General features: G+C 41.8%; 2 protein-coding genes across 2 annotated transcripts; both read right to left on the bottom strand.

The window, feature by feature from the left end:
* Positions 1-29644: 29644 nt before the first annotated feature.
* On the bottom strand, positions 29645-30076 carry LOC147457629 (uncharacterized). The gene has a single exon (XM_086513624.1). It carries the CDS (start codon positions 30074-30076, stop codon positions 29645-29647), a length of 432 nt encoding a protein of 143 aa, XP_086369750.1.
* Positions 30077-30186: 110 nt separating this feature from the next.
* On the bottom strand, positions 30187-30904 carry LOC147457630 (uncharacterized). The gene is made up of 2 exons (XM_086513343.1): positions 30365-30904; positions 30187-30213 (listed from the first exon to the last, which is right to left on the bottom strand). Exons 1-2 carry the CDS (start codon positions 30902-30904, stop codon positions 30187-30189), a joined length of 567 nt encoding a protein of 188 aa, XP_086369469.1.
* Positions 30905-72089: the final 41185 nt, after the last annotated feature.

Consider the following 72089-nt stretch of genomic DNA (forward strand, 5'->3'; position numbering starts at 1 on the left):
ATGATATAAATTTGGATGTACATGATGTGATTCTAGAAGGGTATATCAAATATAGATTCCAAAAAATTTCAGCCTACCAAATTGATGCAGATGGAAGAAGCAGTGGATTGCATTGGGTGCAATTTATGAGAAATGGAATGTCCTTGAGGGTTCTGACCCAAGAGGCTTTCTTGAGTGCTAAGCAATGGAGATGAATTTCAAGGGGTTCCTAAAAGATTGATAATTATTTCCTTTCAACAATTGGTGGCTCTAGATTTCTATCAGCAAGTAGAAGAGATTGCAAAGGAATGTGGAGACAATTGAGATCAATTTTCAAATGCTTTTAGACAAGAAACCTTGGGCTTCATGAAATGGAAAATGGAGTGCATTTCTTCTACAAAAGTAGATGTTGTGCTAGATGTTGGAGTAACAAGTGGATACAAGCACCATGCTATACAATTGATCACTGGATGAAAGCATGGTTTGGTGGTACAAAAAGGACTGTCCTTGACACAACATAGGCTTGGTGGTTCATGTGTGTAAAAAGAGAGGTCCTTTTATTTGAAATTGGGGAGGGGCCATATATTTATTTATTTTTGTTTTTAAGACATTGTTATCTTTTGAAACTGGCCACTCTCGAGAAGAGGTAGGGGGTTGAGGGCGGGACCAGCGGGGGTTATGGTTTGGTGCTTTGATGCCTCCTCTCTCTCTCTCTCTCTCTCTCTCTCTCTCTCTCTCTCTCTCTCACACACACACACACACACACACACACACACACACACACAGTTTGGCATCCTACACCTTGCCCACTCCATAGCCACCAAAGTCATTGTGCTCTGTCTATCTCCCTTTCCACCTTGTAGCTACACAGGGCTTTCCAATCAACGAGCAAAGAAAACCGACCAAAGCTAATTTTTGAGCAAATATGAGCAACACCCTTGAGAAATTGATGCGAGTGCAAGGTATATTGAAGAAAATAATCATGCTAGATTCAACCAACACCTCAACACAAAAGGGTCATACATCTAAAATTACCACAAAGTAGTGGCCATGGAGGCTTCAAAATCTCAAACCTCCTTACATATTGAGGCCCTAACAAAATCCCAAGTCACACAAGTACATATAAAGCGGTTAATTATAAATGCATTCAAAACATTAGAAAAGGTTAAAACTAATAAACTTCCATCAAGTCTATGATGACACTTGGGTATCTACCAAGTCTATGTCTATCTTGTTAAGTATATTTCCAAACGCGATCTGAGCATGTATATTCTCCATTGTAGACTCACATATAGACAAAGTTAAAAGCTCTCAAATGTAAGGATCACAAACATGGACTGACATTATCCATATTTCCACTCGATGCACATGCTCAAAATGCACCCACATATCTTGCATGTTTCCTCTAGGATGCATGCAATTAATCTAGTCCACCCCACTTCTAGGGGCCATTGTAGACATTTTGAAAAGATGAGGTTGTCGGCCAGCATCTAGTTGACCAAGGAAATTGACCCTTTCACTTGAGTTTTAATATTGACTCAAGGCCATTAGATGTGATACCCTTCGCTTTTTTAAGGAGTTTCTAGGCTTTGTTGCAGTCAATGCTTGTTAGACTCAAGCAGTAATAGTATCACCAAAAAAATCAACACCATATGAAAGAGTTTGAGGCTTTAGAGCCAATTTTGGAATCACCAATGCCCTAAAAATTTGACCATGTGGACAAATTTCAAACTATTGTTTAAGGCCAAATACTTTTACAAGGTAGTACTTGAAAATATTCTCCAAGCCATGCTGTCAAAACTCCGGCTAAGATTTGACCATGTGGTCAAATCTTAAGCTCTTGTTGAAAGTGGGAATTGGGAAATTCCCAAACTCACTAATATGGTGTTAATCTTCTTCTCTCAAGGGAGTGTTTGCAGAAGAGCTAAGACCCCATCAAATTGATGTTCCATATGATATATGCTTGAGTTATCACATTGTGGTGGCATCTCAAAAGCAATGCTCTCCCATCTCTCAATACTTCTCTTACATCTCACTTTGTGTCTACCCATCTGTCTATAATCTTTCATTGATTCTCTTCATCTTGCTTAGTTTAAATTTTTCTAGATCTTCAACCTTAGAGCACCTTCCCATAGACCTGTGAAAAGCCCCACCCATGAGAAGGTTCACTTAGAAATAAAGGGTCGTCTAGACAAATGGATGTATTCCCACAGGCGTCACTGACAGTTCTATCCATAAGTGCTCATTTATGCAATCCCTATCCATGTCACTCCAGAGTCTATAAGTGCTCAAGCTGAGTCTGTCATGTAATGTTGCATTCTACTGTCTGTAGGAGCCTTGTAAATGGTTTGAAGTTGATATGTGGAGGTGATTGCATCTCGACTAAGAGAGATGTATGGTCTTACAAAAAGAGCTACCAAGGGCTATCAGTATAGGGCTTGAAGCTTGGCCTCACACATCCCTAGGGATTGCCCAAAGCGAGAGAGAGAGAGAGAGAGAGAGAGAGAGAGAGAGAGAGAGAGAGAGAGAGAGAGAGAGAGAGAGAGAGTCGTATATTTCCTGCATGGATGCATGAAGTGTTAGTGCCACATGCAAATGGATTTAAATACATCTGGTTCTAGTAAGAAGTGAGAGAATCTATCTAAATTTCATTGATGAAAATAGCTTTTTAAAATCATAGACATAACAAACTAATCAAAGCTATGCAGTGTACAGATTAATGATGTATTATTGTGTGAGTTTGACCTCTTCCTTTTCCTTTTTCGTTGACTATACAATGTTTTGTATCATGAAAATAATATATATGAAGAAAATAATAATTGTGAATCCAAATGGCACTACTGAGTTTGACATGAACAAGAGTGCCCATTTCCTAATCTATTTGCACCTGAAGTATCAGACACAAATGATGACATTTTGTATGATAGGGATGACGAGGAAAGGCGAACAATTCCACCTTTGCAAATTGCAATGTTAATTGTAGGTACTCGCGGGGATGTTTAGCCTTTTGTAGCCATTTGAAAACATTTGTAGATATGAGGAATCAATAGTGAATTTAGATTCTCGTTCATATGACGTGTATTTTTCAATGTATCAACTTGTCTATCTTGTTTTATTGCTAGGAATGTGGTCACTGGGTAAGACTGGCAACACATTCAAAATTTCAACATTTTGTTTTAAAGACAGGCCTAGAGTTCCTCCTACTGAGTGGAGATCCAGAAGTGCTAGCAGAATGTATGCCTTTACACACACACTCTTGTGCTTTTTTGTGACATAAATATATCATATTACTATTTCAAGAGGCCCGTGGCAGCATGGCTGTCTCAATATCACTATTTTCCTTGAATAAAAAAAGGCTTTTGTGTCATGATCAATAAAGAACTTTTTAGATAACAAATGATTGATGAAGGTTAGTTTTTTGGGCAGACATGATAAAGAAAAAAGGATTTCTACCATCTGGGCCCACTACAAGAGGTCGCGCAGAAGTCGGTGCAGGTACCAATGAAATAGCGCTAAATTTTAAACTAAAAAGCGCTGAAATAAGGTTCGGAAGAGACGCCGGTATCGTAGCGTCGGTATAACTATCGGTGTGGCAAGCGTTGGAATAGGCCTATAAACAGGCATTAGAATAATCAACAGAATAAGCACCGATACTAATATATTAAATTCTCACGCCTATTCCGTGACCTCTACCGACGGTCATACTGTAACCTATACCGACGACCAAAAACTGCAAATTTGTTTTGGACAGAGAGGGCTGGGAACTAATGATGCATGTACTACATCAAAAGAAAACAGCTTTCTCTGCCCAAAGGAAGAGTGCACAAGCAACCGCACTCCACCTACAAGCTAACGCTAAAGAGAGAGTGTATGTCAATTAGCAAAATTGTAAGAATAACATAACTTGTTAACATGATTAAAACATAAGTCAAAAATTGTAAAACCATAAACATAACCTGTGTGTCATACCATACCATTATCATTACCATAACTTGCTTGTTATACCATAACCATTACCATAACCATCACACGATTGCTATACCATCATAGCAAAACCATAACCATAACCATAACCTGAACCAAAACCATAACCATAACCTTGCACAACCATAACCATAACCATAGTAAAACCATAACCATAGCACGATTGCTATACCATCATAGCAAAACCATAACCATCACCTGAATCAAAACCATAACCATAACCTTGCACAACCAAAATCATAACCATAACCATAACCATAGAAAAACCATAACCATAACCTTGCATAACCATAATCATAAACATAAAACATAAACATAAACATAAACTATAAACATAAGTTGATTATCAAACCTTAACCATACCGTAAACATAACCATAAACCATAAACATAAGTACTACAAAACTGTACATATGCAAGAGGTCAGTGAGTGAGAAGCCCTCATGGTAATTCCTCCCAATCAATGTCCTCTCCCTCCTCTTGCGCAACTGGATCAAAAGCGCCACAAGTCCATGCTTGTACCCATACTTCTCCTCTTGGCGTATCGGAAGGCGCTTCACCAAAACTTCCTGCAAAATTATGTTTTAATCATTAGATAAATCTTCAAATAACATATATAGTATGAATAATTTAAAGCATACTATAATACTTACAAACTCATGTTGAAGGGTATCATAGCCTCCACTCCCAAGATGTGACCCTTGAGCAGACTCTAAACATGCTCTGGCTGCATCTCTCTGCTGCTAAAATCTATTGGGATTGTCTTGTGTCTCTCGTGCAATCCCAATCCACTCCTCTGCGTCCAACCATGCCAGCTTGGGATCGTCGTCATTGAACCTGTCTCTCGACTTTGACCGATGGTGTGACATTGTGGACCTTGCCACACTCAAAATCCGCGCGTTCGAGACCTGGTCGTACCCCTCTGCCGGCTTGTACTCTCTCTGAATGGCATTGACAATGTAATTCTTTCTCTCAAGATCGAGATTTTCCCAAATCTCCATCACAGTATGACCAAATTGAATCGTACAGAGCTGTTGAATCCTTTTTGGCATTTCCTTTCTCACCCTATCTGCCACAACAGCCCCATCCCTGCTCCTATACACCTTGCTAGGATCATGCTCGTGTGATCCCTAAGGTGTACGTGGTGTGCCCATCGGTGAACTATCTACTGAAGAGAGTGGTGGGCGCTCTCTTGATGGCGTGGACGCATCAGTAGAACCGCTACCACAACAATCACCGCCTCAAAAACGACGACAACGGCGTCACAAGGATGAACCACCCATCGGTGTAGAGGGCACACAAGTACTAGGCGTAAGGGGCACACTAGAGTGAGGTGTGGGGCCGCTCGATGTAGGGACCACACTAGTCTCGGGCGTAGGGTCGGCCGTAGTAGGTTTAGAGGTACCTGCACATGCACCCCAAAGGTGCTATGCCATCGCGATCTGCTCACGTGTGGACTGAGACAAAAACGAGCCCATCTGCTCGGGTGACATGCCGGCCGGAGTGACTGGAAAACTAAAACTAAGAGAGTAGGTCTGGTCGTCATTAGCCATGGCTAATCATACACAAACAACACCCACAAAATACGTTAGTTTACGTAAGAAATGCTTAATCAATACAAACAACAAATCAACGAAACTGCTACACAAATGAAACAAATCAATGAAACTGCTACATAAATGACCAAAATCTAAAGTGTATTGTAGACTAATAAAAAGATCCATGCAAAAGGTTTCCTAGAAAAATTCATTAGTTAATCTCTCATCCTCTATGAGATGTGATGCACCAAAGATGTCTATCTCAATGTGTACTTTTGTATCTTCGTCATTGAACTCTACTTCTTCATCACTCTCCGAATCCGCTTCACTATTTGACACCTCATCTCTAGGTTCAGACAATTGCTCAATGCTGACATCCACCTCAAAATCTAAAATTACAGTTGGAGTCGGTCTTGCTTTGTTCATGAATCAACCTCTTCGAGCTCAACATCCAATACTTCACACACTTGCTTGCTACATGGAGCAACTTGAACGACATAGAGCCAATAGGGTTTAGATAGATCATTCTCATCATTTTCTGTCCATACTGGATCGTGTATGACCACAATTTGTTCACAATTCTGCAGAAGTACAAAAGTATCCCGCACATCTGTTCACACCCGCCTAGAGTTCACTTGAATCAATCCACTCTTGTCTTTGCGCATAGTTGCATTAGGGCCGCTGGTAATAACTTTGAACCACTTGACACCAAAGATAAACATATCAAACTTTCTAAATCTAATCTTCAAGATGTCTTGGATGTAGCCAAAGTATTCAAGCTGGCCAGTCTTTGTATTCTCATGCCTAGCACTACTCTTACTTTCTTGGACAAAGCTTGCCCTAGCACCACTGTTGAAAGTGACCCTTTGTTCGTCGATCCGTTGCACTTTGAAGTGCTTCCCATGCAACCACAAAGCTCCATATTTGTGATACTGCAGCCACAAAATTGAAACAGACTAAAAGTTATTAAAGCAAACTAATTTTCATGTACAGCTTGAAAAGGAATTTGTGACATGTACATGCCAATCGCAACCCCGTGACATCTCTCTTCCTCTTCAACAATCAACACTCTACTCCTCTTTGCCTCTAAGAGTGTCGTATCTAACCACCGCCCAGTTGGAAAGTCAGGCAACTTCTAAAGATGGTCTGGAAAAAGAAGGTTTCTAGTTGCATGGTTGCGCTTGAATTGAAGGCGATCTGTCAAACGTTGTTGCTTTTCCCCTTCGTACCGCTCTAGCCACTTTTGTATGATGTCTAAGTTGAGAAGGAAAAATCTCATAACCTTTTCTCTTATTGTAATGTCCATCTTCCTAACAATGTCTTGTCCCTACGGCTCGTCCCCTGTCACCTTGAAATTGACCTCAGTAGTCCACATTCGGGGCATCTTTGGATCAATTGAGACAAAAAATTCATTGATGAGGACAAGAGACTCTTGTACAAGCCATCCTTCGGCCATGCTACCCTCGGGGCGAGCCCTTTGACGAACAAACCCCTTTGAAGTCTTCATAAATCTCTCCAAGAAGAACATCCACCTGCTATGGACCACCCCAGCAATTGCAACTTCATCGACCACATGCACAAGTACATGCATTTGGATGGTAAGAATGTTTGTTGGAAAGTAATTCTCCAGCATGCACACTGCTTCAGTAGCATTTAAGCGTGTTGCATCGATGCTGTCTTCTCTTATCTCTTTTGAACTGATCCAGTGTACCAACTCACTGATTTTGTAGATTTTTCTTCTAATGTCATCTGTCAAACAACCCTTTGTGTAAATTGGTAAGATGAACTCTAAAAATTTATGCCAATCGTGGGACTTAAGACCACTGAGATTGTCATCTCTCGTAAAAGCCGTTGTTGGGAAACAAGCAAACTAAAACACCTCTATAGCTATGTCACCCAAGAGCGTTGAAAGAGAACTACAAGAACAAGAAAAGCTTTGGAAAATACCTTCCACAAATCCAGCAACAGTAGTCCCCTTGGGAATTTACTGACCGTCGTCCACCCAAGAGACTATGTCACATAGGAGCAAAACCCTGCCAAAGCATGGATTTACAGCACACGCCGACTAATGCATATGAAGACAAGAGACTCTCCTTTCATCATTGGGAATCACAAACCCACAAATTAAACATCAATTCCACAATTCGTACATAGATCCCCTTCCAATCTGCCTGTACACAATTTGCTACTAGGCTGTCATAGCCATAACCCTGCAGAGAACTAGTCGTAACCTGAAGAGCATAACTCCAATTGGGGCACTTTAAAGCTTGAGAGAAAGCTTGAAAAATGACTAGAAAGAAAGATGAAAATGAACAAATTTAAATCTACACTCCGCTACATGAAAAATTGACGCGAACAGAGAGCTGTCCCGGTATGACTACACGTAGAGTAGGCAAGGCGGGGGAAAAAACTGCAGCAGAAACCATCAAGGAGGCACAAAGAGCTCAAACCTGAAATTTTCTGAACTTTGGCTGAACTTTTCTGAGTTTGTACATTAATTTTAGTTATATACAAGTATCCCTTTAAAAAACTCACTCACGGGCACTTACAGTAGCCCTACAGCTGTCACTAGACTAGCGACTTGCAGTGCATGTACATGTGCTTGCTAAGGCAAGCTAAAAACCTCATAAAAGGAAAGCCCACACACACTTTTTACATCGGGCGTCATGTCCATATGTACAAATTTACAAAAAACGGGGTGTCAGAACTGCATCCAACACCGTTTTCAAACATCGCATGCACCCTATGGGAGTCTTGAATGAAGATATAGTCTTCTTCACTTGTTGCTCTTCTGCGCGACTCAGAACCCATGGAAATTTTGGTATAGACCACTTTCCATTGGGTTTAAGTTGAGGCCACATCTTTGGCATTCGACCCACAGCCTGCAAGTCATCTCTTTGGGCCTTCGATAAGTGGTTCCAGATAGACGTCCATGTTCTTTGCTTTGTACTTTCCTGGGATGATCAATGACAACAACAGATGGCCCTTCTTGATAGTGAGCCATGGTGGAAGATTATAATTAACCAGACAAATAGGCCATGTGCTCCATGATGAACTCCGTAATCCGAATGGGTTTACTCCGTCCATTGACGGACCAAATCGGATACATCAAGGCTCGTTCTTAAATGTAGGCCAACTTTTCTCTATGTGCTTCCATGCACGAGAGTTAGCAGGTACCCACATAACATCATCTGTTGATCTAGTATTTGAGTGCCATGTCATCAAAGCGGTATGGCCTTGCACCTGAACATGCTCTTTATTCTTGGAATGATAGGAAAGTGTCGAAGGACCTTTGCTGGGATAAATTTTCCTTGTGTGTTCTCCCTGTACCTGTTTGATCCACAATTGGGACACTGTTCCAGGTTTGCATACTCATTGCGAAAAAGTATACAATCATTAGGACATGCATGTATTTTTTGATAATCCAAGCCCAAATTTTTAGCGGCTGGATGGGTAGGGGGCATGTGATTCCCTTCTGGCAAGATTTGCTCATTCAACAACCTGACGTTACATGAAAAATTCAGCCCTTTGATCACTTTATATGAATTGTAATTTGCACTTTACCATGCTTAGCATAAATATGTTTACTTGAAAAGCTCTGTGACTGAGGCGTCAGATCAACCATAGACATACTGCAAATTAAGCATTGCCAATGCGGTACGGAGAGCTGAGATTTTTGCACGAGTGTAGAACAGCATGCGTGCAAGACTTTGCATCATCTCACCCTCCTCATCGTTGCTATCACGCCGTTGATATGAACGGGATGGCTGAGGTTGGTCCACAATACTGCGTTCAATGTTGTCGCCTTCTATGTTGGAATCCATGTCAAAGAACGGGTCCAACATCTGCTCCATCTCTACTTCTTGAAATGCCGCTTCAGGTATTGGTTGGGAGGACTCAGTCGATGGCTGCTCGTTTGAAAATCGTCTTCTCTGGGATGAAGTTGGAGAAATATCTACTTGCGGACTTTGATCTTCAATCTCTAGACCATGAGATCGATAATGCAGGTCTTGTACTTGCTCTATCGGAAAGAGACCATGATTGCGTATGTGTTGGTCGCAGGTTTTTTGTTTTTGAAAGATCTGATGCTTGCAATGCGCACAAGGACATGCCATCCTATCATCCATACTTTATCTACCAATGATGCAACAAATAATTAAAACACTCTAGTTGTTATAACTATAAGCTTTAACAACCTCACATTCTCTAGCCAGGCCCGGATCCCCGCACACCTCGGTCTAGAGGCGCAGGGAGATTAGGACCACATGGTCATAATCTCGTCTTTATTGGTCAATGACTATATATTAAAGTTCTTGAAGTCTGTGTGCACTTTTGAAGTCCGTGTTACCATATACATGTGGTAGTGATGTGTGTGAACACACTAGGACCGCCGGGTCATTTTTTCCCTCTTTAGGAGGTTTTTTCCCCCATGCATATTATATACGCCCATCACTCTAGGGGTATCTATCTTTCCATTGCACACTAAGTAACACACTCTCTATTGTGTGCCTTGAGCTTCCTTCGTCTTCTCCAAGTTGTGTGTGTTTCTCTGCAACCCTAATTCCAACAATTGGTATCAGAGCAGGTCACGTCCTCCCGGGCTTAGTCGCCAGCTGCTCCAGCACACGCCTGCTCACTTTCTCCGATTTCAGTGAGCTTTGGTGAGAGTTCGTAGGTCGACAAAAATTTTGGGAAAGCTCAAACAGCTTGGTCTGCTCAGAATTTTGATTTGGGCTCATTTCGGCCTCCGTTTCCACTACAGATAGTACTGCACAGGCTATTTCATCATTTTGTGCAGAATTTTTGTCAGTGCCGTTTTTTGCATTACAGGTGCCTTATAGTCTTCTATGGTTTGTGCTATATAGCATAGGTTATTCCCGCTTCATTTCTCCTATTTTTGGGCAATTTTCACATCAGGTGCAACATTTACCATGGTTGACAACAACAACACAGATGTGTTCAAGATGTTTGCTGCTGAGGACAGGTTGGATGGGGACAACTACCCTATTTTGGATTATATGATGCAACATGTTCTTGTGTCAAAGGGTGTCTGGAACATTGTGCAGGGCATTAATGTACGTCCTGGTTCTGATGATGTAGGCGATGTTGAGGATGTTGCAGGTCTTGCTGCAAGGATTGCAGCTGTTAGAGTTTTTTTGCCTACGGCAGAACAAGCTCGTTGGGATGTTAAGGATGCGCCGGCTCATGCATTTATTGCGTTGTCTGTGAAGCGCACCATTGTTCCTCACATCCGTTCAGCAAAATCTGCAAAACAAGCTTGGGATATTTTAGCAGGTCTTTATGCAAGCCACAATGAGGCTAAAATTGTTTTGCTGTGTAAAGAGCTGGAGTCGAAGATTATGCATGAGGAAGATGATATGGACACTTTCATTGCTAGTGTCAAGGATATCAATGAGCAACTTATTTCTGCAGGTGAAGTCATTTCAGACAGTTCCCTTGTGTAGACTGTTCTTGATGCCTTACCAGATTCCTACCAGACTTTTGCTAGTACTTGGAGACTGATGACCCAAGGAAATCCTGAAGTTGTCAAGTTTGATGCATTATGCACATTGCTGTTGCAAGAGTCACTTTTTAGAAAAAACAGGACTAGGCAACGTGCAGTTGAACAGGCTTTTATTGCTTCTCAAAGAAAGGGTGGTAACAGTAATGCAGCCACTTCTTATGGTTCTGCTGCGAGTGGCAAAAATTCTGTTCCTAATGCTTCTGCTGGAAGTACTTCGTCTGGCAATTCTGGTGATAAGGGCAAAAAGAAGATGCGTTGTCATTATTGTAAAGCCAATGATCACTTGATCAAGTCGTGTCCTAAGTTGAAGGCCAAAGAGTCTAAGAAGAAAGAGGGTGGTTCAACTACAAATGCAGCCATTGTTGATTGTTCTGTGAAAGGAGACTGTGTTGCTGATGTTGATGCAGAATGGGATTTTAGCGCAGAGTGCACTTACAATCCTGTTGTCCAGGATGCATGCTTGTAAGTTGCTACAGATTCACATGTGTGGTATTTCGACAATGGTGCTACAAAGCACATTACCTCACATCGTGTATTGTTTATCTCTCTTGAGTCTGTCCCTCATGGGAATTCAGTCACTTGTGCCAACAACGCCTCTTATCCAGTTCGGGGAGTTGGAAAGATTGTGCTCATTGCTGCTAATGGCAGTTCCTTCACACTTGTTGATGCACTTTATGTACCTGAGATCAAGAAGAATCTCTTGTCTGTATCCGCACTTGCTAGGCTTGGACTTGTAGTCAAATTTGTGGATGACAGATGTACAGTTCATGATCTCAATTTTGGTGATGAAATTGTTGCATCTGGCCTTTTGTGCCGTGGGTTGTATAAGCTCACTTTGTATGACAAGTGTGGACAAAATTTTGCAAATGCTGTTGCAGATTCAAGGGCTATTTCAGATGCAAAACTTTGGCATGCACGTTTTGTTCATCTGAATTTTGCCAGTTTGCTGCGTTTGCAGAAATCTGATATGATTGCTTCTTTGCCACCTCTTGAAGCACCTGTCAAACATGTTTGTGAAGGTTGTCTTTTGGGTAAGATGCAGCGTTCTAAGTTTCCAAAGGATGGTTCAGTTCGGGCCACATGCAGGTTGCAGCTTGTGCATAGTGATGTTTGTGGGCCCATGCAAACTCCGTCCTTGGGCAATTACCTGTACTTCGTGACTTTCATTGATGATTACTCCAAGCATGCATGGGTATTTCCGCTTAAAGCGAAGTCCGAAGTTTTTATGTGCTTCAAACAATTTCTGGCTATGGTTGAAAATGTCTCGTAATGTACTATGGGCACCCTCCGTTCTGATCGAGGGGGGGAGTATATGTCTCATGAATTTAATGCATTTCTGGCTAGTCGTGGGATAAAACACCAATGTATAGTGCCTTATACACCTCAGCAAAATGGTATTGCTGAGAGGAAAAACAGGTCACTAACGGAAATGGCACGATGTATGGTCAAAAGTCAAGCTTTGCCGCATTCTTTTTGGCTTGAGGCCATTATGTGTGCCACTTATGTACTTAACAGGTGTCCTACAAAAGCTTTGCAGTCTATTACGCCATATGAAGCATGGCATGATAGAAAGCCTTCTATTGAGCACATGCGTGTTTTTGGCTGTTTGGCATATGCTTTGGTGCCACAAGTGCAGCGCAAAAAATTGGATGATAAGGTTGTCAAATGTATTTTTGTTGGTTATAGTGCTGAAAGCAAAGGTTACAGGTTGTATCATCCGCAAACAAAACATATTCTGGTTTCACGGGATGTAGTGTTTGTGGAAGATTCTGTTCAGCCCTTGCTGTCATGTACTAGAGACAATAATGTAAGCTCACAGGACATTTATGACACTTTGTTGCCTCTTTTCAGTGGTGGAAATACAAATGTAAGTTCCAATGAGGCAAATGTACAGCCTATGGGGGTTTCTGAAAATGTTCTAGATCAGCCCATTACTGATGCAGATGTACATGATGTACTTGATGAGGAAAGGGCTTAAAATGAGCAGGCTAGAGGTATGCCAAAATGGCTGGTGCACACTTTGCATGACAGTAAATTGGATGCACCTTTGTCTAGTCGTACTCGTTCAAGCTCTCGCCATGCATCTTATTCATCAGATTGTTATGCTTTGGCTGTGTCTAGCTTACATGATGTTGAGGAGCATTTGACTTTTGATGAAGCACAAAATTCAGAAAATTGGATGGCTACCATGCAATCAGAATATGATGCACTTATAGAAAATGACACATGGACTTTATGTGATTTGCCTCCTGGAAAAAAGGCCATTGGTACGAAGTGGGTTTACAAAGTTGAAACGCAAGCCGGATGGTGAGATCGATCGCCATAAGGCTCGACTTGTTGCAAAGGGTTATGCACAACAAAAAGGCATAGATTATGAAGAGACGTTTTCTCCCACTTGTCGTATGACTACTGTGCGTTTCTATGTGCATTGGCATCTCATTTTGGTTGGGATGTACATCAATCAGACATTGTTACTGCTTTCTTGAATGGTGACATATTTGATGAAGTTTATGTAACGCAGCCTCGCAGTTTTGTCATAAAAGGACAAGAGGACAAAGTGTGCAAATGTAACAAGGATATGTATGGGTTGAAGCAATCTCCTCGTGCTTGGTATGAGAAAGCTGACACTCATTTGGTCAAACAAGGCTTTCGTAACAGTCCAACAAAAAGCACATTGTATGTAAAGCGTGAGGGTGATGTACTTCTCATTGTGGTTCTTTATGTTGATGATTTGTTGATCACTGGACCAAATGAGAGACATATTGCTGAATTTAAGGCTGATTTTAATGCTACTTTCAAGATGAAAGATTTGGGGTTGTTGCATCATTATTTGGGTATACAGTTTAAGCAGTGTGATGGTGGTATTGCCTTGTGTCAGAAAAGTTATATAGAGACATTGCTATGTAAGTTTGGACTTGAGGATTGCAAACCTATTTCCACTCCCATGGAAACAGGTTTGAAGTTGAGTCTACATGATGCTGGTGATCCTGCTGATGTCACTCTTTATCAAACTGATGTTGGCTGCCTCATTTATGTATGCAACACGAGGCCGGATATTCAGTTTGCAGTCTCACAGGTCAGCAGATTTATGCATAGCCCAGGGTCTAAGCATTGGCAGGCTGCCAAGAGGATTTTCCGCTACCTTAGTGGCACTTTACATCTTGGCTTGTTTTATCCCAAGGGGGGATCATTGCCGCCAGACTTACATGCTTTTTCGGACTCAGATTGGGCTGGTTGTTTTGACACGCGAGTGTCCACAAGTGGTTTTTGTTTCATGCTTGGCAGTTCATGTATACCATGGTTGAGCAAGAAGCAACCTACCACTAGAAGAGGCTATTCATATTAGCGACGCTCACACAGCGACGCTCAAAAAAAAAATCCCGGCGTCAGAGAGAGAGAGAGAGAGAGAGAGAGAGAGAGAGAGAGAGAGAGAGAGAGAGAGAGAGAGAGAGAGAGAGAGAGAGAGAGAGAGAGAGAGAGAGAGAGAGAGAGAGATAAAAGACGGAGGATGCCAATAGAAGATTAAATTTATGTCCAGGTTATAAGTTTTTCACCCTCATTATGAGTAGTGACTAAGATGTGGGGCCGTCCAGCTAAAGCACCTATCTCTCAATGAGGATCTTATGTCCTTGTAATCAATGCAAGCATGCTGTGCGAAGGACAAGATGCATTTCTTTACAGCACGTTTGTGAATTTAGCGAGTTTGATCCATCTATTATAGATTGAGTTGTTGCCAATTATAACTCGTCGGACTCTGACGTTGGCCAACAAACAACAATCTTGCAACCCAATAGATGTGTTCGCAGGCGCTTTGGTCAAGCAGCATATGTAAGGCCACAAGATGTAGCCTCTGACAGCTGGAGGGATGATCTGCCAGGTGATAATGTGATGCAAGATTCCAAAGAGGAAGCAAGAAAGATCTTGAGAAACTTGGGGATGGATTACAATTTGATCCACGCTTGTCCTAACGACTGCATTCTTTTCAGAGGGGAATACATAGACATAGAGAAGTGTCCGAAATGTGATTTCGAGAGATATCAAGTAGATCTCCACGAAACAAAAATTCCACAAAAGGTTTTGCGACATTTTTCTCTGCTTCCTTGCATCAAGCATTTCTTTGAATTTTTGTCCATGGCTGCCCTACCATCATGGAACGAGAAGAATAAATCTTCGGATGGTGTGCTACAGATTCTTGCTGATTGTGCATCCCGGAAACATATAGATGAAACATGGTCGGAATTTGCCAGGGAAGCTCAAAATTTGTGCCTAGGCCTGGCTACGAATGGCGTAAATCCATTTGTTCAAAGATCAACACCTTATAGTGTATGGCATGTTGTCATCGTCAACTACAACATTCCCTCGTGGTTGACTATGAATAGGGGCACCTGTGGCTAAGCTTGATTGTGACGGGGCGTTATAAAGTGAAGAATATGGATGTGTATCTTCGTCCACTATTGGAAGAGCTACAAAAATTGTGGATTGGCATAGAAGTGGTGGATATGAGTCGACACACAGGTCAACGGAATGCTTTGATCATAGGCATTCTAATGTGAACCATGCATGACTATCCCGGACTAATAGAATGATCAGGTGACTTAAAATTAAACTCAAACACTATAAATCTTGGTTTTCCTCAAGCTTATCTATTATTATGTGTATACATGCAGGGCTTCAAACAAGCGAATACAGAGCATGTGTCACATGTGGACCTAGACTGAATGCACGTCGGGCATCCTCATTGAAGAAGCAAATCTACAAAGGTCATCAAGCGTATGTTACACAGAATCATGTGTTACGCGACGGCTTTTTGGGAAGAGAGCCACTGAGGATGTTTGCACTATGGTACGAGTTACCATATTGGCCCCAACTCATGATCAATCACTTGCTCGATCTAGTGCACATATTCAAGAATGTGGGTAATCTGCTATGGGACCATCTAACCGGCAAGAAAAATACTTTGGGAGCCAGGGTTGACCTTAGAAATGTGGATCGTATGGAGCAATATTGGCCACAGACAGTATCCGATGGATCGATAAAACTCCCTAAAGCGCCATGGATTGTCACGGGAGCCCAAGAACGCAAAGTAAAAGAGACCATTCAATCTGTGCATACCGCCACTGGCATAATGCGCTCACTCCAAACGTGTTTTACTAAAGAAGGAAAGCTTACCGGTTTGAAATCACACGACTGGCATAAAATGTGTCAGGTATGTTCATAGTGGAATATATCATAGTGGGAATTGTGTAACAAATTTGTGTGTGGACTTTACTATCATTGTTGCACGTGCTATGCAGTTTATTTTACCGGTGGCCATTCAGGGATGTTTGTCTCTTGACGACCGTAACACAATCTACAAACTTCCGATGTTGGTGAAATAGATCTCACAAAAGGAGATCAACGTAGACTCCATACCATTCACGAAGTTAAATGCTGTGGAGGTTTTGTGCATGTTTGAGAAACACTTTCGTACTACCATGCTAACCATTTAGCTGCATCTTCTTGTTCGCGTAGTTGATGAGGTGGAAATAGCTGGCACAGTACATTCCAGATGGATGTTCTTTTTAGAACGTTTCATGAAAACGCTCAAGGGATATGTGCATCATAAGGCACGTCCGAAGGGTAGCATGGCAGAAGGTTGGCTGGTATCAGAGTCCCTAGTGTACATTGGAGAGTGGCTAGATGGATTTGATAAAGCCCGGGACACGCTATGGAAAACCATAGATGATGAGCGCATATCTAGCATTGTCATGTGCAATCTCGATGTTGAGAAGAAGATGATGAAAGATATAGAGGCTAAAATCAACTAATTTTGCATGCTTCACAATCCAGTGATGCAAAAGTGGATTTCACAAGATGAAGATGCAAAGCAAGAGCGACAAAGGATACGAATCGAGTGGAGACGGGGAAGATGACCACCGATGCACTATCGGACGGGTCTGGAGAGCCTACCAACATTCATGAGCTTAAGATGGTTTCACAACCAATTGAAAAGCGGACAACAGTGCCGTGAAGAAGTGACTGAGGAGGAGTGGGAGTACTCTCGGGGTTGTGCGACCAAGGTAAGTTTGCAATGTGCGGCTAGTGAGTTTCTAGATGTTTGAATGGCCACTCATAATCTTTGGTGGTTGTAGTATAAGTCATACACAACACTATGATGTAAAGGTCGACATTTTAGGGTGGAACGGATCGACAAAAAGCGTTTTACTCAAGATTGTGGAATCATGGCAAAATTTGAACAGTTTAGTCGACGACGGTCCTCTGATGCAGATCCTGTGGTGGCAGAACTCACTTACTTCGGCACACTACAAGAGATTTTGAGGATCGATTATAGAGGATTTTTTGTCGACTTGTTCCAGGTGCAATGGTTCAAGATAAACATGGAGGGTCGCAACGGTACTGTGCGTAGAGGAGAGTGGATTCAACTAAGAAATGGACTGACCTAAGAGACACTTTCATACTACCCGAGCATTTTGAACAAGTAAGTATGTGAATAGTTAACATCCAATTTTAGGAGTTATGTGCTTGGAACCTCTCATGTAAGTTATGTGGCTCTGGAAAGTGATATTTCGTCCTACAAAATCTACATCAAACTGGTGGTACATCATAGAGGTAGCCCCTCATAGTGCACGGAGGTATGAAGGCTACAATGTGCCAATTACAGCGGCATCAATGGAGGACATCGAAGAAGATGCTCAGTCAGAAGCCGCTGAGGTGGTGCCAGATGAGCATCAAGCTACTACTCCCTATGGGGTGCATGTAGAGGATCTACAAAATGAAACGGAGGACGTCTGTTTAAATGGAGATTTATATATATATATATATATATATATATAGAAAGTTATGCTGAGCTTTGTGAGGATGAGAGAGAGACCTCTTAAAGCCATAAATATTGTATTTGAATAATTTTTCTTCTTTTTATAATATATATTATATTCACGTGGCTTTTTGTCCATTTTTGTCTATATGCGTCATTGCGTCATTGTATTTAATGGTCTTTGCATCCACTCCAGGTACGTATGCTCTAGGTATTTTCTCACAAGCAGGGATGACGAGCACTGCGCTCCGAGTGTGATGGAGACTGAAGCTGCAATCACGAAGGTTTGCTCAATATACATGCTGTTCGTCCCACCGCTAGATCTAGTTGATTGGGTGAAAGAGACTGAGAAGCACTACTACTGCTTCTCAGTGTCTCTTTTACCCGATCAATTATATTTAGTGGTGGGGCAAGCAACTTCTATGAGCAGACCTTTGTGATGCAGCTTCAGTCTCCATCGCACCCGGAGCACAGTGCTTTTACAAATTCACAGAAATTCAACGAAATCTCTCTATACACGAATCCCTCCCCCTTTATGAGTCCTCTCTCTCTCTCTCTCTCTCTCTCTCTCTCTCTCTCTACTTGTCCATGTTTTCTTCTCCATTCATTCAATATTAAGATTAAATTTTTGTGTGCTCAATGCAGGTATGGATGATGATGATTTTCTTTCTTCTTTGTCACCCCAGCAGAGACAATGGTACATGGAGTGTCATCGCTCTAGAGCACCATCACGCGTTCCTACTCCTTTAGCATCTCCCTCTATTTCGGAGCATTCAACGCACTCCAAAGCTTTGGTGTCGATGACATGATCTTCACACTCGTCTAAGCACCGGCGCTCTAGTGGTGGCGGCGGTGATTGTTGTGGGATGCCACCGCCGATGCCTCGCCACCGCCTCTTGTTCGACAAGACTCTTTACCCTCCACTTCTTTGCCCACCCCCACACGAGCCAGGACATCACCATCTATACCATGTTTTGTGTGGCTGACAATCATTCCTAGCAGCCACACACCACTAGCTACTCCTCCAAGAGTCACTCTAGTCGACACTTCTCGCTCTCTAGGCCCAAACTCCAGTGGAGACACCTGACGTCCGTACCCCCATCGACACGCCGCTAGAGATCCCTTCCAGGACACCCAGGTTCACAAGTCATCGGCGAGAGGGCTTGCCTTACTCCGTCGACTTCAGCGACAGCATCATCTTGGATGATGAAGGCAAGAAGGTGATCTCAGGCATGCATGGTCTTTGCTCTCGGGTGTTTAGACACTACATACTAAACACTTGGAGTGAAGTACCAAGTGATTTAAAAGACAAAGTCGTCAGCATGCTGCATGATGAGTTTCCCGTTTCAACACGAGATGACCGCTTCAATGAAGACCTAATGAAAGTTCGAATTCACGAATACTGCAAGCACAAGCGTTCCAAAGTGAAAAAAGCAATTAAGCATGGGTGGAACAGACCAGATTGGCTGGCCAAAGAAGATTGGAAGAATGCGAAGAAAGCAGCACGCAAGAATCCCGACAAGTGGAAGCAACAAAAGGAGGCAGCCAAAGAGCGAGTAGAGACAGGGAGCTCGCACCACTTGGGGACCGGTGGGTGGGCATCATTTAAGGCCGATTTTGTAAGTGTTTTCACATTTCTCTTTAGGTTTGATAGTTTAGGGTTTAGGGGTTTTTAAATTCTAACATAATGGATTCTTTGTATGTTTTGGCAGTGGTCGATGACAGGACGTGACCCCACACCGTACGAGCGCGAGTACACAGGCACGAAGGGCTTAAACGCCCTCATGGACATTCTGAGCTCTCGCGGTGGCATGGTTAGTATTAGGGTTTACTCTTTTCTATTTGTTGTATTTTTTTATAAATTATATGTTTATACTTACAAAAATTTGTCTTATTGTTTTTTTCGCAGAATCCGACAGATACGTTGCTTGGATGCGATGAGACGTTTGATTAGATGACATCAGTCTAGCCGTAGCTAGATAGCATTAGTTTCATTTTGTCATAGCATATATATCATGAGATGACGGTTATATGTCTTTTTGTAACTATTGGAAAACCATGTATATTTTTTCAATAATGACAATGGTGTTGTAACTATTACATTTGCAAAGTTTAACAATCAAGTGATTTTTCCTATGATGTGTATAATTGTCATTGATTTACATTCATCAATTTAATTTTGTCAGTTTAACTAACAATACTATGGATGATGGAGTTAATGGTTATATTGTCTTGTGGATGACTACTTTGGGTCTATATCTAAGCTTTCACTTTCTTCCAAAGGTGAATTTGGGCTTATCTTGGATTCATTTAGGTTTATTCAATTATTGAAACATTTAATATGGTTGATGGGTGGCAAGGAATTCAATGCCCTGCCACCAAAAAGATTTTCTCTTGGGCGTCTCTATGAGCGTCGCTATAGGTGGCCTGTAAACATCGCTATAGGCATCGATGTATAGCAACGCATATAGCGACGGTTATATAAATGCTCATAGCGACGGTCTTAGCGACACCAAGGAGGATAAAAACCCATTGAATTTCCGTTGCTAACAGCGTCACAAGTGCACACAACCTCTTGTAGTGTGAATTTCTTTGGATGGACCTCTCGAGACCCTCACCAACCTGAACTTGTCCAATGAGTGCAAAGGCCCTATAGTACCAAGCATATTCATTAGGGATATCATGCACAAATTGTAAGCGCAAGTCCTTAGCTACTCTTCTTGATTACCTAGGCGAACACGAGGTGTAGAGTAGAGTAATTCTTGTTATACCCTCAAGCAAGATACAACGTCCAAAAGAGACCCGAATAACAAAGTAATTGTGGTTAGACTATACACTTGCCAACTATATGTGGCACATCATTGGAGATATTGCAACAGATGAATGCGCAAAATACCAAAAGGATTATAACCTAGGCCATAAACGAAAAATACCCAGACCTAACAGGTTGCAAAAACAGATAGTCAAAGTTATACACGAAAAAGAGAGATACAGAGTGAGAATGAGAGAGAAAACATACAGATGCACCTCCTAAAGCAGAGTACTACAGTAGCACGACGAGAGGGAAGAGCGGAGCAGTGAGAAGAATAACACAGACATTGGTGAAATTTCCCCTCCTACGAAAGTGAAATTTTTCTCTTGCATGTATTTATTTATAGATTTTTTGAATGTTTAAAAATGGATACATATACTACTGGATCGGACATAGTAATGATCATAGGTGATTATAAACAGGACTTGAATAATAAAATGTACATAAATGTACTATCATTCCACAAAGCCCATAGCTCCGTCAAGCTTTTTCCGCATGCCAGCTATAATAAATAATTGTATATCAATTTTCATTTCATACCGCTGCATTAGAAAGCATCTCTCCTTAGTTGTTAAAATAAAAACCTACAAATCATATGTGTCAAAAACAATGGTTAGCATTCTATGCCAAATATATATATATAGAAAGAAAAATTCATAAACTTAAATAACATTGCTTATGCGTGTCGTGATCCATACTACATATTTTAATTTTCCATAACATTAAAATAAGCAGTGTTATGTGTCATATCCTCATGTACCAAGATATTATTGGTCCCACTCATCATCCAATAATCATTTTTTTAATAGATTCTTAGTCCAATTTCATAAAAATTATTGTGATAGAAAAAACCTTCAAAAAAAGAATTCAATTTTCATTATAAAATTTAAATCACTTTCATTATATACCTCTGTAACTAAATCATACTAGAGATAGTGGTGACCAGCCACTGCATCATGATTTTGTAAGTGATGCTACTTAAAACAATGAATCTACAACAATAAGACATGCTCCCTAAATCGGTGAACCCGTCCTAATGCTACTTAAACGAAAAGATCTGTTTTTGGTTTTGTCCTTCCTAAATTGGTGAATTTGGACATAATATTGTTTAAAATAGTGAATTTAGTGTACTATCTAAATCTATAAATCCACACTCATGTTGACACATAATTGGTGCTGCCTAAATTTTTTAATCTACACCAAGATAAGCATTTACATAGTCCCTAGATTGAGGAATCTGTGTACACATGACCAGTGGACTAGCCAATTAGGCAGTTAAAAAAAAGGAAAAAAAGGAATCCATTACTACCTGTTTAATGTCACACTGGAGTACATCCGAGTACTGGAGTATGTAAAAACATTGATGATCGTTCCAAATCACATGAGATCATCTAAGTGATTGTATGAAAAACATCACAACAGAGGTTCCAATCAATGTACGTACAAGCCATATGTTAAAAATAATTGATTTTGTAGCTTAAAATACAAAGTAGACAAGTAAAAGCGCTCTGTCTTTCAAAACTGTACGGTGGTATTCTTGCTTGTTGCAAAATTATTGGGATATAGCATCTTGGAGATATCTATAAATAGAGTCACTTAAAGAGAATTAAATAAAATGTGCATTATTGTATTAGCCCAAGTATATTAAACTTGGAGGGTTATCATATAAGAAGATGTTGTAAGAGGTTTTTTTCTTTGATATGATAGCATTATAGCTAGTTTCATCTTCAAATGGGTTTCTCAAAGACAAAGCACTAAAGATTTTTTTGTGTTAGATTTATGTAAGAAGACATATACACCTTGGAAGTCAAACTTGTTATTTGTAAGTGGAAGGTTGTGAGCCAATCAACGAGAGAGAGAGAGAGAGAGAGAGAGAGAGAGAGAGAGAGAGAGAGAGAGAGTTAAATAAATTTTGAAGATTTTATCTCTTTTTTTCCAATGTTAGGTAGACAATAGATATCGTTCTTTTGTTAAATAATAGTGAACTCAGACAATAATTCATATAAACAGTTAATCATGATGCATTGATTCAAACAACTATTAAAAAAAAGTCTTTTATGACTATGCCAGTACATTACCTTATATTTGGTAAAGAGTTGTAAGTTCACATTAATACAACCTAATTTATTGCTTAAGGGCTCTACATAGCTAATGAACTTTGGCATAATATACATGTAATTAAGAGATCCAAATGTCTATATCTAAGCTATGGAAAAATTATGGTTGTTACTTGCAGCATTGGACAATGGGCAAGCCACTTCTCGAATGTGCCAATAGGGGTGTTTGTCAAGCACCACACGAGTGAGAATCTAACTCAGTCCTAAAACCCTTCTCTATAGTAAGCCAAGTGCTTGCAAAGCACCAAAAAAACGACTAGTTTCTACTCACTTTTGGAGTGAGCCGGATGGCTACACACCACGAAGTGGCCTATAACCTGCAAGCCAACTCTGTGGTGAGAGAAAAAATACTGCATCACACGAGTCTGGCAGAAGACACAAAAACAAGCTAGAACAAATGGAAACAACTTTAAAATTATACCTCAATAAACTGCAACTGACTATTGCACTCTCAACTGGAGTCTCTCATCTCGATCAAAATCAGCGACGGTCTATGTATAATAGTTCTTTGATCAAAAAGAAAAAATACGGCTATTCGATGATTATTTGAGATTCTGGCATATAATGATGTTTTATATGTATATTTTATTTGGTACACACAAGGTAAGCCCAAGCCTCAAGAGGTAGCAAGGATACATGTCAAGCCCCTAGCCATGTTTTCTCCATGGTGTGCCTAAAGCCTATTGGTTGGCCTCCCAAGGGGTCCAATGATAAATTAGTTAATTTAATCAATTGTTTTTGCATTTATTAAGTCCTCTCTCTAAAAGGGGAAAGGGGAACACTTGTCCCAAGCCTACCCTTGTTGCTTGATATGCCTCTTGCATGTGATTGGTTAGGCCTGGAGGGGTCCAATGAGCTTCAAGCATGAGCTACAAGGGGGGGGAGGGAGGTCGACCAAAACAAGAAGGGGGGTTGCTTGGGGCACACACTCAAACACACTCTCATTCTGTGAAGTGCAAAGTGCAAGAGCTCCATCTCCTTCTCCAATCTTGTTGAGAAATTGAGAGCCTACAGCAACACTCTTGGCTATGGAATGCAAATCCAACCAAGAGACATGCTCCAATGCTTAAGCTTGTCATCTTCTCCATCTTCATTACTGTGCTATTAGGTATGCTAGCAAGAAGAGTGATGATAAGTGAGGAATCATTTCTTTCTCCTATGAATGTTTCTTATTTCTCTTCCCTACTCTCACTCCCCGTAGCTCTCTCCACCTTTGAAGGTGTTTGAGGCCTTGGGAATGATGCTTAGGATAGTTATTTCTTTTCGAAAAGTTTATGTTATCCTCGTGATGCATGAAGCTTTCCATCTTCATTGTATCACCCAGGTCACAAGGAACACAAAGATTGTATTGTGCCAAATCTCTCTTGATGGGGGAATCTATAATACAAATGCCTATTGGAGGGGGGACCGGCTCCACATAAATCCGGTCCTCAAGTGTTGTCAATGTCTCTAATTCCCTCTCTTTTTGAAGTTATTGCTCATGCCATGTTAGCTAGGAAAGGTGTTTAATGTTTCTCTCTCCATTCAAGCACTCTCTCTACCTACAAGAAGGAATTTCCTTAATTAAATGCACATTATGTTATTCTCTTTCCGCGACAATCTAAGTTAAAAGGCTAATTCCATTACATTGTATGCAATATATACTGAGTATATACTCTAATGCTTGTATTAATTCACTTTTTTTTTGTCTAGCTACACTCTTACAAGTGAAAATATTAATAATGATTTAGTTTTTTTCACAAAATCTTTTGTAAATGTTCATAATTGTTTAGTCTAATGTTAACTACACTTTTTTTAAGTAATTCCATAGAAATATTTTTTCCAAATTGTTTTTATCCGGCTTTCAAACATTACTATCAAGATCAAAAGTTACGGTTAGGAGCGTCAGTATTTGTGTATGTATCAGAATCTACCCTTTATAGTGATCTTGATAGCAATATAAATATCATATATCATCGTTTTGTTACACCACATTTTAGGCCAGTTTTACTGTTTTCATGGGCATTAAAACCGCATATAAAAGCATCAAATTTGTTTCTTATGTGTGAAGAGTGCACTGAGTTCCAACAACCTTGTTTCAAAGTTGTTTTATACTCTTGATTTTCTTATTGATGGCAGCTTGAAGGGGGGTGGGGGAGAGAGAGAGAGAGAGAGAGAGAGAGAGAGAGAGAGAGAGAGAGAGAGAGAGAGAGAGAGAGAGAGAGAGAGAGAGAGAGAGAGAGAGAGAGAGAGAGAGAGAGAGAGAGAGAGAGAGAGAGAGAGAGAGAGAGAGAGAGAGAGAGAGAGAGAGAGAGAGAGAGACCCATTTAGGGCATGTCATCGGTTTGCTTTGTCACACAAGAAAATAAGTCTCTATGCCAATACCATCAAAAGACATCACACACAATGGCACCTTTCGTTGTAGTTGCCCAAACTCAAAAACTTTGAATCGAGCCCATGATTGGTCAAAATGGAGCAACGAAGCTAGCAAAAGCCTTCCTTCAATTTTAATCGAGACTTCTATCCTAGTTGTAATCAAAATTCGGGAAACCATTTCAAACCCTCCCATCCCTAGTGGGGGCAATCCTCCACAATATTTAGCACAGGTGTTTTCAAATGAGATCGATTATTGTAAATTCGGGCGGCCGCATAAATTTGGGGCGGAAAGTAAATTTGGGCTAAGTACTAAACTCGGGCCACTAGGTAAATTCGGGTTTGCACCTTCAACCTTAAACCCAAGATCTCCCCAATGCGATGCATGTGCTCTAACCACCACGCCCACATGCATTCACTTAAGTTTGTGGCATTTTAGTGTCACATATGTAAATGCGGCCCAACTAGTAAATTTGGGACGTGCGATCTTGTAAATTCGGGCCGCGATCGCACGGCGCACAATGCACGCGCCCTCAGCATTTTCACCTCCACCCTTGATCCCATTTGAATATGCCCCTGCCATAGAGAAATATAAATATACATTATTTTTATGTAGTAAATTTAATGAATATATTCTCTCTCTCTCTCTCTCTCTCTCTCTCTCTCTCTCTCTCTCTCTCTCTCTCTCTCTCTCTCTCTCTCTCTCTCTCTCTCTCTCTCTCTCTCTCTCTCTCTCTCTTTCTTTGTGAAAATCCTTTTGTTACATATTTACATTTTGTGTAATATCATGAGACACCTCTGTATGTGGTCTTGCCTTTTAAGTGCAACAATGTCTTCCATCATCCTGAGTTTGATAAGCTCCACAGGAAATGAGCTACCAAAAATCACAATGTGATCATACATAACCTTGTTCCTCAAGTTGCATATAAACCAAAAGAACCAAGTACTGAAAGACAATAGACAAAAGGACATAGCATCATCCTCAAAAGACAGCAAACCAAATATACATTTGAATTTAGAGATTTTACAATTGCATGCCTCATTCCACCAATGTCTAGCCCACTGCCACCACTCAGCAAACATTGCCAAAATACATGTCTAATAGTCTAAACTCTGTTACATCTGGGGCACTTCCCATCACCAATCTTTTTTTTTAACATTACATCAGCAATGGGGAGTCCCCCAATCAAGCATCTCCACCAGAACACTTTGAACTTCAATGAAGTCTGACAGTGCCATATTCTAGAGAATAGCTGAGACCACCAATCACTATCTCTATTCAATGCCTAGATTTTATTGCATCTATCCTGAATTGTGAGGGGAGGCAGCAAGATCCTATAAAAATATCTTGTCTGTGGAGTCCACCTATTCTTTTGAGCATATGGGAAGGACCAGTCTCTGAATCTGTCCTCCTCTAAGGTATTGATAGGTACCTGCAGGTTGTTGACTGAGGTACATAGCAGGTTCCATGGTATTCTGAAGCCATAGTGTAGTTTGAAGTGTCTTCTAGCTGTCAAAAAAGTTTTAAACCTGGACTCAGAGTCTACCACTTGACTAATGGAGTAGATGCCCTTCCTGAAAAAGGAAAGGGCATTCCTCCCCAAAGATTTATCAGGAACAACTCTAAACACAAAACTCCAAAAATGCATTTTCAATTGAAAGAGATTTGCCCATGTATCTCATTCTCCCCTGCCAAATCAGAAGTGCAAAGGCATGCTTCGAGGACACTATCAGCATATTTGAAATATCATAACTAGTTTCAATAGGGGCAGCTGTAAACAATTTGTCTCAATCACTCAAAGACCAGCAGCCATGAAAATAGCAGACAGAAGATCTAATCAGAGCCCACATGCATACAGCCCAATCATATGAAGGATGCAGCATGTATTTAATAAAAGTTTCCCTTCTAGCCAGAGCATGCAGTTGGAGGTTCAGGATTCCACAGCCTCCCATGCTTTGGGGAAGAGCTAATACATCCCAAGCAACCCAAACAGTTGAAGCTCTCTTAAAATTCCACAAAAATTTATTCATTACTGAGTTGAAGACCTGCAGATTTTTTTTAGACCAAGGCAAAAAATACAGCATATATGGCATAAGAATAGACTGAATTATCCTCAATCTGACATGTAGTGGCCACTCCTCACAATGCCATAAAGCAACCTTACTGTAAACTCTCTTGAGCACCCAGTCCTGTAATTCAGCTTGGTAACTTGCACCTCTATAGGATACCCTAAATGCTTGAAGATATGACCCTTAGGAAGTCTCCCCCCCCCCACCCCCCCCCAAATGAGAGCATTAAAATCAATAGCAGAGACATCAATTAGAGTGGATTTGAGCATGCTAATTTGCAACCCTGATACAACAAAAAATTTCCCCAAGGCAGCCATACATCTCAGAACATTCACATTGTTAGCCTTCAAGAATATAAAAGTATCATCAGCAAAGCCCTGACCCAGCATCTGGCCTCTTCCAGTGGAGAGTCCCTGCACAATATGTTTCTCTGCAAGAGAGTCAAGATAAGAGAAAAAGGGGTGAGTAGCAACTGCAAATAACAAAGGCCTCAAAGGGCAGCCCTGTCTGAGAGATTGTCCTATGTGGACCTTGTTAGACATTCTACCATTCACTAAAAGTCTAGACCAAGCATCTTTACCCGGCATGAAAATGCAGTTGACAATCCTAGGCCCAAAGCAAATCTTTTGCAAAACCCCAGCTATAAAGTCCCACTGAACTACGTCAAAAGCCTTCTCATAGTCCACCTGCAGCAGTACCATATCCTGAGAGGATCTCTAAGCATGTTCTATTCCAAGTTGGACTGACAGAATGTTATGAAAAATGGATCTACCAGAGATGAAACCTAATTGAGCTTTATGAATAAAATTTCTAAGAAGAGGACTCAGCCTCATGGCCACAGCTTTGGCCATAATTTTATATATAATATCCATCATGGATATGGGTCTCCAATGATTCACACCTTTTGAAAAGGTCTGCTTAGGGATAAGCTTGATAAGTCCCTGTTTAAGACAGGGGTCCATGTATTGAGCTGACCATGAGGAGTTTATAAGAGACAGTATGATACCTTTTAGATCATTCCAAAATGCCAGCACAAACTCTTTTGAGATTCCACAAATACGAGGAGTTTTCTCATTGCCCAACTTTGATAAAGCATGTTTAACCTCTGTCTCCTCAAATGGTGCTTCCAATCTCCTTGCATGAGTCTGCTCAATACATGAATCCACAGTATCTAGCAATTCCTTAATAGCAGTATCCTTTCCAGGAGGCTGAGTCTTCTTCTCAGATAGAAGTTCTGAGTAAAAATTTTCACAGTATTGCATGATGTGAGTAGGGCTGGATATTTTAGTATCATTCTCAATCTGTAAACAATGCATCAAATCTCTCTTCCTCTTAGCTTTCAGTTTGTTAAAAAAGCCCTTGGAGACATCATTACAGTCCTGTAGTGCATGAACCCTACATAGAAATCTACATTTTGTGGCCATTTCCAAATCATCTTGTTTCAATACATCTCTGGCGTGCTGTAGTTCCACAAGTTGCTCTTGACACGGTTCAATGACCTTAGCCAGCTGAGTGAAATGCTCAATTTTGTCTTGAGAAGATTTGCATTTCTCCCTTCTGAATGCATCATTCTTCTTCCCATATTTCCTTACAATATGTTGCAAATCAGAGCATATATGCATCCAGACATGCAGAGGGTGAGAAAACATTAGCTTATTTGTGTTAATCGTTTGTATCACCTCCAAGCTAAAGCAGCCATCATCAATCAATTTATTATTAACCATCAAGGGACATTTCAGACCATGCATGTAGGAGTTAGCATCCAGGTTAGACAAAGAACAAATCAAAGGGAAATGATCAAACAGCACCATTGAAACATCCACCAAGCAAGTTTTCTTCATTGGCAACCGATCAAAATGCATGAAATAAACCCCGTCTAGCCTAGACCAGGAGGATAGGTGGGAAAGGGAATGAAATGTGTAGCCAGCCTGTTGAGAGTGTTCATCCCAGGCATCATTAAGCAACCAGTGACTGCTTAGAGATTCCCAGATTCCGGCTTCTTTTGAGTTACAGACAGAAGCTAGAGAGGTTGTATCATTACTATGTAATACCATATTGAAATCACCCCCTACAACTCCTGCAGACAACTGAAGATCCAAACACCATTTCCAAAGCAAAATTCTCTCTTTAGAATAGTTTGAGGCATAGATGTTGACTACATGTAGGGGTCCAAAGGCAGAATCAATTAGAAAAACAGAACAACGACCCGAAGGATGATCCAGAATCCATTGGGGATTCAAATCCTGTTTAATGCATGTTAGGACACCTGAATAGCCACCAGGCTACCCTCCATAGAACATACAGTAGCCTTTGTAAAAGAACATCTTACCAGCTCTTTCATGAAATTTATGCTCTTGAAAAAAGCCTACATCAACATTGTTCCTTAGCACCCAAGTATTGAAGGATAGGAGTTTAGAGGGATCCTTGATCCCTTTAACATTGAAGGTTGTGATAATCATTTAGGGGTATTAACAAAAATCTCAGTATCCTTTTCTACTTCCTGCATATTCACTTCCAAATTAACTTCAGGAGGATCTGTAGTCCTCTTTTCATGATAATCCTTCACCATAACTTCAATAGCCTCCATGGTTTTTGGAGAGGGCATGTCTTGCAAGATGTCATAGGCATTAGAAGAGGTGTAGCCAGAGGCCAAATTTCTTGGCTTGAAGGTCTTCCTAGAAGGGGGAGCATGAAATCCTTCAGAATCAACAATTCTTTTCCCATTGTCCCCTCCTCTAGGACCTTTTAAGGAAGAGGGTTGAGAAGAGGTACTTCTAGTATTGTTGAGTGACCCAGGCAATCTAGCATAAGCGGGTGTTTTGGGACCAGCCAAAGGAACCACCGTTTGAGATGGAGTTGGTACAGGACGGGTAGTAGGTTTACCCATGGGTCTACCAAAAATTTGGCTCCTAGGTATCAAGTTCTTGCTCCTTGGATAGGAAGAAATCATCTCTATTGTGCCTTCTTTCAATGTTGGACAGGTTTTGGAGAAATGGCCTAATTTTCCACAATGGAAACAAGATCCTGCTAAATTCCCCCATTTAAGGTACAAGACCAATTTCCTACTTCTTCCAGTTCTATTTCCAAAGTGCATGGATGGAAATTCTCTATCAGTCTCCCACAAGATGCAAGCTTTATTCCTATTAGGGCAGTTAATAGTCGGGCTAAATAGAACCTTCCCTAAGCAGGCTACTATTTCAAAGATACAAGGCCACAAGTATGAGGGGAGATCTACTAGTTCTACCCACACAGGGCATTTACTCAACAGCTCTTCCTTGATGGTCCTGATTGGCTGCCATTGCAACACATGGATCACTTGCCCACAGAGAATCATAGTAGAAGGCGAAAGAAAGGACTTTTGATCCTCAGCCTTGAAGAAGAGCACCTCAAATAATCCAGAACCAGAATAAAATATTTTGTCCACCACTATTCTCCTAAAGCCATGGTCAATGAAGCCTGCAACCTCCCTAATGCTTGGGAGCTTCCCAGTAAAGTAAAGAACTACAACCCTTCTTTGAAAGACGGTGACCTGATTCCAGACTTTAGCAGAGTTCAGAGATACCTTATGTTGTCCTTTGATAGACGGGTCAGCAGTGAGAGAGCCTTTAAGAGCAATGGACATGGCTAAGGGGTCAAATGGGACATCCTCACCACTCAACACAAAAGAAGATGCTTCACCATTAGGGTTTAGGAGGAACACTTCGGGGAGAGCCATGCTTCAAGGGTCAAAAGGAGACCTGATCAAAGGATGAAGGAGAGTTTCTTCTTCGAGGGCTAGGAGTTGCAGTAGCAACACACCGAGAGCGATGGCAAAACAGAGAAACCCGCTACCCCATTCTACTCTCTCTCTCTCTCTCTCTCTCTCTCTCTCTCTCTCTCTCTCTCTCGGTCTCTCTCGGTCTCTCTCTCTCTCTCTCTCTCTCTCTCTCTCTCTCTCTCTCTCTCTCTCTCTCTCTCTCTCTCTCTCTCTCTCTCTCTCTCTCTCTCTCTCTCTCTCTCTCTCTCTCTCTCTCTCTCTCTCTCTCTCTCTCTCTCTCTCTCTCTCTCTCTCTCATTCCTTCGTCGGTTGTTGTAGGGCGTCAACATTATATGGCACGGGCATATTCAAATGGCATCAAGGGTGAAGGTGAAAAAGTCTAGTCGCGTGCATTGTGAGCCATGCCATGGGGCAGCCCGAATTTACAAGATCCCGCGGCCCGAACTTACAAAATTGCACGCCCTGAGTTTACCTAATGGCCCGAATTCACAAACCGGCCCGCATTTACATGTGGCATTGAAATGCCACATACTTCAATGAACGCAGGTGAGAGCACATGCATCGTGGATTCGAGGCGCAAGGTGCAGCCCGAATTTACTTTTTGCTCCGAATTTATAATAATGCAATTGATGGCCCGAATGACCCCCACCATCGATCCCATTTGAAAACGCCTGTGCAGAGGGTTGGTGGGCCTGCGTGAGCTGACGGCTGAGATGCTCTGCCCCTAGATCCACGTAATATTTTGAAAAGCTGCTTTTCCCGAGGGCAAATTCTGGGGGATGACTTTGGCGAAAAGCTGAGGGCAAAATCTTCTTTTCTGGGAGGGCTGGCCTTGGCGACAAGAATAAATTAAGCTTCGCCGCACCCAAGTCCCGTCCCATACATCATCTTATCAATATGCCCTCCGTCCGTGCAGCCAGTGCCAGTACCATGCAGCGGCACGCCCATGTGGATCAGAGGACGTCGGGCAAGAAGCGCCGCCGTCGCAGCGGCGACATAGGCATCGGCCAGCACGGCGACGACGCGGAGCCATCGAAGCATATTCAACGCCATGGTATCACCGGCGCCATCATCGTTGGTGAAGATGAAGAAGAAGAAGCGCTGCTTCCGGGCTTGCCCCAACACTTAGCAGTTACGAATATACTTGCGAGGCTTCCTCTAGCAAAGCTTGGCTCGATCCAAGCTGTAAGCCACACCTAGCGTCGAACCTTAATGCGACCTCGCTCTCTCGGGGTTTCCCATCCCCTTTTCGTTGTCTTTGGTGCCACAGAAATTAATGGGGCAATCGACGTCCGCGGCGGGCATGGCCATAGCCTTCTAGAGCTGGCACTCCTAGATCCTGTTTATGGCGGCGGCCTGCACTTGCTCAATCTCCCCGCCTTCACTCTCCCCGCCCATGCACCCTTCCGCATCGTGACAGATGGCCACAACTTCCTCGCTCTGACTACGTCTCTAAGTCGCGATGAGCCTTGCATGCTGCATTTGCTGAATCTAAGCACCAAAAGTCTGCATCATTGGCAACTTTCTAGCTTAATCAATACTTTATATTTCGGTTCCGATATAGCTGTGCTGGAAGGATCCTTGTATGGAACACATGACCATGGCCGAACTACAACCGTGTCCAGGATCAACTTCGGTGAATCTCTTAAACAATCCAATAATTTTGGTGTAGAGCCCAGATTTAGCAGCTCCACCACCCATGAGCAACTCGATTGGGAGGAGCTTCCACCTCTGATCGAGGACCGCTCTAACCCTTATATGCTTGCTTGTAATGGTAAATTGCATGTCCTGGTTAGCTGGTGAAGCGGTCCGGGGCGGGCAACAAGAAGAGCAACCTCTAGACACCCTTCAAGGCTCCCGTGCTGCTCAATTGGGTTGGGGTTGGAAAAACAACAAACACACACACAAACCCGCAACCTAATCCTACACAATTTTGGGGCACCACCTAGTTTTGGATGCGAACTAGGACGCGTAGAGAGAGAGAGAGAGAGAGAGAGAGAGAGAGAGAGAGAGAGAGAGAGAGAGAGAGAGAGAGAGAGAGAGAGAGAGAGAGAGAGAGAGAGATAGTGCTCGGGCTGCTTTGAAACGTATCGGCAATGATCAAGCAAACACAATTATATATGTAAGAAAGAGAGAGAAGGGGGAGAAGGTGTTTGTTGCACTAATACCTTCTTACAAATCTGTCATGACCAATCAAAGTGATATTAGTATTTTTTCATCATAGCTTGAGTAAATTACACCACAACACATCACAAGAAAAGCCACCCCACTCACTGTCTTAAGGCCAAGGGAGTCCTCTCCACCCTGTCGCCCTCTTACAGTATGTGGGATTTATGGCTAAATTGATGACAACACTAGAGACAAGCTATCAAGAACTCAAAAAAAAACACCAAGACACTTACACATCATTGTTGTCCATTACTTCACGTGGGAAGAGAGACAAAGTATCCAAGCTTAGTCCAAATCCACCCTCCTTGATTCAGCAAATGTTGAGCTTACACTAGTAGGAGAAATGATAGATTTCCTACTCTCAATTGAGTGATCACTCTCTCTCTTACAATGGCATAGAGTTCCCTTGCCAATCTCCTATTACAACACATACACATGCATAAGACAATGAGCTTCCACTCAAGAGCTCCTTCTAGAGAGGTTGAGCTTGGCTTCTCAAACTATAGCATAGTGCTCTTGCTTATGGCTCCCCCTTTTGTGCTAGCCACACCCTCCTTTTATAGCAATTTTGAAGGCTAGGGTTACTCCTCTAACCGTGGTTGGGTTAGATTTTCAACCATTTATCTAATTTCTTTTGCTTGGAATTATCAAGAAGTTGGTGGGGAAAAAGAGAGGAGAGAAATGGAGGTGATAGGACTTTTCATAGTGGGTTAGTGTTAGTAGAGTTAGTATTAATTTACAAATGGAATTGGATATTTACAATGGGAGTATCCATGTAGGATACAAATAAGGAAGAAAAACTCTTAAGAGGTAACAAAAGGTGGATTTCTTACAAGGTTGATGCTCCAAGTGTCTTGAGTAGGGCCAATTTTGACGCTTGTTGTCGGTCCACTAGCTTTGACGGTACATTTTTTCTCCACTCTTGACCTTCCTTGAGAGACAAGGTAATTGAAGCTGAGTAATCAACCACCATGATGCTGTCTTTTAAGAGAAGAGGCTGAATTTTGTGGTTTTTTTGATAGATATGGGTAAATTGGAGGAGGAAAAATGAGACTAGGTGGTCAATTTTGGAATGGAATTGTGTGTGGGAGGTATGAGTTCACCATGGTTTCTCTTATTCTTCAAGGTTGAGGAGAAGGTGAGTAGGGTGCAGAGAGGAGTGGTGAGAGAGGTGGGGATGATGAGTGGAGAAGTGTGTGTGAAAGAGGAAAATGATAAAGTGGAAGAGAGAGTGTGGCTGCATAGCATGGGAAAACTGGGGTCCACTAATAAAATCATAGCTCACAGCTCGTAGCTCAAAAAAATATGAAAAAATTTGAGGCAAAAGTTCAGCCTAGGAGCTACAACTTTTGTTCGTATCACCTTTTCAAATTCGGAGAGCAAGTGAACTTTAAAAATTCAGCAAAACCGACCGTTTTTTTCCACTGCACAAGGTCCTTGTGGGGTCCTTCTTTGGATGATTCTTTTGAATACCTCCAAGAGTGAGCCCTCCATAGTGCATGTATGCATGCCACCTACCCTTGACCTTATTTGGTAGGTCTATAATTGAAGACATTGTTGAGATTATGATATAAGTGACTAGTACAACTAAGAAAATCAAATATTGAGGGGTCTAAAAAATATGTACATGTCAAATATAAATAATATAAGTGGAAAAAATATAAAGGGGTCAAAAGAAATCTCTCTCATTATGAGGCTACCATAAAAAGATAAATATTTTTGGTGTTCTAAGTTTTTAGAAAAAAAAATAGATGTAGGAAGGGAAAACTCACAATATTGAAAAAATATACACATAAATAAAACTAGTTTTTTTGGATTTTTGTTGGGGTGGAGTTACACCAAATATAAGAGAAGATTACATGAAAATATTTCTATATGGAATAAACAGTATGAAAAACGGTAAGAAAAAACTGTGGTAATGGTGAGGCAATGTACAGAGCATAAATAGCACACACGTAGGTAGAAATATTTAAATAAATACCAAAATAATTATGAAAAAATCTTTTATTTAGGCCCTATATACAAAGAAATATTTACATACGCATGGGCCATAATATACTTATATTTTTTATTATTTTTTATTTTTTTGGCTCAACTAGCCCAATGACTAGCTAATTGAGGGTTTTTTAAGAAGATATGGGAAAAGTCCCGTGACTCACTCACGCCTATGTACAGTGAAATGGTAGGGATAGCCACAGTGTTTGGGTGATTTTGGTAGGGTGAGGTAACTCACTGTGGCAATTACAAAGAGCCGAAAAAACGGCTATCATTAGCCCTCCCCCTGGATGATGGTATATTCATGTACCATCATAGAGCATCTTTTCCAAAGAGAGTGCTTCAGAGTCCTTGACGAGATTTTTATTGTTTGGCCCCTCAGAATTTTGGCTAGAGTTACACTCATGCTTCATGTAACAATACTTACATGAGACAGTGGCCTTTTGATAGATCTTTGGTAGATCCTTTGGTAGAAGGCGACTCAAATAGGGCTTCAAGCGATACCCGTTTACTTTCCCGGAGTGCTCTTTACCATTCAAGTCCATAAGCTGATAGTAACTTGAATTGAAAGCCTTCTTGACTATGTATGGCCCTTGCCATCTTGTTTCAAATTTGGCATCAAAACGATTATCGAGTCGATTGTCATACCTTAGCACAAGATCTCCTTATTGATGCCTTTGTCCTTCAGTTTCTTGTCAAGCTTCTCCTTTGTCTGTGTGGCTTTCCTCTTATAGCACTCGTATGCTGCTTCTCTTTTCCACTCAAGCTCAGCTAAGGTAAGAAGTCGATCCATCCATGCTTCTTGATCATCTTGTGCTGATTTGCCATGAAGTCGCATTGTTGGAATGTTTAGCTCAATTGGTTGTAAAGCCTCTTGACCATAGACCAAGTGAAATGGTGTGAACTCCGTGGCTTCCCTATATGTGGTTCGATACGCCCACAAGGCACCATCCAAGAAGTCATCCCACAACTTTGTCTTGTTTTTCACCATCTTTCTAATGATGCCTGCAATGACACCATTAGCTTTTTCTACCAAACCATTTGATTGGGGATAGTAGGGTGTACTGTGACGATGTAGAATGTGAAGTTCTTCACAGAATTCTGTGAGAAATCCCTTTCTAAACCCTGGACCATTATCAGAAACTATCTCCAAAGGTGTGCCAAATCTACAACAAATGTGAGTGTAGACGAATTTGCTCACTGTCTTCTCATTTACCTTTGCCACACTCTGTGCTTCCACCCACCTAGTCATATAGTCTACAGCCACTAGAATGTAGAGTTTACCATTTTTTGTCCTAGGCAGAGGACCCATAGCATCAATGCCCCACTTTTCAAACGGTCCATTTGCAAGCACGATTTGCCTTGGACCATAAACCAATCTTCTATTCCCATTTACCTGACAATTGTGACAACTTTTACACCAATGTTGGACATCCACATGCAGACTTGGCCAAACATACCCCGCAAGCAAAATCTTCTTCACAGTTAATTCTTGGGCAAAATGACCACCACATGCTTCTTCATGCAAACCTTTTAGAATGGCTGGAATTTCCTCAATAGTTGGTACTCTTCTGCATACTTGATCCCTCCCTCTTTGATAGAGGGAGCCTTCTAGGAAGAGATATGCACTTTCCTTCTTCATGAGTCTCCTCTTCTGAGCCTTCGTGAAGTCTTGTGGAAACTCGCCCTCCAAAATGTAGCTAATAATGGGAGTCAATGACTCCAATCCCTGGTATCTCGGTTGCTTGACAGTTGCTGCCACCATGATGACCTGCACTTCTTTCTCAACACATGTAACTACTTGCTGTGCAAGTAAATTGGCATCTTCATTCTGTTTCCTAGGAATATGATATAGTTGCACTTCTTCAAATTGAATAAACAATCTACCAATGGCATGAAATTTTGTCCGTAAGCTTTTATTCTTGCATGCCCAAATACCTAAAATCTGTTTAACAATGAGAAGTGCATCTCCCTTTACCATGAGGCATTGTATCCCTTGGCCAATGCACATCTTCAAACCATGAATTAGTGTGTCGTATTCTGCTTCATTGTTGCTAGCTGAACTTGGTAGATTTAACTTCTCTTTCATGACCACCTCTCCACTTGGGTTGAGCAACACTAGCCCTCCCCCTGCTTTTCCTGTGGCTCATCGAAAAGCTCCATCAAAGAACAAGGTAAAAGCATTAGGAATACTTTTTGGTGGTGGTAATGGTAGGGTCTTTACTTCAGGCACCTTAATCTACTTTTCATGCACCCTATAAGTGAGAATCCCTGCCAATTGTGCACGCACACTATCTTCTACCTTGAAAGAGTATTGAAACTCTTGCAACTCCATAATCCACTTTGAGATCCTAGTACTAAGATTCATTTGAGATGACACCCAAGGGAACAAATTCTCTGCAGTGAGAATTACAAAAGGTTTTGGTAGCAGGTAGGATCTAAACTTTCTCACCGCAAACATGAGAGAAAGCATCATGAGTTCTGCTTCTGTGTAGTCTCTCTCCAAAGCATTCATGACCCTACTAGCAAAGTAGATGGGTCGCATCCTTGTACTGTGGAGATCTTGTTGTAGCAACATAGCACCAATTGTTTCCCTTCCAACACTAGAGCTAACAAAGAATGTGTACTCCCAACAAGGAGGCATGAGTGTTGGTAGCTCTGAAAAAATGACTTTAATGTTACAAAAATACTCTTTAAGCTCATCAGACCATGCAAATTCTACTTGTTGTGTCAACTTTTGCAAAGGATGAAGCAACTCCGAAGCTAAGTGAATAAAGCGTGACATATACTTCACTTTTTGAATGAATGATATGACCTCTTTGAGATTCTTGGGTGAGGGGAGCTCAATAAGAGTCTTTGCCTTTGAAGGATCCACCTCAATGCCTTTACAAGAAACCTTGTGACCAAGCAAGATCACGTCATCCTCAGCTATGTGACACTTGTCGGGGTTGAGTTGACCTCCCATGTCATAGAGCTTCTTTAAACCTTCTTCTACCCTTTGTAGATGCAATGATTTTGAGCTATAAATGCAAAAATCATCAATAAAAACCCTAATGGACTTTCCAAAGAATGCTTGAAACACCATGTTCAGGAAGCGTTGGAAAGTTTCAGGAGCATTTGTCAGGCCAAATGGCATGACTCTAAAAGCATAACAACCCCAAGGAGTGATAAAGGTTGTTTTCAATTGATCCTCCAATGCGATACCTATTTGAAAGTAACCCGAGTAGCCATCACACACAGTGTACTTCTCATGACCAGCTACTTCATTTAGTATCTCATCCTGAAATGGGAGGGGAAAGTGATCTCTTTTTGTTGCCTCATTAAGTGGACGATAATCCACACACACCCTCCACTTGCCATTTTTCTTAGGAGTGACAACAACGGGAGGGACCCACTCTGAATTCTCCACTGGATAAATGAAACCTGCTGCTAGAAGCTTTCTTACCTCCTTGAGTAGAGCCTGCTCCTTAATGACTCCTAGCCTTCGTAGCTTTTGAGCCTTAGGTGTGGCCTCTGGCTTCAACTCAATCTTGTGTTGAACAACATCTACTCCACGCACATCGGTGTAGTCTTTAGCAAAAAGCCTCAGAAATTTCCTTAGCACACATTTGAACTCCTCTCTTTCATCCTTTGTAAGTGTTGTAGACAACATACCTTCTAACATTCCTTCATCTTCCACCTTTTGGTTCTCTTGGGAACCTACCTCTTCCAAACCTCGAGAAGAGGTCTCCTGGTTGTTTGGCTTAAACCTTACCCCCATGAATTCAATGGAGGACTCCTCTTCAGTAATGCTGCCGCTACTTTCTTCTTCTGAAGTGTTTTCAGTCCAATCTTCTTCCGTCTCACTTCAAGATGATTCTTCATGGAGCTCCTCTTGGCGTTGCTCCTTCATGTCAAAGACAACCTTCTTGTGATTGTCATTCCTGCAAATTAGCTTTCCACTCTCCCAATCCTGCAAAGCTCGCATTTTCATTAGCCATGGTCTTCCTAGGATAAATGGGTAACCATTTCCCTTGGTAGACATGACATAGAAATCCACTGTCTTCTTAATGCCAAAGGCCTCCACAAAAACATTTTTACAAATGCCTACGCACCTAGCCTTGCTATTGTTTGCCATTTTCACTTTGATTTCAGGTGTCTCATGGATGTGCATGCCTAGTCTTTGCATGAGCCCTTCTGTCATGATGCAAATTTGTGCACCCCCATCCACTAGACCTTTCCTAACCAATCTTCCTTTTATGTAACAATCTAGCACAGGTGTAATATCCTCGTTCATTTCAGCATGTGAAATTTTTACAACAGGAAAACTCTCTTTTACCTTTCTCCTAGTGCTAACTGCTTTTGTTAAATCCCTCCTAACTTGTGGGCATAATGCAAGAAACTGAGGCCATGAGATATCAGGACCCTTACCTCGCATGTCTTCCAGCAGGTTGTATGGAGCCATACCATGTCCAAGAGGGAAGTCTTGGAGATTGATACGACGTCGAGTCCTCTTAGCTTCCTTGGTCTCCTTTGCCTTCTTGCCTTGTCCATGGTCACTCTGTGATGGGACACCCTCTTTCTCTTTACCTTTTCCTCGGCCACGCTTAATGCCATTGGCTTCCATGTCAAACTCATTTGAATTTGTCACCTCTACCACATGCACATTTGGATCTAGCAAAGGTGGAACTCCTTCTACCCCTTGTGGAGGTGGTCTTGGTCCATTTGGCCTTTGTAGAAGCCTTGGTTGTTGACCAGCTCCTTCTCCTGCATTCATCACTGGGTAATTCAAGTTAGGTCTCCCTGGCTCTCCACGGGGCCAAGGACAATTATACATCCCATGTCCAGACTCTCCGCAATTCCAACATTGCAAGACTCTCCTAGTTCGTGGCTCTCTCTCTTCTGACTTCTTTGCTTGTCCCTTTGGACCTACAGCTTGTGCAAGGTGAATTGACAGGCTGCTTAAAGATTCATTTAACTTATCAATCACTTCAGTCGTTACCTCAGGAAGCTCCCTAGATGTTGATGCTTGTGACTTACCTTTGGGTCTAAGACCTTCTATTGGAACCTCTCCCCTTAAGCACTTGAGTTTCCTATACTTCTCAGCAGCCCTAGTTTCAGCTGCATCAAAAGTAGTAGGTGCACCCGCCTCAACTTTTACCTTAAGGTCAGGAAAGAGTCCGGCTATGAACCTCTCCTTCTTTAAAAATTTTGCCCCATCACCAGGGTTAGCAACATTTCGTATCCATAGAGCCCAAAGACGTAGAAACTCTTGCTTGTACAAGTAGTAGTCATCTAAGTCTTTTTGCTTATGAGAAACAATGTCTTGCCATAGTTTTTGAGTGTTTTGGGGATCAAAGAAGTATCTCTTAAAACGATTCAAAACTTCTGTGTAATTCCCCTTAACTTCCTCAGGCAAAGAGTCAAACCAAGTACTAGCATCTTTCCTAAGGACCACCTCAAACATTTCTACACGTTCTTGATCGGTTACTATCCTCTTGATACGGCAAGACATCTTGAAATTTGCTAAAAATAATTCTGCATCCTCTCCAGGCTCTCCAAAGAAAAGAGGATATCCAGACATTTGGCGTTGGCTCTCCATTATTATGAAAGATTACAACACGAGTTACAATAAGGGATACAATAGAGATTTAGAACCACTCGCATGCAAATGAAGAAGTAAGAAAATACCACTTTAGGCTCCCATGCTGCTCAATTGGGTTGGGGTTGGGAAAAAACAACAAACACACACACAAACCCACAACCTAACCCTACACAAATTTGGGGCACCACCTAGTTTTGGATGCGAACTAGGACGCGTAGAGAGAGAGAGAGAGAGAGAGAGTGCTCGGGCTGCTTTGAAACGTATCGTCAATGATCAAGCAAACACAATTATATATGTAAGAAAGAGAGAGAAGGGGGAGGAGGTGTTTGTTGCACTAATACCTTCTTACAAATCTGTCATGACCAATCAAAGTGATATTAGTATTTGTTCATCATAGCTTGAGTAAATTACACCACAACACATCACAAGAAAAGCCACCCCACTCACTGTCTTAAGGCCAGGGGAGTCCTCTCCACCCTGTCGCCCTCTTACAGTATGTGGGATTTATGGCTAAATTGATGACAACACTAGAGACAAGCTATCAAGAACTCAAAAAAAAACACCAAGACACTTACACATCATTGTTGTCCATTACTTCACGTGGGAAGAGAGACAAAGTATCCAAGCTTAGTCCAAATCCACCCTCCTTGATTCAGCAAATGTTGAGCTTACACTAGTAGGAGAAATGATAGATTTCCTACTCTCAATTGAGTGATCACTCTCTCTCTTACAATGGCATAGAGTTCCCTTGCCAATCTCCTATTACAACACATGCACATGCATAAGACAATGAGCTTCCACTCAAGAGCTCCTTCTAGAGAGGTTGAGCTTGGCTTCTCAAACTATAGCATAGTGCTCTTGCTTATGGCTCCCCCTTTTGTGCTAGCCACACCCTCCTTTTATAGAAATTTTGAAGGCTAGGGTTACTCCTCTAACCGTGGTTGGGTTAGATTTTCAGCCATTTATCTAATTTCTTTTGCTTGGAATTATCAAGAAGTTGGTGGGGAAAGAGAGAGGAGAGAAATGGAGGTGATAGGACTTTTCATAGTGGGTTAGTGTTAGTAGAGTTAGTATTAATTTACAAATGGAATTGGATATTTACAATGGGAGTATCCATGTAGGATACAAATAAGGAAGAAATACTCTTAAGAGGTAACAAAAGGTGGATTTCTTACAAGGTTGATGCTCCAAGTGTCTTGAGTAGGGCCAATTTTGACGCTTGTTGTCGGTCCACTAGCTTTGACGGTACATTTTTTCTCCACTCTTGACCTTCCTTGAGAGACAAGGTAATTGAAGCTGAGTAATCAACCACCATGATGCTGTCTTTTAAGAGAAGAGGCTGAATTTTGTGGTTTTTTTGATAGATATGGGTAAATTGGAGGAGGAAAAATGAGACTAGGTGGTCAATTTTGGAATGGAATTGTGTGTGGGAGGTATGAGTTCACCATGGTTTCTCTTATTCTTCAAGGTTGAGGAGAAGGTGAGTAGGGTGCAGAGAGGAGTGGTGAGAGAGGTGGGGATGATGAGTGGAGAAGTGTGTGTGAAAGAGGAAAATGATAAAGTGGAAGAGAGAGTGTGGCTGCATAGCATGGGAAAACTGGGGTCCACTAATAAAATCATAGCTCACAGCTCGTAGCTCAAAAAAATATGAAAAAATTTGAGGCAAAAGTTCAGCCTAGGAGCTACAACTTTTGTTCGTATCACCTTTTCAAATTCGGAGAGCAAGTGAACTTTAAAAATTCAGCAAAACCGACCGTTTTTTTCCACTGCACAAGGTCCTTGTGGGGTCCTTCTTTGGATGATTCTTTTGAATACCTCCAAGAGTGAGCCCTCCATAGTGCATGTATGCATGCCACCTACCCTTGACCTTATTTGGTAGGTCTATAATTGAAGATATTGTTGAGATTATGATATAAGTGACTAGTACAACTAAGAAAATCAAATATTGAGGGGTCTAAAAAATATGTACATGTCAAATATAAATAATATAAGTGGAAAAAATATAAAGGGGTCAAAAGAAATCTCTCTCATTATGAGGCTACCATAAAAAGATAAATATTTTTGGTGTTCTAATTTTTTAGAAAAAAAAAATAGATGTAGGAAGGGAAAACTTACAATATTGAAAAAATATACACATAAATAAAACTAGTTTTTTTGGATTTTTGTTGGGGTGGAGTTACACCAAATATAAGAGAAGATTACATGAAAATATTTCTATATAGAATAAAGAGTATGAAAAATGGTAAGAAAAAACTGTGGTAATGGTGAGGCAATGTACAGAGCATAAATAGCACACACCTAGGTAGAAATATTTAAATAAATACCAAAATAATTATGAAAAAATCTTTTATTTAGGCCCTATATACAAAGAAATATTTACATACACATGGGCCATAATATACTTATATTTTTTATTATTTTTTGTTTTTTTGGCTCAACTAGCCCAATGACTAGCTAATTGAGGGTTTTTTAAGAAGATATGGGAAAAGTCCCGTGACTCACTCACGCCTATGTACAGTGAAATGGTAGGGATAGCCACAGTGTTTGGGTGATTTTGGTAGGGTGAGGTAACTCACTGTGGCAATTACAAAGAGCCAAAAAAACGGCTATCACTGGCTAACTAATTCAAAATATTGCAGCAGGTTCTCAGGAGAGATTTGGGATCCTAGCATGCGCGGATGGACATTGGTGCCAGAGTTGTGGCCATTTGAGCTCTTCAAGTTTGCACCCAACAGAAAAAGCGTCGGTGTCATAAACGGGCACCTCTGTGCTTTATCGCATGCCAAGAGGCAGATTGTGTACTATCAGGAGCACACTAAAAGGTGCATTCCATGGATTTCTTTGACAAAGCTTCCTCCGCGAAATCAGGAACTTTGTTTCTTTGGCGATGGCGGTTCAACTGCGTGGGCATTCCTTCACAAAAATTGCAACCTGAGACCGTCGTCGGAGACAAGAAAGATAACCATTTCAAATGTTGATTTACAGAATGATGATGTGCTTGGTGTGAGAACTCTCAAAGTAGTCACTAACGAGGAGTTTGTGAGTGTTGTTGAGAGCTCCTTCGTAGTCTCGTCTAGCGATACGTTCATAGTGCCGCACATCTTCACCGAAACTACTAACATTTTTGATCATGTGTTCAATAGCAATGCTTGTTTTCCATAGCATCAATATTAAGCAAAGAAAGAAGATGTCCCAGACCAATCCAAGAGATATTGTGCTTTAGGCCATATTTAAAGGATGGAGACGGCTAAATGATGGGCGAGATTGTGTCTTCAATAGTACTGCTTGAGCATGCATGATGGCCGAGATGTATATATGTATTGTTCTTAAGAATATGCATGGGGAACTCTGCAAGCTTGTTCTTATAAAAGTCTCACACTACAAGAGGCTATTCATATTAGCGACGCTCAAAAAAAAAAAATCACGGCGTCGCTATGAGCGTCGCAATTTTACAAGTAAATTTGCGACGCTCATAGCGACGCCGGCTAGGCTAAAAAAAATAACAGAGAGCGCCCAAAAAGTCAGATCTCAGATCTGAGTTTTTCGGCGCCCTCAAGCAAGGAGCTCTCCCTCTCTTTCTCTCTCTCTCTCTCTCTCTCTCTCTCTCTCTTTCTTCTCCACACACACACACACACACACACGAGGAGAGGAAGGAGAGCCAGGTATGCTCCTTCCCTCTCCTCACTCTCATGTTCCCTTCCCCTCTTTCTCTCTCTCTCTTTCTTCTCTCTCTCTCTCTCTCACACACACACACACACATAGTGTTTTTGAGAGAGAGAGAGAGAGAGAGAGAGAGAGAGAGAGAGAGAGATTACAAACATAAACAAAAACGCACACACACATACATAAACAAAGAATGCACACACACATTGAGAGAGAAAAAGAGAGAGAGAGCATGCATAAACAAAAAACGCACACATTGAGAGAGGAAAAGAGAGAGAGAACATGCATAAACAAAAAACGCACACATTTAGAGAGGAAAAGAGAGAGAAAACATGCATAAACAAAAAAACGCACACACATTGATAGAGAAAGAGAGAGAAACTAATTTAACGTCGTAGGAAACTAATTAAAATTAAAAGACCTAAAGATCTAGCCGACGAGGAGTTGAACTCAAGACCTATTATTCAAGAGGGAAATGGCATAACCAATCTATCATACTTGGCATGGGTGATAGAAAGGTTATACCATTTATCTCTTTTTATTGGCACACACATCCACACACGTGCACACACACAAGAAGAAGAGAGTTATAACGTCGTAGGAAACTATCCTAAAAGACGTTAAAGATTAGGTTAGATGTAGACTTACGTTAAATTAGATTTAGGTTTATTTAAGTTAAATTAGATTAGATTTAGGTTTATTTTTAGTTAGATTTACGTTTATTTACGCTAGATTTAGATTTACGTTATATTAGATTAGATTTAGATCTCCATAGACTACGATGCCTGCATGAAGCGGGTGAAGAAAGCCCTCAATGGAATATAGGGTATTGCTGCCTTCACTCATGGTGGGCTCCGTCGATCCAAAAGTACTGGTGAAATGTCTTCAGAAGATAGGGAAGAAGGTGGATCTTCAGGGCGGCAAGAGTCACTACATCCCTGACAATGACCATCTAGACAACCTCTAGTCATTCAACAGCAACTTCAAAGTTAGTAACAAGAGTAAGAACGGTCCAAAGGGCCAATTGCTGTTGTCAGATGTGGATGGAGATGAGGCAGCGTCACCGCCGAAAGTTAACTCTCACATCTTTAGTGATGAGAATGCCAACTCTTGCCGAGTTATGTGAAAAATTATGTGTTAAATCAGTTTTAAGGTTCTTATAATCCCTGTTAGTTTAGTTCTTTGTTTTTAATATAACATAATTTACGTTAGATTTAGATTTATGTTATATTAGATTAGACTTAGGTTTATTTAGGTTTACCCACACACACACACACACACACACACACACACAAGAAGAAGAGAGTTTTAATGTCGTAGGAAACTATCCCAAAAGACGTTAAAGATTAGGTTAGATGTAGACTTACGTTAAATTAGATTTAGGTTTATTTTTAGTTAGATTTATGTTTATTTAGATTTACGCTTATTTACGTTAGATCGAGTCTACGCAAGAATTACTTACGGTTTAGGGTTTAGAGTTAGACGAACAGTGAAAAGATCTACTGTGAAAAGATGTTAAGATGCTGTGAAGTGCTACAGCTAGAGAAGAGGCAAAGGGGTTTTCTCCACTACATGCAGTATCATAAAAAGGTGGGTCTGTAGATTTCTTGTACCCACAAATATAGGTATTGACCAATAAAGACGAGATCATAACCTGGTGGTTCTGATCTCCGTGCACCTCTAGACCGAGGTGTGCGGGGATTGGACATGACTAGAGAATGTGAGGTAGAGAGAGAGAGAGAGAGAGAGAGAGAGAGAGAGAGAGAGATAAGACAAAGAATGCCAATAGAATATTAAATTTGTTGTCCAGGTTATAAGATTTTTATCCTCATTATGAGTAGTGACGAGGATGTGGGACCGTCCAACCGAAACACCTATCTCTCAACGAGGGTCTTATGTCCTTGTAATCAATGCAAGCATGCTGTGCGACGGACAAGACGTGTTTCTTTGCAGCACGTTCGCGAATTTGGCGAGTTCGATCCATCTATTATAGATCGAGTTGTTGCCAATTATAACTCGTCGGACTCTGACGCTGGCCAACAAGCAGCAATCTTGCAACCCAATAGACGTGTTCGCAGGCGCTTTGGTCAAGCAGCATATAAAAGCCTCAAGATGTAGCCTCTGACAGCTCGGGGGATGATCATGCAGAGCACATTCCCAACGAGGCAATGTTTGAGCCCGAGATTGATGAAATGATCGAGACGATCATGGATTCAGAAAGGCTTATCTATGATGATATGAAAAGTGAAGCCGATACGCCATTGTATAATGGAGCATGTATGTCTAGATTGAAAGCACTCCTGGTTCTTCTCAACATGTAGGCAAAGTTTGGATGGAGTGACACTAGCGTCACAACGCTTTTCAGGTGATCTATTACAATTAGTTTATTTTAATAAAACTCTAAATGTATAATGATCTGATAGATTTTTACACGACTGTATCGTATTTTTTATGTTGTGTAGATTGCTTAAAGAGCACATACTACCAGCTGACAATGTGATGCCAGATTCCCGAGATGAAGCAAGAAAGATTTTGCGAAACTTGGGGATGGATTACAATTCTATCCACGCTTGTCCTAATGACTGCATTCTTTTCAGAGGGGAATACATAGACATGGAGAAGTGTCCGAAATGTGATTCCGAAAGATATCGAGTAGATCTCCACGGGACAAAAATTCCACAAAAGGTTTTGCGACATTTTCCTCTGCTTCCTCGCATCAAGCATTTCTTCGAATGTAAGTCCATGGCCGCCCTAGCATCATGGCGTGAGGAGAATAAATCTTCGGATGGTGTGCTACGAATTCCTACAGATTGCGCAGCCTGGAAACATATAGATGGAACATGGTCGGATTTTGCCAGGGAAGCTCGAAATTTGCGCTTAGGCCTGGCTATGGATGGCATAAATCCATTTGGTCAAAGATCAACATCTTACAGTGTATGGCCCGTTGTCATCGTCAACTACAACATTCCCCCGTGGTTGACTACGAAGAAGGGGCACTGTTAAGGCGGTTATGCCGCTAGCGGAAGCTAAATAGCGAGAACTCAACCAACAACAGAATTTGTCAGACGACGATGGAGCTTGACCCGCAGGCGCATGGAAACAACTAGGTGGGTGTTAAATCACCTACTCGACCTTCTAATGACAATCACTACGTCTAAGGAAATCAAATCTAAGTTCTAAAATACGCAAGTGACTGAAATCCTTACTACGAACGAATGCTATACAAAACAGGATCTAGAATCATTGAATCGATCTCAAACTCAAGGGGAAGTCTATACACTAGGTAAGAACAACACCCTAAAGACTTGAACTGCAAAATCAACCTATAACCACTCCGTGCGGCAAACGCGTATGAAGACAGGCCGAAAAATACAGGTGACCGAAACTTGACCCCGATGGTACTAATGCGTAGCTCTACTCGTTGTGGTTCTATAGATATGCTGCACGCTCCATTCCGACACACGAGTTGGAAGAAAACTCACACCGAAGCTCGTAGGAACTTACCACACATAGAAGCCGATAGCGTGCACTCTTGGTATCTGTGCATAGCTCTCGCCGTTGCTAACACAATGGCAGTGTCGCTTCTCCAATGGCGGCTCCGTAGCTCGCGTAGCAAGTAGATAAGACTCTCTCTCTCTCTCTCTCTCTCTCTCTCTCTCTCTCTCTCTCTCTCTCTCTCTCTCTCTCTCTCTCTCTCTCTCTCTCTCTCTCAGACACAGTCACGGCGCTCCAAAAACTCACTTTGATTAAATATAAACTCTCCTTTTTAGGTTACAAAACTTTGGCTTATATACCTCAGCCTTGGAGGTGAGAACATCTCTAACTAATTACATCAGCAAGTGAAATTACTTCGGAATTACAAGCTGGAAACTCAATTGAGTCCCGTTACTTAATGAATGGCTCCAATCAAAATCAATGTCGGAAAGACATTTATTACAATCAATGGTTACAAAAATGATGAGTGTGAGCAAAAATGTGGGTGTGATCCTCTGCTGGCTCAACACTCCCCCCTCCGCGTTCATGTTGTCCCTGACATGACTTTTATGCTTGGTCAATAAAGTCCTGTCGTCTTGAGCATCTGCAAATGTGATTCGTATCGTAGGTTACCGATGGTCAAGGTTGGGCCGAATATTTTGCTTTCGTGGGTGAAAAAGCCGGTGTAGAAAGCTTCTTCGAATGTTTGCATGTGGAAGCTAGGCAAAAACATAATCCTTTCGTATAGGAGGTGCAACACTTTTGGAGAAGGCTGCAATGAAAGATCATATATCATATCAGTCATTGTGTCGTCCGTCGATAGTAGGCTCGAGGTCGTGGCTTTATCTGGCGCAAACACTTCAATGCAAGCTAAGAGAGTCCTGCAGATTTTCTTGAGCATCTGACACGAAAGGTCAGGAGAGCCAGTAAAGAGCTTGATGGTGCCCGTTAGGGTTTTCACCATGTAGGCTTTACCTATTCTCTCTCCTGCCTTTGGTCCTGGCATCCTGGGATAATTAAGCCAATTTGGCTTTTTTTCTGCAATCTTGCCATGCTCTTTCCAATTTTTTACTCTTGGCACCGGGCAGAAGGTTGCATTCTCCCGAATCTCCTTTGGTGCCTCCACCAAGTAGATGAGGTAGGCTGGGTATTTGTTCAGCCAACCTTTCCTCCATCTAGGTTGTGAATCTACTATCTTCTTTGACTGTTCCTCCTTTGTGATGTCGCCTTCGTAAAGAGCGACATACTGCTCCTCCTCTATTCTCTTTTTCGTCTTTAGCACTTCAAATTTCATCAAAGGGAAAGGCAGGCTGGGTTGCATCCACTCTTCATGGAGCACTTTTGTGTCTAATCCCTGAAGTCTAATGGAGATGAGGAGTCTCCTCTCCCATTCCATTTCCACCTTGGCACTCTCCTCTGCTGACTTTTCTATTTGGTCATGGAGCGTTTGTTCTTATTCTTCAGAGATTCCTGAAGCCGAGACCACCTCTTGATCTAGGGCTGGATCTTCAATTGTGGTTGCCTCTCCAGTTTCTGTTAGCTCTATGGCTGCTCCACCTGATTCTTCGTGTGGTGTCTCTGTCTCTCTTCTTTGTTGCTCTTGTAGATCTTGGAGCTGTTTGCGGAGGGCCTCATTCTCTGTCCATAGTGTTTGATTTTCTAATGTGAGCCTCTCCTCTGCGGCCAATGATCCCTCCGCAATGTGCAACCTTTGCACTTGCTCTAATCTCAGCTCTCTTTGTAAGCTTCAGATCTGGTCTTCTAAAGCTGGTACGAGAGTTCCTTCTTGTTCGGTTCCTGCTCTGCTAGCTCTAGGGGTAGTCCTAAGTCTAGTGATTGTTCTTTCTTGGAGCTCGATTCTTTCCCTTAGCTCAATGAGCTCATCCTTGGCTACCTCCAACTCATCTTCTATCCGCTCCTTTGCTTCCTGTGCACTTGTTACCTCTCTTGAAGCCTCGGCTAGCTGGAGTATCAAGCCGTCTCTCTCGTTTTCCGCGTCATAGAGTGATGCTTTATGACTTTTAGATTCAGTCATAGCATTCTCTAATTTCCTCTGCAACTCCGCTTCCCTTTGTTTGGCTGTCTCAATCTCTACTTCCTTTGCCCTGGATCTTTCTTTGATCTTGCCTAGCAGTTCATGCACCATGTGCATGTCTTTTTCATCTTCATCTGTCAACTCTAAAGCTCTTTCTGCCACCACCTCCACTGGCTTCGGCTCTTCTAGTACGTTCTGTTCGTCTAGTTTCTCTTCACTTTCTTTTGTACTCTTTGTTTTTTCCTCCGTCCCTCTCCGATCATCTTGTTTTTGTAGGGTGATCCCATAAACTGCCTTAAGGGCCTCTGCTTCAGTGTATCCTATCGCTACCAGATCCTCATAATCATTTCTCTTTTGCTGAACTGGATCTATCTCCTTTTCTTTGGTCTCGGCCTTCGGCTTTTCCAAATCATCTGTGTCCATCTCTATTGTGGTCTCTTCCACGATATTTTTCGTCTTCTTCGGCCTTGGTACATCAGTCATAGAGGGGTATCTGTCCTCAGCTTCCTTGGCTTTCCCCTTGTCGGCTTGCCCGTCTTTCTCTTGAGATTTAGTAGACTCATCTACTTTCCCTTTCCCCTTGTCGTCCTTTTTCAGCTCAGCTTTTAAAAGCTGTACCTCCTCTTCAGTGTATGGCTCGACAGGTTGCTGCTCCAGTATAGCCTCTGACTCCTCATAAGCTTTAATATATTGATCGTATTGATCAACATGTGGCCTGGCTGAGCTAGTTCCGACTTTGGTGAGGTCTGGCACCCACTTTTCTTCAAAGTCACCCTTTAGAGCTCTTTCTGCTCTAAACTGCTCCACTAGTCTTTCCATTCTTGCCACTTTTTGACTTTTGGTTTGCTTGGGAGCAACCTTCTTCTTTACTTTCTTCATAAGCGGCTCGTCCACCTCCTCTTGAGGTTCTGAAACTATTTCTAGTTTCCGGCGTGCTCTTGTGGATGCCCTCTTGGATACTTCGGGCTGTTCTTCCTCCTCGTCGGCTTCTCTAAGCCACTCATTCTGGGAGGGAACCTTTGGCCACTGATCTCTAGCTCCAATAGCTTCATAAGCTATTCTTGTCAAAATTTCCGCTCCTCCTATGTACTTTGGCTTCTCGTTGTGCATGGCAATTACTTGCTCGTGGATGTGTTGAGCGTAATTCACCTCTTTTGGCATATTGCTCTTTAATGCCCATGTGATGGTGGTCGCAATGGCATGGGGCGGTGTCGTATACTTTTGCGGTCTTTTACTGCAAACATGGAGAAACTGGTTGTACAGTCGGCAAAGGGTTGCCGCTCTTTGGTCCGCCATATCTCCATAGGTTGCATTCTGTTTCTTGGATCCATAGAGCTCTATGGCCTCTCTTCTTTCCCTGACAGAGCTCCCTTTGTTGTGCAGCTTCAATGAGTCTGCAATGAGCTGTGGAGTGATCTGCACTTCTACTTTCTCTCCATCCATGGCTGTCAATGTGGCTTTCCCATCCTTCTGAATGGATGTTGCCAACTCGTACACTCTTCTTGTATCCACACCTAATGGTCTCGAGGTGAAGAAAATGTGCAAGTCTACCCTTTCCAGGTACCTACTGATGTCTTCTGACCTGCTATAATCTACCAATTCCTGTGGGATCATCAGTACATCCACCGCTTGCCCTTGAGGATCTCTGAAAGTCCCCTGGTAGATCTTTATTCCCTCTTTCTCCAATACTGCTTCCTCCACCCAAGTTTTGGTTGGCTTGAGGGTTTCTGCTGGAATGTCAAAGGGTTCCGCTTCTGCAAGAGCATCTTTGATTGTCGGTCTTTTTCTCTTCGTTGCCGATAACTTGGCGGAATCCATGGATCCTGTAACTCCAATTTCAGAAGTTAGCGTCTTTTTAGTACTAAAAGCCGAAATGAAGCTTTTAACTATCCAAATGACTTGAAAATTGAAACATGAGCTATTCAGGGCCTAAGGATGCAAGGTAGGTGAAAAAATATGCAAAATGGGCTCAAAATCATGCTGGAGACATCATACGCGTATGATGTCTTTTATGTCAAAATGACTTCATATTGGTTGTGCTTGTAGCTGATAGTGTATACATGATTACCATATGCTTGGATTTCAGTTTGGATCCCATTTGGTCAAGTTTTGGCCAGTTTAGTCCAGTTTTGACTCTTGGCAAAATTTTGAAAGGGAATTGGATTTTATGATCCAAATTGGATAAAAATTGGTGGTTCACTTTCAAATGGCATGTAGATCACTTCTGTTTGGTGGTTGAAGCCCTGAGGTGCCAAAATCACATAGTGAGACATCATACGCGTATGATGTCTTTTAGTGTATTTTTGGACCAAATTTCTCTATAAGCTTGGATTTGGCTTTAGATAGGCTTATTCAGTGGATTTATGAAGTTTGGATAGATTCTGGACTAAAAATGGCTCTGGAGACATCATACGCGTATGATGTCTTTTTTCATCAATTTTGCATTGGATTGGTTCTGTGGACTCCCCATGTACTAGTGAAGGACTATATCTACTCAAATCTTGGTTTGGACTTGAGTATGTTGGATTTGGGCCAAAAATAGGCTTTAGGTGAAAGATTTTCCCTCAATTGGGCTAATGGGGTGATCCTCTTTACCAAATGGTTCCAAATTTCATATGTAGCATGTATTAGATATATATAATGGATGTATGATGACAAATGAGCAGTTTTGGCTCTGTAAGTGCAAATAGACATCATACGCGTATGATGTCTTTTGTGTCAAAATGGTGCTTTTTGGTTCCAGATAGCTTGTAGATGTGTTAATCAACAATCCTACAAAGTTTCAATGAGTTTGGAGTTATTTTGACAAAATTAGGACCAAAAATCAATTTTATGGCCTACTTTGCGTCTTTTTGGTTTTCCTTGGGTTTTCTAACTCCAATTCTCATGATACTTGGTTCATAGGATGTGATTAACATGTGGAATGAGGCTATGCACTCAAATGTTGAAATGGATGTGAAATTCATGCTGTGAGACATCATACGCGTATGATGTCTTTTCTTGAAATGTTGGTCTTTTTGTGCAAAGAATGCTTTGTGTTAGTGCCCTAAGCTCTGCTAACTAGTTTTCAACTTAAAAAGTCATTAGTTCAGCTAAAAAGCCCCCTTATAGGCATTTCAGTCTCCGAAGTCGTCTTTTTGCCTTGGAGTTGAATTTCTTCAACTTTTCTTCTCGAGAGTTGCATTTCCAGCTCATTGGATATGTTGTGAAGCCATCTATTTGGTTGAACTTGACTTTGGCTTCCCGTTCTCCATCTTTCTCCTTTTGGTTGCCCGAAAGCGTCTTTTTCACCATCGGTAAGTGAATCAGCTTTCTTTTGGGTTTTGCTTGCAAACATAAGTCATCCATGTATATTTGAAGCTGCTTGTGAAGTTTCATTTCATTTGGTCGTCAATTTCAGCCGTTATGCCAAAATGACGCTTTGTGTGTCCGCAGTCGAATCGGTTGTTCTGACCTACTTTTGGTGCTCCAAACCTGGAGATACTCCATGGTTGCATTTCCCTCGATGTTGTTAAGCTTCCTGAGAAGTTTTGTGTCGTTTCGACAACTTTTTCCTGTTTGCCTCTTGCAGGCTCTGTTGACCTAGGGTTTTTCCAGTCGTTCTTTCTCGAGCTTTGAGTGTTAGAAACCCATCTTCTATACTAGGGTAACCCACCTATAAGTTCTTGCAAGGTTTGATTAGGCGGTTGTGCCACTACCTAGCATTCTACCGCATTCCCCGTCTGCTCTTGTTTCTTGGTTTTGGTCAGTTTTCGGGACAAAAGTTAATGATAAGCATCAAAAGCTTATGGCAACGAGTCTACCTCTCATGTCTGGTGTCCTCTGAGCTCTCGTAGCAGTCGTAGAAGGCTGTAGAAGGTGGGATGCTCCTGTGTGCTCTTTGCTCTCTCCAAGAAGGTAATAGTGGAAATGAGCTTGAAAGTGAAGTGAAAAATACTTAACTTCGGACTTCCCGGATCACTTGTTACCAAATTTGACATGTGCTCCTATCTCGTCATGAAATGCACTTTAGGATTTGAAATTTCTCAATTGGACTCTGTTTGACCTGTTTCTGAGAAATCTGTCCGCTTTGCCAAAATTCTGTCATTTCGGGCTTTCCGCAACTTTTCCCGAATTGTACTCAATTTTTACCATGGGTTGCCCTTGTCATTTCTGATCTTTGATCTCGTTTCACCTGCTTTTTTATTTTTCTTTTACTTTTATTAAGAAAATCATAAAAAATAAAGAAAAATAGCAAATTGAAGCCAAAAAATTCCAAACATACACAATAAATAGCTGGTAACCCTGTGTATATGAATATACACTTATTTGTGATTTCTGGACTTGGATTACCACTTTTTTCCACTTTTTAGCTCCAAACACACTCTTATTTAGTGATATTTACACGTCTAGAGACCCAAATTCATCATTTGATCTCTTCTTGTTGCAAAACAAGGTATATAAGGGCATAAATATTATCAATATCCGCAATCAAACATAAAAATTGCAAAATCATGTAAGACACTGCCCTTGTAATATAATTTTTGTTTTTCTTTGTTTTTGGCGCTTGTAGTTGCTTTGTAAATCCTGTATACCTGTATACCTCCCCCCCTCCTAGTCTGAGTCCTCCCGGACGACTATGAAGTGTCTGTGGGCGAAGCATTGTAGTTGTTTTGGTCATAAGTTCCCAATGCAATTGTAGAGCGATGATACAACAGTCTTTCCAATAAAGCTGCTCTTTGTTTGATTGAAGGATTGGTGGTCGGGTTTTGGGTTGGTTTTGGCACTTTGGTAGTAGAATCAGTAGATGGATTCTTCTTTACTTTGTTGTTATTTTTTACAATCCAAATCTGCTTCCGCTTCACTTGTGCTTGCCACAAACTCTTTGCGACCCAACCCTGCTTTGTTCTTTGTGTTGATTTCCTCGACTTGAAATACCTAGGAGTTTCCGTTGATTGTACTGAAGGGAGTTCCTGTTTACAAATATTTGCGATCCAAATTTTCTTGCTATAGCTTTGTGCCGTCATGAACTTCTTTGGAATCCAGATCTGTTTCACTGTCCTTGATTGTCTGGAATCACTCTGTTGTCTGGTATTGAAGACTCTGTTTTCCACCTTTGTGTTCTCTGGCACAACCTTTTTTGGTCTCCATACCAACTTTGACTCCGTTTTTTCCCAAGGTTGAGCTGTTATATTATTGCTTGTCTTCTTTATCCACTGTTGAGAATTCCTCGTCGAAGAGTAATCCGGTTGTATAGAAACTTTTGGTTGCCATTGCTTCTTCTTTTTCTCTGGTTGTTGTTTACCTTTGTCTTTGGATTCGTCCTTTGGAGTTGGCTCTTCTCCTTTGGTGAACTTAACTGATTGACTTTCACCTTCGTATTTGATAAGCAGTGATTTAGAACTCCAGTCAATCATTGCATTGTATTGCTTCTGCCATGGTTGCCCTAGCAATAATGGATGTTGTGTAGCTTGGTCTTCAACCACGTAAAACATATGAGGATACACATACTGGTTAATCTGTATATGTAAAACTGTGCATCCGACAGTTTTGATTGAATTCTCAGAGTAACTCTTTAACTCTTGCTTGGCAGTTTGTAGTTTAGTGTCATTTGTCAATTGTCTATACAAACTGAGTGAAAGTAGGTTAGTTTGAGCTCCTGAATCCAATAGTGCTCTGGCTTTGATTTGGTTGGTTCCTACTTTGCATTCAATGATGGGTTCTTCTTTGTCATTATCCATTTCTGTTATACTGACTGCGTTTATTCGTATTGCTCCTTCATTGCGCTGTTTCTGACGCAGTAGTCTTCTTTTCTCCATTCTTTCCTTCGCCTCGGCTTGCGCTTCCTCCACAATCTTTTTCTTTTTCTGGACACGCAGCTTTTCTTGATGTATTTTGAGAAGCATGTCTTGGGTTAGCGGCAAAAGATACTTTTTCACTCTGCATCCACTAATCCAATTAGGCATTTCTTCTCCGTCTAATGTAGCAAGCTTGACGGCTCCACTTGGTGATAGATCTTTAATCACCAGAGGTCCCATCCCTCGCTTTTTAAGCTTCTTAGCATGCTGTTTCAGAGTGTAAACTAGGACATAGTCCCCAACCTTAAACTCTTTAGTTCGCACATGCTTATCAAAAAATTCCTTTTGTCGCCTTTTTTGAGCGTAGATAGAAGCTACTGCTTTTAGGCGAAGCTCGTCTAGCTTTTCCAGGTCATCTATTCTATCAGAAAGCTCGTGCCCTGTCCACTCTAGATCCTTAGCCACCCTTAAGGTTGAAATCAAGAATTCTATTGGTAAGATAGCATTTAGCCCAAAAACCATGTTATATGGGGTCGTTCCTATTGATGTTTTATATTCTACCCTATATGCCCATAATGTTGACTGCAACTTCTGGTCCCAGTCAGTTCTTGACTCAGATACAATCTTCGTGAGGACCGTGCATATGGTTTTGTTTGTTGCTTCAGCTTGTCCGTTTGCTTGTGGATGATATGGGGCTGATTTCCTATGGATTACCATGAATTCATCTAGAAGGATCTTTATCACTTCATTTATAAAATGTGTGCCTCGATCACTCACAATTTCTATTGGCAATCCATATCATACAAAGACGTATTCATATAGAAATTGTGCCGTGGTCCTGGCATCCGCTTTTTGATTTGCCTTTGCTTCGACCCACTTTGTTAGATACTCTGTAGCCACAACGATGTATTGTGCATGAGTCTTATAGGTAGGAGGTGAAATGGGTCCGACATAATCAATCCTCCATTTTGCAAAAGCTCTTGCCCCCATCATTGGTCTAAGCGGCATATCATCTCTTTTAAGTGGTATTTTGGTCCGCTGAGAGTCATCACACCGTTTAACGTATTCCTCAGCGTCCATATGTAATGTTGGCCACCATATTCCTGCGGCTAAGACAAGTTTTGCTGTCTTATCACCTGAGAAATGGCCTCCACCTACTCCTCCATGAGCTTGCTCCAGGATTATCACATGCTCAGACTCTGATGCGCAAATCCTAAGTTGGTTGTCTTTACCTCTCTTATAGAGTTGATCTCTTATTAAAGCATAATCTCTAGCTTCTGTCTCTACAGATTTCTGACGAGCTTTTGACGTTCCTTCTGGGAAAGTTCTATTTGTGAGATATTCAACAATATACTAACTCCATTCTGGAGCGATCATTATCTGATATAATGTCGAATACTCTGCTGGCGGTGTCAGGAGTTTTTTGGAGCAAGGGATTGCGCATATGTACATATACATGCATGGTGCATCGAATAAAGAATTGCCCATTTTTCAGAGCCAGGTGGTTACGTGGGGCCCACATGTGTACAGGTAGGACAAGGTGTACATAGTGCATCGATTTTTCACTATTACCAGTACCACTGTGTTTTTTCTACAATAAGGAGGAGTTGGTAGCGCGTAAAAATTCTCGAGGAAGCTATCCGAAGGCCGACGACATGAGGTAAGCAGGTGCGTCAGATGGCATCGAGTGGCGTCAGGAGGTCGAACGGGGTCAATACTTGCACGCGGAGAAGTATGGACACGGCGTGGGTGTTTTCTTGTGATACTTATGCAGAAAGGTCATCATGAGGACCACTTTTTGGGGCCACTTCACGTGGTTGCGAGATGCATTATTTGGAAAAACTGAGTGCCAAGTGTGCGGATGATGCAAAAAGGTGACAACTATGCACTGCGAGGTCAGTTTTTGGCATGTTCGGGGTCCGTTTGAGGTCATCTAAAAGGCCAAGGGTGCCCAACTAATAAAAGCTAAGTGTGGGAACTGAAAAAAGAGAGAGAAGACCAGAAAAAACGTGGAGAAGAGAGGAGGAACAGCCGCAGGTGTGTTTTTGGTGTTTTTGAAGCCTGTTTTGGCCCTAAACTGCTCATCCGAGGTCGGATTTGAGCACTTTGACATTGTAGACTGGGGTTTTGGGCCGTTCCGGACGCGATGGCTCTGTCCATTTTGCCAAATTCCTCACTCTTTTCCTGCTGTTTTTCTGTGTAATTTTCTCCTATGAGCAAAGTTTCTGCTCTAGTTTGTGATTGTATCTAGCTTATTTTACCCATATTGTATGAGCTATTTGCCCCATTGGTGTTGGCCCAAGCTCAATTGTATCTAAACATCAGAAATTCTCCTCTTTTGAGCTGAGTTTTGTGTGTGTGTGTGTGTGTGTCTGTGTGGAGTGGGCAAGTGGATAGTCTCTCTCCTCTCACTCGAGAGGTGTGTTCCTTGTCTCGGCCAGGTGTGTTGTGTAAGCCGAGTGGTGCCCCATAGTGTGTGTGTGTATCTTCCCAAGAGTGTGTGTCGGGTCATTATAGAGTCGCTGTGTGTGTTTTCATGCCGCTCACATTCTTTTGGTGCCCCCACTGAGGATCTTCTTCGAGTACCTTCTGCTTCGAGCTTCGAGCTTCGAGCTTTGAGCTTCGGGATTACAGGTTGCACGTTGCAGATTACAGGTTACAGGTTACAGGGACAGGGACAGGGACAAGTACAGGTACAGGTGATTCACACAGGTACAAGTAGCTGAAGTACAGTGATATACTAGCAGTGATGTCACTTGCAGTTGTTGTGGGTATGCATCACTTGGCACCTATTTGAGCGCATTGTCTGTTGGATTGTACGTTACTTGTGGAAATTGCCATTGTACGCATTTGTGGAGCCATACTTGGTTGTATTTGGCAGTCCCAGCCATTTCTGAGACTTGGTCTAGAAGATAGTCATTTCTGAGACTTGACTATATGCGATTTGCATTAGCCTTCGTGTGAGGGTCGATAGCGTGAGGTTTTTATTGAGCTGGGGGATTCTCAAATGTGGAGATCCTTTCGGTGAAACAGGTAGATGGAGCACCCTTTTTGTGACCTCGCCATAGGCTATGTACTAGTGAGTCCTACTTGATGCTCGGGTTCTATTGTTGACAGTTTATGCATACATAGACAGTCTATATTTTGGGTTCCTACCGCTCTACTTCTGGGGAAACTCTGTCGAAATTTTCCCAAGTTATAATGGCTGGTTTTTTGGTATTTTGAGCCATTTATGCTGTTATGCTGCTGAAATTTTGGCAAAATCAGAGGTTGAGTCAGGTGTGCCTTCTTGGGAGCTTCATGGTTGGCTTTAATGGATGATCAAAATGGCCCTCAGTTCACTCCTTTTCATTTAACTCAAGGAATTCAGATTAATGTTCATGTGTCCAGGAAGATCTTTTTCCAGCAGCGCATAGTCTTTATGTTTGGGCCAAGAAGATTGAGAGAGATCCTGGAATGTCCTTTGCCTGTTGTCATTCCGATGATTAACTATGAAAACTCATTTGATGTGCATGTGTTTGTCCTTATCTAAAGTTGAGCTCCATTGAAGTTTCTAGGGATTGGGTAGTGAAAAGTTTTGGGTTCTTGCACGTGTGTTCAAAGGGGTTCTCAAAGCATTGTAACTTGGGTAGCCATGGCTTTCTCTTATCCGGAGTTTCATGGAAGAAGTGATGAAGATGTGGAAGAATTTTTGGAAAAGATGGAGGTTTCCTACATTAGCAACCAGATTCATGACCCTACGCAAATGTTACGCCTTCTCCAAATTTGTTTGAAGAGTGATGCACGAGTTTGGTCCAAGGCATTTGAAGAGGAGTTGCGTGCAGCAGATCCACCTATAAGATTGAGTTGGGACAATCTAAGGCATGGATTGGAAGTGGAGTTTGTGAAGATAGAAGATCCTGACAAAGTGTGGCAAGAAGTACAAGGTTTGGTGCAAAAGGAGGGTGAGCTAGTAGATGCGTACATACGTAAGTTTTCATTGGCATGGGAGCGAATGTGCAAGGCTTTAGCACCACAGGTACCCCCGCCTGACATGATGAAGAAGGACAGGTTCTTGGCTGGTCTTTGGGAGAATATACGTTGGAGAGTGGAGCTAAAGAAGCCTAGGACATATGAGGATGCACTAGAGGTAGCAAGGAACAAAGAGTGGAAGCTGAGGAAAATGAGCCAGTTAGGGGTGGAGTCTTTGCCAATGAGGTCTGAATTTCAGCCTATAGAGTCTTTACAAGGGCGCATGTCAATGGTTCATCATGAACCAGTGGTTCCTGTTACTACTCAGGTTATGCCAACAGTGGTCACTACAGCAGTGCAAGATGATGGGCTAAGGCACGACATGAGGCAAATGGTAGATTTGATGAAGAATCTCAGCCTAAACATGCTAGGTCAAGTGGGAAATAATCGAGGTCGATGGAGGTTTGCAAATCAGCCAGGAGGTGAAGAAAGGCCTAGGAATGGTGTTGGACAAAGCAATGGTAGGTTTTGGAGGCAGACACCCACATGCTATGATTGTGGAGAGTTGGGTCACATCAGCCCGCAATGTGATAAGCCACCAAGGATGGGGGGAGACATGTATCCATTGCCAAGACAGGTGCTAACTAGGTCAAATGATTATGGCATCGAAATTAAGGGAGACGAAGGAACCAGTGGACTGACCCAGGAGGAAAAAGGAAAGACAAAAGTGCTAAGTGTAGTCACCTTGGAGAAGGCATCAAAGCTAGAGGATACATTAGTGATGCCTATTGGGAAGAGGACCACAGAGGATAAGGAAGGAAGAAGTGCCCCAGGTCCTAGTAAGAAGAAAGGAAAGAGCCATGAAGGCGAGGATGTCAAGGCCAAGAGGAAAAGGAGAGCTCGTCGAAAGTTTCATGTTTCAGATTTTCCACTAAGGGATGGGCAATTAAGCTATGACTTGAGGGAGGATCTGACGAGCAGGAAGGCAGATGTTACTTTTGGGCAGCTTATAGAGATGGTGCCTAAGCTAAAGCGACAGTGGAAGAGGATGGTTAACCCAATGGAGAAAGAGCCAGAGAGAGGTTCAGTGAAGGTGTTGGCAATGGACGAGCTACCAGACATTTGTCCAATAGTAGATGTGTGGCATAAAAGGAAAAATTTGGGACAAGGTTTTGTGGATGGCGGAGCCCAAATATGCGTCATAACACACTCATGCGTTGAGAAGATGGGTCTCACAGTAGTTGGGGTGTCAGGTTTTCGGATGAGATTGGCAAACCATCAAAAAGTAAAATGCTTAGGTGTTGTAAAGAGCTTAGAAGTGGAGTCATATGATGCAAAGGCAGTGGTTGATTTTCATGTGATGCTAGCAGGGTTGGGAGCATATCCTATTATACTGGGAAGACCATGGTTACGTGCAGTGGGAGCTGTTCAAGATTGGCGACATGGTACGATTAGCCTCTATGGAAAGACAGGTACCAAGAAGCTTTATAATATGGACACAAGGAAACGATTAGAGGAGATTTATGAAGATGAGGATGAGTCTAGTGATGAAGACTCTTCCACGGTGACAGATGAGGACAGTGATAGCACTACCTGCAGTGATGAGGATGCTGATGTTGCATTTCTTTTGATGGATAAAGAAATCCAGGAGTGTGGTTTAGTCGCATTTGCGAATGAAGTTGAAGATGAAAGTGAAGGGCCTTATGAAGTGATTGAAGGGCTGATGCAAACCAAGGTTGAGTTGTCAAAGAAGCATGAATTGATGACACAAATGATCAGTGGTGGAGACCTCTCAGCTATGGAGAAGGGAATATATTTGCACATGCCGGTCTATGCCAAAGTATTTGATGCTTTTCTTGATGCAAGATTGATATATGGAATCTCTACATGTTTTCCTTGGGAACCAGGTGGAAGCTCGATTAAGTTTTTAAGGCAGGGAATACCAAGTGTTTTTGTGTGGGATCCAGGTGGAATGAATATCTCTTTTTGTTGCTGCTGAGCATGAATGCTCTAGCAGGCTAGGGGATGGGCAAATTATGTCAGAAGTTTTTTGGAGCAAGGGATTGCGCATATGTACATATACATGCATGGTGCATCAAATAAAGAATTGCCCATTTTTCAGAGCCAGGTGGTTACGTGGGGCCCACATGTGTACAGGTAGGACAAGGTGTACATAGTGCATCGATTTTTCACTATTACCAGTACCACTGTGTTTTTTCTACAATAAGGAGGAGTTGGTAGCGCGTAAAAATTCTCGAGGAAGCTATCCGCAGGCCGACGACATGAGGTAAGCAGGTGCGTCAGATGGCATCGAGTGGCGTCAGGAGGTCGAACGGGGTCAATACTTGCACGCGGAGAAGTATGGACACGGCGTGGGTGTTTTCTTGTGATACTTATGCAGAAAGGTCATCATGAGGACCACTTTTTGGGGCCACTTCACGTGGTTGCGGGATGCATTATTTGGAAAAACTGAGTGCCAGGTGTGCGGATGATGCAAAAAGGTGACAACTATGCACTCCGAGGTCAGTTTTTGGCCTGTTCGGGGTCCGTTTGAGGTCTTCTAAAAGGCCAAGGGTGCCCAACTAATAAAAGCTAAGTGTGGAAACTGAAAAAAGAGAGAGAAGACCAGAAAAAACGTGGAGAAGAGAGGAGGAACAGCCGCAGGTGTGTTTTTGGTGTTTTTGAAGCTTGTTTTGGCCCTAAACTGCTCATCCGAGGTCGGATTTGAGCACTTTGACATTGTAGACTGGGGTTTTGGGCCATTCCGGATGCGATGGCACTGTCCATTTTTCCAAATTCCTCACTCTTTTCCTGCTGTTTTTCTGTGTAAGTTTCTCCTATGAGCGAAGTTTCTGCTCTAGTTTGTGATTGTATCTGGCTTATTTTACCCATATTGTATGAGCTATTTGCCCCATTGGTGTTGGCCCAAGCTCAATTGTATCTAAACATCAGAAATTCTCCTCTTTTGAGCTGAGTTTTGTGTGTGTCTGTGTGGAGTGGGCAAGTGGATAGTCTCTCTCCTCTCACTCGAGAGGTGTGTTCCCTGTCTCGGCCAGGTGTGTTGTGTAAGCCGAGTGGTGCCCCATAGTGTGTGTGTGTGTATCTTCCCAAGAGTGTGTGTCGGGTCATTATAGAGGCACTGTGTGTTTTTTCATCCCGCTCACAGCAGTTTTGATGAACATACAATACATACAGTGACATATTCGTGTACGCTTTCTTTCATTCCTGGCCAATAGACTCCCAATTGTAACAAATTCCTATATGTGTTCCTTCTTGAACAATGAAATGCACATTCCTGAACATGTGCTTCGCGCAGATATATATTATATTCCTCAAGATTGATGCATAGTCGTAAAACATGATCATTTCCCATTTGATACAACCTTCCGGCAACCAATTGAAGATTCTTGGATTGCTGAATAGCAATATGTTTCTGGTTGTATTCTCTTCTATCGAACTCTCCTCCATAGGTTAATAGGTTAACGACATTTTGAGACCACTTCGGTATCATTTCTATGTTGAACAAGTACGCGTCTGGCATGTCGTCATCTACTCCCATAGGGTCTTCTCCATTCGTCAATCGCGAAAGATGATCAGCTCTAAGATATGTTTTTCCTTTCTTTACTACTACCGTGAAGTCGAATTCCAGTAAGATAATGAACCATCTCACTATTCTCCCGGTATTGCATGGTTTAGTCACTAGGTAGAGCAAGGCTTGGTGATCCGTAAAAAACACAAACTTGTTGGCTAGAAGATAATGCCGAAATTTCTTCACAGCATATATCATTCCTAATCCTTCTCGCTCTGTTGTGGTGTAATTCTTCTCTGCATTGTTGAGCTGTCGACTGGCGTAACAGATAGGAAAATCCATGTTTCCTTCTTCTGGCTGAGCCAGAATGCATCCTATTGCATATGCCGAAGCATCTATATGCACATGGAATATCTTCTCCCAATCTGGTGATTTCAAGACTGGAGCAGTAATGAGTGCCTCTTTTAATTTCTTGAACGATTCCTCACACTCCTCTGTCCATTCAAAGTTCACTATTAGCCTGTAAAGTGGTTGGCCTATTATAGCGTACATGTAAATGAATCGTCTATAATATCCGCAATGTCCCATAAAGCTCTGTACTTGTTTCGCATTGGTTGGTCTAGGCATATCCACTATAACTTTTATCTTCTCTAAATCCGTGGATATTCCGTTTTGTGAGACAATATGTCCCAGAATTCTGCCCTGTCGGACCATAAACACACATTTCTCAGGATTGAGACAAATGCGATATGTCCTACATTTCTCAAATACTTTTCTTAGGTGTTCTAGATGCTCATCTCTCAGAAGAGAATGTACACATAAGTCATCCATGTATATTTCTAGAAACAACCTTAAGTATTCTTTGAAAGCATGTGTCATCAGCCTCTGGAAGGTTGCGGGAGCATTGGTTAGACCAAAAGGCATAACCCGATAAGCATAAATTCCCCACTCCGTTGCAAAAGTTGTTTTATGTTGATCTTCTAGTGCTATGGCTAGCTGGTTATATCCTGAAAAACCATCAAGAAAAGAGTATGCTGTTTTCCCTGATACACGCTCTAGAACATGATCAGTTATCTGCAGGGGATAATTGTCCCTGATTGTTGCAACATTCACTTTCTTTAAGTTGACACACACTCGGAGTTTTCCGTTCTTCTTGGGTACTACCACAATCGGAGATACCCAATCGGTGTGTTCAATCTCGTATATGAATTCAGCTTCCATTAGCTTATCTATCTCTTCTTTGATTCGCTTAGCAAATGTATCATTATATGTGTATGGTCTCTGTCTGCTAGGCTTTGCGTCTTGTTTCAGTGGGATTGTGTGTTGGCATATCGATGGGTCAACTCCCTTTAAGTCCTTATAAGACCATGCAAACACATCCCTATACTCTCTGAGAAGACTCAAAAGTCTCTCTTCCTCGCCTGGAGACAAATCTGTGGCTATGTACACCGGTCTAGGTGTCTCACCTGGAGCTACTAAATCAACTTTTTTTGCATCCTCCGGTCCGTCATAAGATTCGTTCTCCCTTCTCTCTCGAATAGGTTGGGTTAATACCACCTTCCTATCCTCTATTGTGAATTTCCTATAGTGAGAGGGAATATCCATGTTTTCCTTGATTTTGGCGTTTTCGTCCTCTCCACTCTCAAATTCTGTCGTCCAAACTTCTTTCAGAGTTTTCTTGAGCTCTCTGTACTTGTTTCTACGTTCTAACTTGGACTCCGTGTGTTCTCTGTTGCGCTTGTTCTTTTCTGATTTTTCTGTTTCTGTTTTCATTCCATTCCTTTGAACTTGATTTCTTGAGCCTCTTTTGTCTTTTCGTAAGCTCTTTTGATCATTGCCTCTCATTCTTCCAGAAATCTTGTCCTTAACACAATCTTCCGCCTTTACTAGCATTAGGAATTGATTTTTTCCTCTTATTCTAGGCATCGGATTGGTTCTAACCCCCTTTGTTTTTCTCTTTGCTCTATAGCGTTTCTGGCGTTGTTTAGTTTGGTTCGGAAAATCATAAAATCGGACATCCGTTATAGTTTCTTCGTTTCCGCTTGAATTGTCCGTTGACTCGTTGTCTGCTTCATTTCCCCACTCAGGATGATCGGAAATGTCGTGAAACACCTCCTCTTCATCTTCCTTTTCTAGTGTATCGTTCTTTTCAGTTTCTTTTTCGAGTATAGTTCTCAACATGAAGTACGGAACCACGTCGTACCCGTCCTTGTCGCAAAATTTCGTTGTGGGACCATCCGGAATTGTACAAACATCTAGGGTTGCTAGAATGTGTGTCCATTCTAATGGTTCAAGTGTGTCCTCTGGAAAGGGTTCTCCTATATAAGTTTCGTCTGCGATAGCCCTTTCTAAAACATATTCTTCTCGCCTCAGACTTCCACATTTCGAGGCTCCACACATCCATAACTCCTTGGGCTTACCTAACCACGCCGGAAATTCGGATCCCGCCAAAGTAGCTGAATCAAACTCCTCTACCGGTGTTCGGTTCACATCTTTGTAGCTATGGTCTTTCAGGTTCACACGTGTAGTGGTTTCCATATTTCTCAGGTATATGTGATCGTAGCCCCAATCCTGGACCATTTTCAACTGTCTCATGAATGGTCTTCCCAGTATGATATCATAGTTATTCTCCTTGCCAAAATCGACAATAGCAAAAGTATGTTTGTATTCAATGCCGCAAGAAGTCACTACGACTTTCTCTAATAACCCCATAGGTTTCTCCATGTGTCCATCTGCTAATTGGAGTTTCAACCTAGTCTTCCTTATTGCTGGTTTCCCACATTTTTTCCAGATTTCTTTTGTAGCAATGGCTACCCCAGCTCCGCTGTCTAGTATTGCCATTGTGTTCACTCCTTGGAATTCAACTGGTAAGGTTGTATTCCCCTCTTCACCTTTGCAATACTCTCCGACCTTGTTTAAGGGTACAGGCTTAGCGTTCTTTTGTGGTTTGCTCAGCTCTTGTATTCCCTCTTGCAGTCTCGATGTTGGGTCTTTTATCCCAAATTTCTCCAAGCATTTTCCTACAGTGGTCCAGTGCATGTCACTAGTGTTGACAAGATCTCTATCAATCCTTGCGAGTCCATGACTTTTTCTGATGAGATTCTTCGTGAGGGAAGTGCTCTAGTCTCGGATTTTGCTTCATACTCTCCTAAGTATGAAGGTAAGGTATTCAATGAATGAGGTTTTCTCTCCCCATCTCCCCAGTAAGATTGCAGATCCAAGTCCACTTGAGATCCTGCCTCAAATTCCACTATGGGAGGATTCCTGATGTCCTTTTCCCAATTTTTCTGATTAGCTTGGCAACTTAGCTCGTTTGCAAAGTTTGCCTCTCTCACTTGTTTCCAAAATTCATTGTAATCCTCATCTCTTCCGTAAGACCTCTGTATGACTGGATGAAAACTCTCTATCTCCTGATCGGTTGTGTTCAATACTATGCGGTCATCAAGCTTTTGTGCACTGGAAGTCTTTTCAGCTACCGGTGAAACGATAGTCTCTTGCTGAATTGGGTTTTCCGTTCCACAATTCATTGTTTCTCTTGGTGGTTCTAATAAGGCTTGTGCAGTCTCGATCATTCTCTGGCACATTTCAAGTCTCTGTTTTTCCAATTCCGCGTTTGGGTATGTCATCCATCTCTGTTCTTGTGTTTGGTTGTTCTTTAACCTAGCTTCGTAAGCTCTCATCAGTGTGTCCAATGGTTCGTGTACTTTGTCGACTAGCACTGATCCCCCTTAGCTTAAGCTCGTTGTTTCTTTGATACTCTTTTGTTTCGTTCTTTCCGGGCTCATCTCTCGTTTCCCGTTTTGACTCTCAAGTTTTTCTAATCTATCTTTAGTTTGCTTTAGTTCCTCAGCTAGAATAGCGTCTTCACGTTCTTTTCTCAACTTCATGCGTGCTTTTCTAGCTTTCCATGTGTTTCTCTGAGTCCGCGGTCCTTGACTAACCACTTCAGTTGCTAACTTTCCATTCTTAGGTTCTCTAGTGGTTTTCTTAGCTTGAGCTCTATTAACAACTTGCGTTGGTATCAGAGTTTCATTTTCAGACCCACTGCTGGTAGGAATAGTTTCTAGCATATTCAATGTCGTCTTTTGCACTTTGTTTGGATTCTTTGAACAATCCTCAATGAAGTGAGTAACCCCACACTCAGTGCAATAAGCGTTAATTCTAATGATTTCTGTATGTGGACAAACATTCATCAGATGGTCACCTCCACACTTGTAACAGGGTCCTAGTGCTGGTCTTGGTCCCATTTGATTCGTCCTTTGTGGATAGGATGGTCTTTGTCCTGTTAACCCTCCATGAGCTATGAACATCAATGTTCTTGCGTCCAAATTGTATCTCTCTTCATCAGAAGCACTTATAGCTGTTGGTATTCCAACATTCCCAATCATGCCCCATGGTTCTGGTTGTTTGGGTTCTTCTGGTGGGTAATACACAGTTGGAGACATGTGTGCACCAGATTCTTCATAATAGGCTTGAATAGGCACTAAGGCTTGTTCTTCCTGATTCTCTAAGGATGGTGCATATCTAATGCCTACTGGTCTTGCTCCTGGTAAAGGTGGTTGTTGTCCCAATACCGGTTGCGGTCTTTCTATCCCCATAGGTCCTGGTACATTTCCCGTTGGGTATCGAGGTACTGGATGTACTTGAGGTGGTGCTAATTGAGCAAGAGGTGCATACTGACGCTCCCTTACATACCCTTTGTTGTAATAGCACTCCTCTGTTGGATGGTTTGTCCTTTTTTGTTCAATAGCACACCATTTCAGTGGTTTTGGCAATGGTTTTTGGTATGGTGCCATCCTTTTTAGAGCCTCTTCTATCATTTGCTCTACATTTGGCATGGTTGTTGTTTGAACATTCTTTTTAGTGGTAGTCTCGCTCACTACAGAGGAAGAGCTACTGGATACAAAATCTGTATCCGCTGACACCTCTCCATAAACCGTACAGTTATCCACTAAGTACAATGCTTCTCTCGTTACTTGCTCGAAACTTGTACAAGCTTTCAAGTGCAAGTCCTTCTTGAGAGTGTCGTTTCTCAGTCCCTCAATAAAGAGAACAGATAGTCTGTCATCTTGTGGTCGTTCACGTACTGGACATCTCTCAATGTATTGTTTGAAGCGAAGTGAAGCTTCCTTCACTTTTTCGTGTTCTCTCTGTTTAAAAGCATATATTTGTGAGACCGTATTGTGCTTAATCCCTCGTTTTGAGAATTCCTCAGCAAACTCTCTTAGCAAATGGTCAATGTCATGGAATCCCCCTATGTTCAGTGGTTGAAACCATGTCAATGTCGTACCTTCTAGAGTAAGACCAAATCCCTCGTATTGTGTATGGAAATCTGTTATCTGCTCAGCTCTTAAGACTTGCTTAAAGAGTGACACATGTGCATACGGATCTCCTGAACCACCATACTTCTTTGGCATACACTTGGCTACTTGAGATGGTCTCATACGTCCATGGCCTGCTACCAATCTCATTGCTCCTGTGTCCCGGCTAAATCTTTCTCTAGCATCATGGACTTCATGGGTTACCCTTGTCGGTTCCCCTGCCCTGAATCTACTACTAGGAGGTAAATGTGATGGTTCCGCTTCGAACCTTGGACCTGGAGTGGTATATGTGGGGATTGGAACTGCACTAACTCGATTCGTATCCATTGACTCTCTAGAATGTAATGATCCCATTGGTCCGGGCTTCGAGTACTGAGGTTGACTGAAAGAGTCAGCAACCTGAGTTCTTTGTCCTCCTGTTGTCATTGGGTTTTGCACTCCATTTGTTGGTGCTGGTCTTTGTGAGCTAGAAGTAACATAATACTGATGTAGTGGTCTCCCAAAGTATGTATATCCTTCTAATTCTTTCTTGCCCATTGTTGAGTATTGTCTCCCATACTTGTCGTAAGCGGCAATTTTCACTTCCGATCCCTCTGTGTAGGTAAAGACATAAAGTCTTTTTTGGTCTGTCAACTCTCCGGTGTAGGGTTCTTCACATCTATAATAGAGATCTTTCTCTCCATTATTATATTTGTATAGCCCCACATAGATGTTATCAGTGTTGATCCTTGTAGTTTCATTCTCTCTTCTTAACCTCGCATCAGGTAAGTTCATTATTGGTGCTTTCTCCTCAAGTTCTTCATCTACTTTGGCTTTGGTGCCCATCAATCCCCACTTGTCCACAATGTTAGGGTTTAGGACTACCAAGTACATGGTACCCTCGTCATCTAGATATCTATCTCCGCTATAGCTCACAGGCACTAAGTCCTTGAACTCACTAGGTCTCTCTTCTATCTTTACACAATAGCGGTCCATTCCATCTTTGTAGATCTTGGCCTCTTGCTCATTGTCGTACTGGTATTTTATGAGCAATAGCTTCATTGTGGCGAAAGGGTTTGATGATCCTGCCGCCATATTTTCTCTGTTGTTCAGGTTCAAGTGTTCCAAGTGTGCGGTGAAAATCTCGTAAGATCTCTCCGAAGAAGTATCAGAAACACTTCCTTCAAAGATCGGCTCTAATGGTTGCACCCAACTTTGGTTTACACTTCCCTCGGTTGATATGACACTTGCTTGTTCCCCTTGTTTTGGTTGGTTATTCTGGAGATTCCTGCCCGATCTCAAATTCATCAATTCCTCTAAAGGACTTTAACTTCTCCGTCTCGGCAATTTGTTTTCCCAAGTTTTTGTGGTCAGAATTGATCCAAATTGATTGATACTTGGTCAATTGTTTAATCTTGGCAGTTGGACAACTTCTGTTTCATCAAGTGAGAATTTTGTTGCAGTTATGCTGAAAAAGACATTATACGCGTATGATGTCTTTTTTCACAGATTTGGACTATTTTGGTTATGCTCACTCTCAGTAGCCCCCTTATGCTCTGTCCACTCACAAAATTCAGTTTGAACTCTGTTTGAGCAAGTTATGGCTAATTTAGGCTTTTCTTGGCAATTTTCTGCTTTTGACTTGTTTTGGGTCAATTGTGATCCAAATGGGATGAAACTTGAAATATAACCTCTAGACAGCTATTACAATGGATCTGTGTTGGCAAAGTATCAAAATATGTCCAAAATTAGGTCAAAGACATCATACGCGTATGATGTCTTTTTCCTCAATTTGGGTCAAGACTTGATATTTATGCTTTCTACAGTGTTTGTAACAATCTTGTCAGGTCAGATATCAAAATTAAGCAGTGGATGTGCTAAAAGACATTATACGCGTATGATGTCTTTTGTCCCAGATTTTGACTATTTTTTGTTTTAAGCCTTCTCCAATGTTTATAATTGAGTTTCAAGTGTTTTTGTCAGGTTTGAATGTAAAAACAAGATCTGAATCCAAAATTTCCTATTCTTTGCGTTTCTTGGACTCCGACTTGTCTTTTTGGGTTTCTTTGAGTGTTAATGCTCTTGTTTTAAGTTGAAATTAGGGTATAACTCCCCTTTTGAACACTCTGGTAAAGTCAAAATTTCCGTTTTGGTCTCTGTTTGGTCATTTAGACATCATACGCGTATGATGTCTAAAGTTGCAGATTTCCAGTTTTTTGGCACAGAATCCTTCCTAAAGCTTTCTCAAGTGCTCAACAACTCCCAGATACACAGAAAATTTCTCTGACTTTTGTTTATTGCAAGTTTCACTACTAACTCAACGGTTTAGTGATCTAACATGCAATCAACCATATCAAGCAAATACTCCAATGATTACTAGCTCTAGATCAGGATCAAATGAAGTCCTACCTAAGCTATTCCTAATCATGAAATGGGTTTGGTAATTGTGATTTTAAAGAGATCCACTGCCACTCACGGACTAGCAAATTCTTCTTCTATCAACAACTACTCAACACCAACAAAACAACAAACAAATCTAAGCTAATCTAAAAATACTGTCAACACGGAAGACCCAGGAATACCCCACTTCCTAGTATCTCTCGCGATCTTCGAAGTCCACCACTCCTAGATCTTTTCTAACTAAAGTATACAAAGTAGTTTATACGACTCACCTCGTAGGATTAGTCTAAGGTCACCTACTTAGGGCTCTCGTCCCCGGCAGCGGCGCCAAATGTTAAGGCGGTTACGCCGCTAGCGGAAGCTAAATAGCGAGAACTCAACCAACAACAGAATTTGTCAGACGAGGACGAAGCTTGACGCGCAGGTGCATGGAACAACTAGGTGGGTGTCAAATCACCTACTCGACCTTCTAATGACAATCACTACTAAGGAAATCAAATCGAAGTTCTAAAATACGCAAGTGACTGAAATCCTTACTACGAACGAATGCTATACGAAACAGGATCTAGAATCATTGAATCGATCTCAAACTCAAGGGGAAGTCTATACACTAGGTAAGAACAACACCCTAAAGACTTGAACTGCAAAATCAACCTATAACCACTCCCTGCGGCAAACGCGTATGAAGACAGGCCGAAAAATACAGGTGACCGAAACTTGACCCCGATGGTACTAATGCGTAGCTCTACTCGTTGTGGTTCTATAGATATGCTGCACGCTCCATTTCGACACACGAGTTGGAAGAAAACTCACACCGAAGCTCGTAGGAACTTACCACACATAGAAGTCGATAGCGTGCACTCTTAGTATCTGTGCGTAGCTCTCGCCGTTGCTAACACAATGGCGGTGTCGCTTCTCCAATGGCGGCTCCGTAGCTCGCGTAGCAAGTAGATAAGACTCTTTCTCTCTCTCTCTCTCTCTCTCTCTCTCTCTCTCTCTCTCTCTCTCTCTCTCTCTCTCTCTCTCTCTCAGACACAGTCACGACGCTCCAAAAACTCACTTTGATTAAATATAAACTCTCCTTTTTAGGTTACAAAACTTTGGCTTATATACCTCAGCCTTGGAGGTGAGAACATCTCTAACTAATTACATCAGCAAGTGAAATTACTTCGGAATTATAAGCTGGAAACTCAATTGAGTCCCGTTACTTAATGAATGGCTCCAATCAAAATCAATGTCAGAAAGACATTTATTACAATCAATGGT

This window comes from Adiantum capillus-veneris, chromosome 5 (assembly GCF_014529385.1).
Source record: "Adiantum capillus-veneris isolate H3 chromosome 5, ASM1452938v2, whole genome shotgun sequence".
NCBI lineage: Eukaryota > Viridiplantae > Streptophyta > Polypodiopsida > Polypodiales > Pteridaceae > Adiantum > Adiantum capillus-veneris.

Coding starts and splice junctions, on each gene's coding strand:
- LOC147457629 (XM_086513624.1), bottom strand. CDS start 30,076: ATGGGTAAACCTACTACCCGTCCTGTACCAACTCCATCTCAAACGGTG.
- LOC147457630 (XM_086513343.1), bottom strand. CDS start 30,904: ATGGCTCTCCCCGAAGTGTTCCTCCTAAACCCTAATGGTGAAGCATCT. Junction 30,214..30,364: donor TAGTAGCCTGCTTAGGGAAG/GTTCTATTTAGC, acceptor GGAATTTAGCAG/GATCTTGTTTCCATTGTGGA.